The 61,240-nt window shown below is 41.1% G+C and overlaps 2 protein-coding genes across 7 annotated transcripts; both read right to left on the bottom strand.

Moving 5' to 3' along the window:
* Positions 1-24,946: 24,946 nt before the first annotated feature.
* On the bottom strand, positions 24,947-30,631 carry LOC102718749 (pentatricopeptide repeat-containing protein At3g61520, mitochondrial-like). Of its 6 annotated transcripts, XM_040524789.1 has the most exons (4): positions 28,738-30,631; positions 28,451-28,543; positions 26,474-26,595; positions 24,947-25,928 (listed from the first exon to the last, which is right to left on the bottom strand). In XM_040524789.1, the coding sequence occupies exon 1, from the start codon at positions 30,629-30,631 to the stop codon at positions 28,811-28,813; it is 1,821 nt and encodes a 606-aa protein (XP_040380723.1). In that variant the 3' UTR covers positions 24,947-25,928; positions 26,474-26,595; positions 28,451-28,543; positions 28,738-28,810. The 6 variants fall into 6 exon arrangements, with proteins under 6 accessions (XP_040380723.1, XP_040380724.1, XP_040380722.1 ...); XM_040524790.1 differs by lacking the exon at positions 26,474-26,595; XM_040524788.1 differs by lacking the exon at positions 24,947-25,928 and having other exon boundaries at positions 26,251-26,595.
* A 12,387-nt stretch (positions 30,632-43,018) lies between these two features.
* On the bottom strand, positions 43,019-50,553 carry LOC102719024 (potassium channel KOR1). Its single transcript, XM_006656783.2, has 11 exons — positions 49,994-50,553; positions 46,578-46,802; positions 46,269-46,332; positions 45,836-46,175; positions 45,433-45,728; positions 45,177-45,257; positions 44,985-45,083; positions 44,505-44,726; positions 44,168-44,356; positions 43,997-44,072; positions 43,019-43,878 (listed from the first exon to the last, which is right to left on the bottom strand). Exons 1-11 carry the CDS (start codon positions 50,509-50,511, stop codon positions 43,196-43,198), a joined length of 2,793 nt encoding a protein of 930 aa, XP_006656846.2. The 5' UTR covers positions 50,512-50,553; the 3' UTR covers positions 43,019-43,195.
* Positions 50,554-61,240: the final 10,687 nt, after the last annotated feature.

Below are 61,240 nucleotides of genomic sequence, written 5' to 3' on the forward strand. Positions count from 1 at the left end.
TTTCTTTCTCCTAAAGTACTAGTAAGACCACACGTCTGTCCCCTAGATTCCACATTTGCTTTGCTACATTTCGTTGCCGGCCATATGGACTTTGACCATGCAAATTGCAAAGTTATATATCATTATGTCCGTCCTGTATTTATCAGCTTCATGACTTGGGATCAGTTAGAGCTGACTAGTGGTATGCGTTCTCTTATGTCTTGTAAATTTTATTTTAACCATTCGATCTTCTTCCAAAGTCTAGTTTTTTTTTTCACTATCGTTGCCTTCTTTGTGAAGGATAATGATCGAAAACAAACAAGAATTGCAGTATACTGGTTTATCTAAATATAACTAGCACGTGGCCCGTATATATCGCACGGCTAGTATCGTTATAAATTGTATCTATATATGGTCTCTTATCTTGATAATAATTATTTTCCTAATTGTTAATTTGAATTTATTTTTTTCTACATTATCTTTTTTATTTTTTCTTTATTTCTTATCCCAAAATTGTATTTATAATCAGATTCTTTTTAACTGAAATTTTAGATGTTCTCAAATTATATTTATAGATGGACTCTAATGTATTTACACATGTATTCTTTTTTATTATTTTTCTTTATTTTTAAATTCTGAAGTTGTATTTATATGTTGACTTTTTCTCTTAATTTTACTTATTTTTAATAGTTTTCATATATTTATAGATGGATTCTTTACTCAATATTAATTATTTTAAAATTTTCAATCCAAGATTTGGATTAGATTTTTTAAAACTATATTTACAGATGGACTATTTTTATTTTTTATTTTTTCCCAAAATTGTATTTCTAATCGATTTTTAATCGGAATTTTAAATGTTTCCAAATAGTATTTATAGATGGACTTTTCCCTCAATATCAATTATGTTATAATTTTTAATCCAAAATTTGGATTTTTCTAAACTATATTTACACATGGAATCTTTTTTATTATTTTTAATTCTAAAATTGTATTTCTAATCGGATTTTCCCCATTAATGTGGGATTTTCTAGTCCATGAGAGTGAAAATGGTAACTTCTTTTTATATTAATTTATATATATAATAGATAATCGGGTTGTTGAAAATATAAGCACACATAGATTTAACTTATTCATAAATAAATAAAGATATTATATATGCAAATTAACCTAATCATCTCATATACATGCATGATCTAGACATGTAAACCGGAGTGCTCGCAATCGTGGATACCCTAGTTGTTGTTTTGGGGGGGGGGGGGATTGCACAAACACCCTAAACATAACTTTTAACTTGAGACCACACTATAAGTTGATTTGTTACAAATATCTTCCTCCTAGTTCATTTTGGTTTGAAACTGTCTCCTATTGTGGTCACTTAGGCATTCTGATCTGTTCATCCACGGCCTAAGTGTGAGGGCTCGATCCTAGACCAAATCCAAGCGTCCCTCGATTCACGTAACTACCTAGGAAGTTCGGTTACGTGCAGAATGATACAGAAACAGTAATTCGATTAATTATATAAACCGACAAGGTTTTAATACAACTCCAGGCTAAACTAAGACACATGCGACGGGCCTACAGCCTTACACTTAAGAAAACAAAAAAAGACGCAACTCTGCACCACAGGAACAACCTAAGCGTAGAGTCGACCTAAAAGTCGAAGTCTTCATCTTCGTCCCACTCATGTGGGTTCTCAAGCTCTTCGGCTTCACCTGCAACTTCACCCTGACCAACTGGAGCCAAAAGTATGCAAGACTAAGTACACAAGTACTCTGCAAACCAAGCAGGGAAAAAGTAAAATAGTAATGCATAGTCAACAAAGGAAGGAAACTAGTTCAACCCTCTAACCTTAGCAGTAGTTTACAAATAAACCCAAGTAATAATCCAGCATAATAATCAAGTATAACCATCATTTTATGTTATTCACCTACCATATTAAACAATAAGCCAAGTCTACCTTTTTCCAACACACTGGATTCACCCATAGACATATCTCCATTAACCGAGAGCACGGTGTATTCGAATACCAAACGACTCTGTAGCGTCTACCCAGCTTTACCCACACGATACCCATAGCTAGTCAGGCTATGAATAACACAACACAATACTGCCCCAAGTTCATCTAAGATCCACCTAGCGGGTTATAGGATTTTGTGGCTATTGGCCCCGTCCCGAACGCAAAGGGAGTGTGTTCCAACCCGCCACAACTTCCACCCACTATTGAGCGTCTTAGAGGCACATCAGCTCCTCCTGACCTTTTTCGGGTATACACAGTACCCTGGGTACACACAGCACCCTCACTAATACAATTCTCACCAACACTCAGTGGCCAGTACACACCTAAGGCCGATGTTGCCATATACACAGATAAGTTGCAGATCATCAACTCACTGGAGCAGCATATGCTATGGCCGAGTATCTCGATCGTGTGGATGAGTGTAAACTATGTCACATATACTGGCATAAGGTGGTTAAATCCTTATAGCTTTTCAAATAATCCATATAACATCCATAATTTCACATAAAATAATGATAGCCATTTGTATACTTTACTTTAACAATAATTATCTAGTCAAAACTAGGGTTATCAAGGCATAACAGGCACAATGTCAAGGTATGACAATATGTAAAGCAATATAATAAATGGGTAACTACTAGTTAAGGTGGTAATTTAATTAATTAACACATGCAAGCTATATATGTACTTTAAGATAAGTACGACTACCTAGCTCCAGATTAGGTTTAAATATGATCAAAGAATGCTTGACTTGCCTTCAGGGTTGGTGTACTCGTCCTAGGCTTCACTCCCTACAACTGCGGTGTCGTAGGTGTCGGCGACAAACTTCGATCTGGCTCCTTCTAGATCAACGACGACGCGGTCTAACGATACACAAATAAAATAAAATAAAATAGATAAGCAATTAACTCCAAATAAACACTAGAACTTTATAAAGTGCAGAAAAAGGTGGAAAGGATGCTAGGAATGATTTTTGGGATTTTTGGGGTTTTTATCGGTCGCAAACCCTAGAAGCCGAAATTAGGGTCGCGCTAACGGATGCTCGGATGGCGATAAAAGTGGTTTCATTGGACTCAGAATAATTCAAGAAGTCTAGAATAGGTCTTGGATTTGGAATCGGAGGTCAAATGGATAAGTAAATAGGTTTAAAGTGAAAAGGGAATTTCTGGAATTATTTTTAAATGGGAAAAATCCCTATTTTCTCTCTCTTCTCTTTTTTTCTCACGGGTTCTCTCGTTCTCTCCTTTCTCTCTCTCGTGCACAGGGGCAGCGGCCATGGAGGGATGGGCGCCAGCGGTGAGGATGGCCGGCTCCGGCCGGGGAGGCGAGATCTAGCGACGGGAGGCGGAGGGGGACCGTTTCCCCTCGGTAGCAGCGGCTGGAAGGTAGCAGGCAAGGGTGGCGGCGGCGGCCATGAACAGGCGGCGGAGGCAGCCGCTCCGGTGGTGCTCCGGCAAAGTTCCGGCGAAGGTGTGGCAGCCTAGGGGTTCAATGAAGGGTGGTGGAGGTGTCGGAGCCGTTGGCCGGGCGCGGGAAGGCGCAGACCGGCGGGGCGCCGTGCAGCCCGACGGCAGCAAGCAGGGGAACGCCGGCAGTAGCTTCGGCGATGATTTCACCGGGGAAAGTGAGGGGAAACGCACGGGAAGGGGCAATGATTCCATTTTTACCGTTAATTTTGGGGATGGAGCAGCGGGGCGATGGATTTTGCAGATGAACACTGATGACCGGCGGTGACGAACAGGATGGAAGCAACGAGTTGTGCTCGAATTTGCTCTCTGTCGTGTGAGGCGGTGGCGAGGTGGCGAGTGGGTTGCGATGCGAGAATGATGTCTGTGTGGGAGTACAAGGATGACGACCAAGTTGCTGACTATGGCACGATGGTAGCTTCTAGCTATGCCGGTGGCTGGAAGATGTAGACGACGTCGGCAAGGTCGGTTCGGTTGGAGTTGGGGGCAGTGGAATTTTTGGGCTGGACTGGGTTGGGCTCAGCTTGGGCTGGTGTGGGTGACTCGGTCTGGATCAGTATGGGTCGGAAGAAGAAAAATAAAAAATAAAAAGAGATGTATTGATTTTAGCTTATCCGACAAAAACAGGTCGGTACTAAGGGGAAGAAAAGATGGGCCGAAACTCGACGATAGGACGGATCATCGGTTAACGGAATAATTTGAGGGAGGAACTTTGCACTTTCATAAGGAAATGAAAACAATAAAAGAAAAACGAATGACTTTTTCAAAATTGAATGAAATGAAAAAAACTCGACGCATGAATTTTTAAAACTCACAAGAAAAGAAAACGGTTCTAAAACTTAGCAAATTTTAGAAGTGTTACACTAAGGCAGTTTCTAACTATAACCCAACTGAACTCATAGAAGCCAATGTAGGATGGGTTGGGTTAGTGGGTTGAACGGATTTACAGTTTTGTGTTTCTTGTTGACAAGAATAAAGACTAGCAAATAAGTAGGAGATTACCATTGTTCTTGACGAGCATGGCATAAGTATATAAGTAAGTCATACTCTGGCACTGATGGGTCGATGAAAATGATCTCTCTCTGTCATAGCTGAACACTAAGTTTGCAAATGGACGAACACAACACCCCACTCTGACGATTTCTAGATGCTGATAGACCGCTAGTGTTTGTACCATCACAATCACCCTCACTTGGCAAAGGACTACCACCTGTTGTGGCTTGGCACATGTCCAATAAGCTTGTTGTTGTAGACACACTGAACAAGGAGAAGGAGAATGACAAGATGGGCGATGGCAGTGCTCTCCACTTCTAGCATCCTCACGCCAAGCTCCACCACATCTACTGTGGCCTCAGCAGTACAAGTTAAAATGAAAGCAGAAGTTGACCACGCAGAGATCAACGCGGTTGATGTCGACACTCCGAAGTACCTATGTTGGCCGGAACCTTTAATTACCTTGTATCACTCTGATCAATTTGACTGAGTGCCTTACCTGGGATAGTACCCGCTTGTCTTGGATCTCATGGTCCAAGGTGTTTGATTGAAGTTGGTGTTCATCAATGACGACAACACCCTCAACATTCTCTTCTCCAAGACATTCCTAAACATTAAGTTGCCACGACCTATGTTGCAACCATGCAAGTCATCATTTCATTGCGTCATCCCAAGCTCATCTTCTATGCCAATTGGGTAGGTAAACTTGCTCATTACCTCTGGTACTCGAGAGAACTACCAAACAGAGAATATTGTCTTTGAGCTCGCTGACTTCGAGACTACCTACCACTACATCCTTGGTAGGCCTGCCATGGCCAAATTCATAGCGGTTCACCATTACGCCTACGCGATCATGAAGATCTCGGGGCCACGCGGTGGGACATCCTGGCCAAATTAGGATATGGCATGTGTGGCCCGTGAGATCAGCTGTGTGCGCATGTTTAGTACCACCTTGCTTGTTTATAAGGTCTTACCCTTCCAACCATATCACTCTCGGGTTGACCTTTTTACATGAAACGAAGATAAAAATATAAGTGGGGTGGTATGTGTAAGTAGGCCCACCCATCGCTTGGGCTAGGTTGCGCGGTTCTAGAGGGCGTGCTGTTACACACGACGTCATCACTCTACATACCGACATCAAGAAATCATTGGCATATGACCAGGAGAGTTGTGAGATTGCGTAGAGGCAAGAGGCAACACTTGGTAGCCAAGCCATTTGTGAAGATGCCAATTCACGCAACGACGATGTGCTCCCGACTTCATCCCCACTAAGGTTGGACAATGCCAAGCTTAAGAATGTCCCACTTGATGAGAGTGACCAACCAAGACAGTCCTCATTAGGGCTGAATTGGAAGGCAAATATGAACGAACGCTCATCAGCTTCCTACAGGCCAACAAGGACATATTTGTCTAGAAGCCTGCTGACATGACTAGTGTCCAAATGGAAGTTGTTGAGCACCCACACAACATTCACCCTAGCGCCAAGCCTTCCAAGCAACGGCTATGATGTTTCACCGTTGATAGGAAGCAAGTCCCTAGAGAGGAAGTCACCAGATTATTAGTAGGGTATACCATATGCAAAGGATCTGAATCAGAATAAACACTCCTGTGTGCACCATCTTTTTCATAGTCTAATGCACCCCATAAATTATATTTTCGATCACCAGAATTGACACATACCAATAAGAATAGTTGTGTACTTTTAATAGGACAACAAAAGTATACAAGGACAATATAAACATCTACCCTGTTCATTGTGCCAATATAAAGAAAACTTGTTCAGTGTGTGGAAGCTCAAGTATGTGGTGCATGCTAATAGAAACTTACCATGCAGACAAAACAATTACCTCTCTCAAAGGAGAGCAATCACTAACACGAGGATAATTACAAACTTAGAATGCCAAAGTAAATAGCTATAAACAATGAGTGTTGAACCAATAAATAAAATTAGAACATATTCAACACATGTTCAAAGATAACTACCCTAAAAAAATGTTCAAAGATAACTATATAAAGCTTTGCGATTGAACTCTAATCAAGAAAAACAACATATCCATAGGAGCATCGCCTCCAATTGAAGGAAAAACACTGAAAACAGAAATCATGCATAAAGTTCCTTAGAAAATACTTCTTCATTCCCTAAATGTTTGACGCCATTGACTTTTTTATACAAGTTTGACTATTCGTCTTATTAAAAAAATTATATAATTTTTAATTATTTTTATAGCATTTCATTTAGTGTTAAATGTACTTTTATGCATATATATAGCCTTACATATTTGACAAATTTTTTGAATAAGACGAATAGTCAAACGTTCATAAAAAAATCAACAGCGACAAATATTTAGGAACGGAGATAGAAATAAAACATGAAATAGATATGTTCCCTCTTCAACACAAGTCCATCATTGGCCGGAGGAGTTGATGGAGTCTACCAAGGGTGCATTTCTGGATCTTGACGGAGAGGAGGCGGGGATGACCTCTAATCTACCAATAGAGACGCACATTCAATTAAAAGCCCATACACCCTGGGATCCTTCACACGCGCGCGCGCACACACAAGAACAAATACCCAACAACAAAACCATAAACCAACTACACATAATTACAGGTTCTAATAGGTTTACTCATATATACTTCACCACTACACCGCTGGTGTTTTTTTAACTAATTAAACTATTTTGATTTTTGTCGATATAAGTTACATGTTTTGGTGTTTATTCTGAGTCTATAATATATAGATTAATAATGTGTTTATATATGTATTGCAATGTGTCAATACCACTGTCCAGGAATGGTCGGGTTGTGGATGTGTAACTTAAAGCAAGTGACTTTTTCTAACCAACCGCTTTTTTCTCAAGAAAATTTTCTGTTTTTAGAGGGTTTGTGAGAGGGAGATGACGACTACGCCTTTGAGTACTAGAGATAAGATGTGCTATAAGATTTGCATCCACCAATCTTAAACAAACTCCTTGCAATAGTACAAACCAAGTTAATTAGTACTTACATGTGTGTGTATATAATTGAAGAAATGATCAATCTTCAGTGTAACCTTATTACAAGCATTCTGTAAGACTTATACATGCTAGAGGAAATTTAGGAACAAAATAATGAAATTAACTTATACATACACCAAAACAAATACACAAAAAAATAATGAACAGATGTGTAAAGTTTACACCGTGTAATTAAACACCTACAAAAGTAAGATTTCTTTTTCGGTGCTTGCTACTCGTATTATCCACTCCAATTAGTGGTAGCTATAGTAGCACGGTGGCACGTACGCTATATCTCCGTCGATCTTGTTTAATTATACTAATTACTTTCCCGGCGGCTTCGGGGGGCAGTTCACGTTGTTGGGATCCCACGTGCCGCACGACGCCGACGAGCCCTGCTTCATCTCCAGCACCGGCAGCCAGCGCCGCAGCCGCCAGAGCGACGACGACGGCAGCACGAGGACCCCGACGACACCGGCGGCCTCGTCTTCGTCAACCTGCAGAGGCCTCGCCGCGGCCGCCGGCGGCCACCAGCTCGAGACCGACAGCAGCAACAGCACGAGCATCGTCGCCACCACAAACTTCGATCTCATTGCCATGAATGATCGATCGAGATGATTAATTCGTTCTATATACACGTGTAAGCTAAATTAGAGCTATATATCAAACTGGACACGCAAGAATTATATTGCTGCATGCCTACACACAAGTATATATAGACGAGTATAGCTAGCGAGCGACACTATTTGGTTGGACTTGAGCTAAGTGAAATCTCCATGCAAGTTCATGCGTTGATCAGTGAGCGTGTGCTTGCTGCTCGTGCCGGCCGGTCGCTCTAACGTGTGCGACCGGCCGATCGAGAGTTCAGCTTAGCTTAGTTGGTCTTGGTCGGAATGTTTGACAGCTGGAACGTTGCAATATATGTGATCCGCCGTCGATCGATACATATGTGTCGTGTTTATCCACACGCGGTTCTCAGGGTTTGTAATTAATTAAGTTAATTCAACGACGTCGACGAGGTAGATCACAACACAATCACGGCAGTTGATTGATTAATTTTGTCTAATTAATTAAGCTAGTTACGTACTTAATTGCTGCTGAAGAATGTGTATGTTGTGCTTGCATAATATTACGTACTCCTATACATACATGTACCTAACGGGTTTTGACTATGACAAAAGATAAGAAAATTTTGTTGGCGATCTTAATGATCGAACAAAGGAGATGGCATGTTTTGTTAGCGAGTTTTTTTCCTAACATCTTTAAAAAATATCTCAAGATATAACATATTTTTTAGTGTAAAAATATACCTGAGATATCAGAATTTTGTATTAAAATTTTTGGCACATAAAATTATTTTTTAAGAATGGTAAAAAAACTTTGTTAGCTAGTTAGCATAAATTAATTAAAGCTTAATTGGAGCTAGATCGAGCCTCTTATCAATTTTTCGTATGTGTTTATATATATATTATATAATTAAGCTAGCTGAAATCTAATTAAGCTGCGACACAATCGAACTAGATTTATAAGTTTGCTTGTGGCGCCACTTGCCATGGTTGGGAAAACTACATGCGACCATGCCTATTTTGACTTGTTGACTTTCCTAATTTTAAAGTGGATCTTAATTTGAAATTCTATATTTTCTTTCTGTTAGAGTAGCTGTACGACTAAACGCCGAAAGTAATGTAGTATGACTACACGTCTGTCCTACATTTGCTTGCTACATTTCGCTGCCGGCCACTTGGACTTTTGACCGTGCAAAGTCATTAATTATAAGTCTATGTACGGCCTATGTTTATCAGTTTATGACGTTACTGTGCAGTTAGAGCTCACTAGTAGTATGCATTTTCTTATGTCTTATCACATTTTTTATCTTCATCGAAAAACTAACCTTTTTTCACTTTTTTGTTATCTCCTGTGAAAGAAGACATACAATCTGCACTGATGATAAAACTTGATCGGTGAGTGCGATTAGCTGCAAAAACTTAGAAGCTGAACACATCAATATAACAACTTGACTAGGTGGATGTGTTTATGGTCAAATTAGTACCTAATAGGAAATTTTGCCACATCTTTGGACCTAATTGCACCCACCGGCCAAGTTCTTGTATCACCGTGCCATTTACTCGAAAGAGAATTAAGTTACCATAAAAATATGAGATTTGTTCCGATCAACGAAAAATACCTCGAGATACCAGTACCTCGATATACCAAATCATTTCTTGCCATTGAATCTAGCTTAGTAGGATGTGCGCTGTTAGAGCGTTAGGTCTGACGATCAGAAACGATTTGGTACTACGTACGAGGTAACAGTACCTCGAGGTATTTTTTGTTGGACTGTAAAATTGCTCTAAAAATATAAATTAAACACAACATATTTCTAACCTTGCTTGGAAGAGTTTTTTGAATTTTCCTTGCTTGGAAGAATGATTTAAATAACTAAGTAAGGAGCTATTGTATAACTGACCTCATTTTAAGAGCCAACTATGTATTTAAACCCTATTTTTTTTTATTTTTCATATTTAACCCTGTTTTTCAAAAACGAATACACCGTTTGACCCTCAAGTTAGCCTACCGTGAGTTAGCAGTGAAAAAAAATAAGAAAAAAAGAAAAAGAGACGTGAAAAGACCAAAATACCCCCTCTCAACCACTCTCTGCTATCTCTCTCTCACTCTCTCCCTCTGGACAGCCGAGAGAGGCGGCGGGGAGCGGAGGCGGCGGCCACCGGCGGGGCAGGGCGCGCGCACGCGTTGGGGCGGCGACGGCCGGTGAGGCGGGCCAGCGCGCGGTCGGCGGGGCGGCGGCGGCTGGCAGGGCGTCGTCTGGTGGCGCGGCCAGTGGGGAGCCCGGCGGGCGCCGCTTCCCCGCCGTGGTCCGGTCGCTCGCCGTGCATCGTCGGCTCTCCGAGGGCCCAGGCGAGCGCGTCCTCATCGTCGAGCGGGCGTCGGCCGGGTCGGTCGGTCTCGACACCCTCCTACACGGCGCCGGGCCACCACGGTCGGGCGACCGCTTGCGGGCTGGCGCACCTGCACGCGCACGGCCGCGTGCGTCCAGCAACGTACTGGATGTTCTTTAGTTCTTAGGATTAAGCTGACTCAAATTTAGAATAGTTTTATAATCTCTTACCCAGATCTCCATGCGTTTTTGACACATCTTACTATGTTTCCAGCAAGAAACTGGGCTCTGCAAGAATCTTCTTCAGGAGTATGCCCAGAAGATGAATTATGCTATTCCATCTTATATTTGCACCAAACAAGCCTCGGCTTAGCTCCTTTCATATGCACTGTAGAGATTGGTGGAATACAATATATTGGCGCTGCAGCCAGAACAAAGAAAGAGGCAGAGATAAAAGCTGCCCGAACTGCTCTTCTTTACCAAGCTGTTGATGTGGAAAAGGATGAAACTATATTGGCTGGAGATGCTCATGATCCTGATGTCCTAATGCAGCCAACAGTAATAGCACAGGAGCCATCCAGCGACGCTCTGTTCGACGCCGCCACCGCGGCGCAAGGGTCCTACGGCGTCAGGGTCACCAACTACGGCCTGTCCACCTTCCTCCACGATGGCGACGACTGCGACGGCGACGGCCGCCTCGACGCCCGCGCGGAGAACGACGTCTACATGTTCGGCGCGGTGCTGCTCCAGCTCCTGACCGGCCGGCAATGGGACCTTGTGCTAGCTATGTTTGTGTCCTGACATGTGAATGTGTATTTTGGAGATGATTATGTGCTATTTATACATGAACATTTTTTATACTTACCTCACTGTGTGCAGTTTGGCAATTTTGGGCAATGTACTATCAAAATTTTGTTAAAAAGTAGTTAAAACCATGTGAAAATTTTGTTTAAACTAATTTAGATTTGAACTGAATTTAGTTCAAATTTTAGTACATTCCTCAATTTAATCAAACTTCACTGAAATATCAAATAAATTTGTCTCAAATAGTAAATATAAATAAATTAAATATTACAAATACATCAATTGTTACAAAGTATATATGTATAAAATTGGGCCATATGTGCAATAACCATTTACGAGTAGGGTCAAATATGCAAGGGTACAAACATCCATTCATGTCTCATTTAACAACATTAAGCTCACTTAACGGATTAGGGTCAGTTGGTGCCTTCATTTTTGAAAAACGGGGTCGAATAAGTAAACTGGAAAAAATGAGATCAAATCGGTAGTTGGCTCTTAAAATAGGACCAGCTATGCAATAACCCCTTTAAGTAAATGTAAATGGTCTTTAAATATCAAAACATATGTACCTACATCTGGCCATACATATTGGACGGAACGAGTTATAACTAGTTAACTACTAAGTTAACTACTTGAGTAAGATTTTCCAATCAAAAGTTAACTACTTGAGTAAGATTTTCCAATCATCTATTTCATAAACCAGTTTTATAAGTCCATTCTATCTACAATAGACTCGTGGCGTTGTTTCTTCGTCCCCTATGTGTATAGTTTTCATTTCTCAAAGTCCACGTAGCATCGCTATTTCCTCTTTTGAAGACAAACAGGCGACGAAAGTGGCATCGACCGGTGGAGCTACAGCTATTCATCGGGGTTAATTAACTGACCTCGACAAAATTCCTAAATCCTTCTTTCAAACATTGTTTCAATATATGGTGTTATAAAATCGAGCTAACCATGATAATTTTAGCTGGCTTCACAAGGGAAAGCAACTTCGTTTATGGTTTTGCGTTCGTAACATTCAGTAAGTCCAACAATGACAGAATCATCAACTCCAACGCTGGTTAATTGCCTCCATTAAGATTTGGCTAGCAAAAAACGTTGTTTGATCCATGTCTAAAACCTTATGGCTTCCGATTAATTTGCTTATCTTTCACATGTTTGATGTTTCTCATCAGATTCTAATTTACGTACGTATATGACTTCGATCCTAATCAAATATATATTCTCTAGCTAAATCCTAATTGAAATTTCGGTGCAGTCCAATGCATTGATTTACAAATATAAAAAGAAAATTATATACGAACTACATGGATTACAATTAAGATGTACTCTCTCCATGATGATTATTAACGACAATTGTCCGGGACATGCTATCTATGATGTCTTCATAGACCCATTTGTATTCATGCTAATTAGATTTTAAGACACCAATTATATTGATAAAACTTGTAACGTACACTAACCATATGAGCTATGAATAGGAGTTTCCAGTATTAACTCACCGGTGAAAACGTCCGGCCCCAACTCCCCCAACGCCTCCGCTCGTATTGTTGCTACCAGTTTTCTTGGTTTTGGGTAGGAGATAAGACTGACAGGGTCTTTTTAGAAAAAAAAAGTCAAACAAACGTATTTTTTAAAAAATAATTTATAAATAAAACTTTTGTATAGGTGTTCTTAGCAATGGCTAAAAAATAACTATAATAGAAAGTCCTAAAAATTAACTTTAAATTTAATGTTAAAAAATTAATTTTTAGCTTATAAGTAAAAAAGAAAGCGAGAAAAATAAGGCCCTGAAAGAAAGGAAAGGAGGAGGCGGTCAGGGGAGATTGACATGTGGGATCCATCAGAAAATTGGAATGTGTAACAGACCGTACGTCTATCGGAGTGAAGTGGAAAATGACTCTCCAATTTTTGGATAGCAGGCCAAATGAAGATTTGGCGATCCGTAGACATTCTGTTAGAGAAGATTTAAGGGATCTATATGGAAATTTGGGGTATGCTAGGGATAAAGCAGATTGAAGGACTATAAAAGGAATCATGTGAAATTGTAGTGGTACAAAATAAATTGATTTTTTCAGTGTACATTTTACTTCTTAGATACTAACCCTATATTATAAGTTAAGGTACAGACTGATAGTTCAGTTTCGCAAATGAAAAGGTCCATGTACATTTTACCCAAAAGTATATGCATTAGTACAGATTACCCAGGTCAATTCACGTGTGGTTCCATGAATCCGAGGTCATGTCTCGTTCCACTTCAAACTACTGTTGTTAACAGGGTCAAAGTCACCGAGCAACAGTTGGTGGAAAATTCTGAGGGTCATTTTTTTTTGTTATTCAAAAGAAAAAACAAAAAGACTAAAGATAGGGCGCTGGTATTGGAAAATTAAGACCAGAAATATTTTAAAATCGAATATTTCCATAAGGACTTAACGATAAATTACTGTCTGCTCACATACATGATTCATGATTGATAAAATTTGTACACAGATTCATTCCATTATTCCAACCTCCGTCGTCATTCCTTATAAGTTGCTACCCATTCATGGGGGAAATCAACAGGGATATAAATAAATTAAACCCAAAAAATGATTAATTAAACCACAAGACGCTAAACTAATTAAGCCATCTATATATGTGCCTGACAGCGTGGGTCCCACCTTAACTCCCGGAGGGAGGTGGGCATCCGCCGTTGGAGCTGTTTGTCCCGCACGACGCCCCCGACCCTGACCCCAGCTGCTGCAGGTACACCCGCCGGAGAAGCTGCAGGATGGACTCGCCGGAGACGACGCCGCCGTCGCCGGCCAGCCCACCAGCGCCGCCGCCGCTGCTCAGCGGCCGCGCCGAGCTCGACGCGACGAGGAGCGCCATGGTCGCCACCAGGGCCACGAGCACGACGAGCCGCCGCCTCGGCTGCTGCCTCCTCCTCGTCGTCATCGCCACCATTGATACGCCGTCCAATTTAACTAGAATTCAGAAGAGACTGAACAGTGGTAGCTACCTTGTGCAGCTGCTGCTATGAACAGCTCGAGCTCAACAATTTGGCACTGAGATTGATGTGTGATTCCAAGTGCTACACACACACGGTTGTTTATATAGGGATCAAATGGAGAGAGAGATCGGCTATAGCTAAGAAGGTAGCTGCTTGCTGCTGATGCTTCTTGAATGCTGCATAGTGCTCGATCTGACGACCGGGCATGTTAATTACGTGCGACGACCGGGCAGCTAGCGCGCAGCTTAGAACTAATTTGACGGGAAGTCAGCACGCATGCATGTTAATGAGCTAAGCTAAGCTAGGCACCTACGAGGATGCTGCATTGCTAGCTTCCAGCAGCCTGCAGCTGCTGCTTGATTTTGGTGGAACTATGGTAGTCTCACGCAGAATTAACTTCACATGTTTGAATTGCAGGTCGAATCAGCTAGCACGTACGTCTACCCTGAACCATGCATGCATGGGCCTCTCTTTCAGATTGTTAAATAACTTTTGTTAGCTAGCTAATTAACAGTTAGTTTCTTGCCGTAATGAAATTGTTAGAAACCGTTGGCGATCACCTAGGTTCTAGCTAGTTTGGGTTTTCACTGTTGTGTGTATGAACGGAATTGCATGGGTAACAAAAAGGAATTAGGGTTTGGGGCACCGACTAGTGAAACCGCTTGTGGATGAGGAGGAACCGGCCATCGTCGTCAATCTCGACTTGGGGCTGACGTCGACGGTGGTGGTCGATGAAGTCTCGGCGAGGTCTTGGTCGTGTTCCGGCGAGGTCGAGGCACGGTGATGGTGATTCCCGTCACTTGCTGCGCTCCCTCTAGATCGGTTAGGGTTTTGTGGGGTGGAGTTGCAGCGGCAATGAACTTCGTTTTTCGTGCCGAGCCAGCTAGCCTCCATCCCCTGTGTTTATATAGCGCAGTGTGATAGGGGCCAACCAGCCTATTAGGCTGGACGCCCTGATCAGGACGCGATCAAGGCTCCTCTTGGGCCGTTGGGCTCAAGAAGTGAAGATCAATTCTAACAGAAATATCAACCTATGAGCTCATCAATGGAAAAGAAAACGAAATAGTTCCCTCGTTTTAATATATTTAAGTTTAACCAAATTTACAGATAAATATACCGTCCTAACACCAAATTAGTTTCATCAAATCTATAATAAATATATTTTTAAAATATTTTTATCTTGTTTTGAAAATGTTATTTTTATATACCTGATTAAAGTAGTTTGACTTTGATCAAACCAAAACGATTTATAATCTAGAACAATCAATATATGAGGAATTAACAATCAATATATGAGGAATTAACTAGTCTAATAATCATTTAATCACTTTATACTAGCTACTGCACATACATAAACCTGATTAAGGAATTAAAATAGTTCGCCAAAGAACCATGCATATAGGGAGACAACTATGCCCCTATGTATTAAAGTAGTTACCCAGTGAATATATTGCAACTCATGTGGTTTCTCAACACTTGCAAGCTAGGGAGACAACTATGCCCCTATGTATTATTTGCCAATTATTATCTAAAAGAAGTTAGTTAATTAAGTTATCGAGATAATTAAAGTAGAGGAAACTTATTGGAAGTGGGCACGTAGGCATGCTGCTTTTGTTACGTAGGTGGCAACTAACTAGAGCATGCATCTCTCCCTTAATATTAGGTTTTCTTTGACTTCAAATTCGACAGGATGTAGATATATATACATGAATTTCTGGTCAATATACAGTAATTAACCACGTACATATTGGCTTGAAAGCATTCACGTTGGAGTTTAGGATTTGGTCTTCTCTTTTCTTTCTCTGTAAAGATTTTCCTGGGTCTCCGCCCGTAATTGACTTGCTTAAAGATGCCTTTATAGACGTTATGTGGTTAGACCTCTCTTTTGGAATACATGTATCTAAGTCATTTTTTAGTTAGAGTGACATATACTCCTAGTGTAATAATCTCTCTGTTTCCTATTAAAATTATTTTTTAGTTCGATTAAGTTTGTAGAAAATACAGCAGCATTTAATTTAACAAAACATATGCTACATAAAATATATTAATCATATATTGATTTAATAAAATTAATTTAATATTATAGATGCTACTTTATTTTTCTATAAATTTGATCGAATTAATATAGATTTCACTTAGAACAAAGTTGTATAAAATAATTTACAGTTGGACGGAGGATACACACGCCAGCCTCTACCAATGACCAGATTGAATAATAATCAACCAAGAGTGGGGACAATCGAGACCAACTTTGTTGTGGTCTACTGGTAGTCCAACATATGGGGGTCTATGCATGGGTCAACGACTTCTAGAGATTCTTTTTTCTCAGCTATTACACTCAAAGAAAATAGTATACATCCTTGCAAAATAATATTCCCTCCCTCCATAATATAAGGCATAACTATTTTTTTCTATGTCCCATAATATAAGGCATGCATGCAAGCATGTATAAATAACACATATCTTTTCTCTAATTTTGATTTATTTTAAATTCATCACCATGAAAATATCCAATCACATTACATGCATACATACATGTACCTAGGTAATCTAAATAAGAAGACAGTTATAACTCTTTCTTAATATTTGTGTTAGTACTAGCTACGCCTTATATTATGGGATGGATAGAGCACAGTGTTCTCCATTTCATATCTATAAGATTTTCTAATCCTCTAAAGATACGTACGGATGCTAATGAACCTGAAAACATATAAAATACATTTATGGATCCATGTATTAATCTAGGTAGACCTAAAATATTTTTTAGCGTGGCACAGAGGGAGTACACATGTCTACCCCATGATCATAATTAAATTTAATGGTTGGAAAAATATTTGGTCAAAATTTTAAAAATTTAACCATCAATAACCTTTAAATGCTTACTTATAAAAACCCAAAGGATAGTATATACATATATTTGGCTTGAAAAAATAATATCATATAGTATCATAAACTCACAAGATTTCAAAAATCTGAAGAGATCTTATTCTTAATTTAAATATTTATGACTGGAGAGGATACCCCTTTTGCTATGGTAGAAAAGTTAAGGAAAAAAAGTCATAGAAATAACTTCGAGAAAATTAAAGGTAAATACTACATTAGTTAAGGATATTGTATAAAAAATTTCACCGGAAACTGCCAACATTAAGGATATGCTATGTTTAAGACAAGGTTTCGTTGATTTTAACCTTTGACCATCGAAGGTACACGATAGAATAAGTTTATAGAAGTTAATAAGTTTATGATATCATGTAGTACTTTCAAGGAAAATCTACGTAGATTTCATATGTTTTTCCTGTTTTCTAATTAATCTCAGCATTTGAGAAGTTATTTATGGTCATAAATTTGAGACATCAAATATCTTTTACCCAAAGAAGTATATAGAATTGGAGGAATTAAGATCGAGACACCTCCCATAGTGAGCTAGCTTGAGAAAATATTAGTGATATCTATCTCTATATGAGTTACAATCTATCAGTTTTATTTAAAGATGTAACATTTTTATTTTTTTTTCTATCTATAGTACTACATTTTTTATTGGTTAAGATTTTTTTTCTATGATCTTTTTTATTACCTCTGTCGTCAAATACTACTTTGTTACTAGGTACTACTATTCATCTTCAAACATTAATTTAACCACACTTCTTTTTTTAAAGAAAGTGATGTCATCAACTACTACTTTGTTACTAGATATTATTCATCTCCAAACATTTAATTTAGCCTCTCTTGTTTTTCAAAGAAAGGTGCATCTAATATAGTCATAAAACTTTTCATACATCATGATTTAATCATTTAAAATTTATTGATGGTCAAAGTTTAAGTTATATTAACTTTTCAACACCGATGGTTATTTGAAAATAATGGGGGTATTTAGCATTGACTAGAGAATAGTCTGGAAATGGGAAGCACGAACCAGAAGCATATTGTTTTTGGATAATTTACTTATCTTATATTCCTATGATGTACAATTGCTTCCATGTCATCATACAAATAAGGCCGCGTTCGCCGCCCCGTTTAGTTAACTTATCCCTTCTCGTTTTCTATGCGCACGCTTCCCAAACTGCTAAACGATGTATTTTTGTAAAAATTTTCTATAGAAAAGTTGTTTTAAAAAATCATATTAATCTATTTTATATTTTTAATAATTATTAATTAATTAATTATGTACTAATCTATTATTACGTTTTCCGTGCCAGAGATAAGTAACTTATCCATACCATGCCGAACGCGGCCTAAGTACTACTGCTTGTTCAACTAATGAGACTAAATAATTAGTGCATAAAATTTTGACATAAATTTTAAAAACAAAAAATATAATAAATCAACTAACGGTCAACTGATGGCATGGGCATGGAAGGGATCAAAATCAAAATTTAGAGGTATATAAGAAAGCAAGCAAAATTCAGGTGCATAGAAGGGATTAGCTAAAATTTTAGGGTTATACACGGGATTATCTCTTATATTTACCTAGCTTCCTCGATCAAAATCATAGTTCAGTTTCTTTAGAACAGGCACACGCGAAGCCTACGTACGTAATAATTATGTTTGCAAATCATTTAGTTTAGTCCAAAATTAAATTAAACTAATCACAGCAGCCAATTGGACCCATTCAAATCGCATTGTGGTCTTCTCAAGGCAGACCAAAATACGGAAAATGGCGGCTTATTTATAAGACTAGTTGATCATCCCAAAAACGGTAGCCGGTCTCTCACTTTTCGCTCACGTTCTTCCAAAAGAGAACCACTTAAAAAGTGAACACTTTTAGTACTCCAACAAGGGAGCATGTACTATAATCTATACACGAACTATTGGAAAATGAACAGACTTGCAGCCCTAGAGTTAGTCAGTTAAGGACATAATTAAGTCATTTTAGGACAATCAATTAGCACGTGATTACCGCAGCTTAATTAGAACATTCCTCTCTGTTGATGTAGCATCCTCGCAGGTGCTCGATCGATACATCTTTCTGGTTCATTCTATATTAATTATTTCTAACTACATACCTATACCTCTCTCGTCATGACACACGTAATCAGCGTGCATGCATGCAAAGGTAATTAATATTGCACCAATTGCTTGATCAGAAGCCGGACCATGCATGCACACGGTGCCCTATATATACATTTGCCCTGCTAGCCCATAAGATCATCATCAAATCCACATCAAGAGGAGATCATTCAAATATATTCATTTATACAGTGACATTAATTAATATCGGATTACATAGCTGCTGCTACACTGTGTTTTTTTTTTCATGGCGATGGTGGCGACCAGGAGGAGGAGTTTGGCTGTGGTGGTGGCGGTGCTGGTTGTAGGCATGGCGTTCTTGGCCGTCTCCGGCGCGGCGGCGCGGCCGCTCGGTGAGCCGGCAAGGGAGGCCGTGTCCGCCGGCGGCGGCGTGGTCCAGCTGCTGCTCCGGCAAGTGTACCTGCAGCGGCTGGCGGCGGGGCCCTCGTGCGGCACCAACAGCTCTAATGGTGGCTGCCCACATCGACCGTGATCTATCAAAGATTCAGAGAGCCAGATTGAATAAACCTAGCTACGTGATCGTGATCGGTGACGGCATCACGCTTTTCAGGAAGGAGCTAGGCGACGATGGATTGATGGGGGTAATTAATTAACGTGTAATTAATTAGATGAGTAGTGATGAATGCACTAGCTAGCTAGCATGGATGCGCATCATTGCTCTCGCTCGTATATATTGTTTATATATAGTTTGATTAATTATTTGTATTAATGCTTGGGGGTTGATTTACCCAGCCACCGTATTAGTGATATCTTTAATTAATTTTTGTAAGCAACATTGAGGTTGCATTTTGAATAAAGGATAAAGTTATGTGTATCTGGTTTGAAAATTTGTGCATGTATTTTTGGTAGCATATTTATGAATGTGTGCTTATAAGTGATAGTTGGATATTTGAAACAGCATATATGTCAACATTATTTTTCATTAGAGATATTATAAACAGCATATATAGGCATATCTAAGTTCTGGTTTCTTTTTCTTTTTAGCTGCAAATGTCTATTTTGGGATTTTTTTAATGTAATTGATTAGAAGGTGTAATTAAAGCTTCAGTTCATTGGAGGAAAAGGAAATGCATAGGAGTTTTTGGAGATCTGAATTGACGTAAGACAATTTCCCTTCATGTATCCGGCACAAAATAACGCATAAGAGTTATATATTAATTTTTTAAACACAAACCTTTTTGTTTTCTTAATTACCTTTGTGTCTTGGATTTCAGTTTTTTCTCATGTTCAATGATTAAATTATATTTGTCATTAATCCCACATCTTTCTATAAGAATCTAGGTGATATATATGACACCATAATGCTTTCATAGATGTTGTCCTATTTTCTTGAATTATTCATGCAGTCCAACATATATAAGTAATAGTAAACAAAATTCGATTGTACAAACAATCCATTAATTGACCGTGGTAATAAATGATGACACCAACTCTATGCAATGGGAATGGTGGCCACAGACACAGTAATTCAAACCTAAACAAACAGACACTATAACATGCATCGAAGTATTTGATACGGTGATTGTTTGGTTTTTTTTCAGATAAAAAACCAAATGATATATTTATAAATGAAAAGTAATTTGTAAAATACGTGTTTCTACATATCTAAACTCAAAGGTTAAAAAATAAAGTATAATAAAAAAACCAAAATCAACTCCAAATTTAAGATTAAAAATTTAAATTTTGACTTATAAGTATAAAAAAACGAAAAGTTGACGGTGAAAGTATTTCCTTTTTATCCTTCAAAGGTGCAATCATATTATATACTAGATGTCTAGATGATACATTATGCATGCGTATTGTAACAAGGCTTCGCAATACTCTGTAAAATATACAAATTAACTCAAAAAAATATACACTCACACACATCACATTTATGGTCTGATAAACATGTGTACACATTCTCTAAACAGACCCCTAAATAAGATTAGAGGCATCAAATTAAACATGCTCTTCCAGTCTTCCCTATGGACCACCTCTAGAGTGCAAGCATGTGTGGTTGTCTTGTCTTCTTTATCTCCATATTGCAATCTTCTTCAAGTCTCTCTCTCTCACACACACACCTGCACATGTAGTCTATTTTTTGGCTCTATCAAACTGTATAGTCCAATGTAAGTAACGTTGAATCGTAATGGTAAGATATAGTTAGTGCTACTTCATGATCAACTTTCCATAAGTTATTTTACAATAGGTGATATGTACAGGCTAACAGCCTACTGAGATTGAGAGAGAAGTTGCGATTGGTGGAATGGTTGGGTTCATGATCCAATAGTGAGAAAATTTGACTGACAATCAAAATTCCCAACTTAAGCAGTTGGTCCCTGTTTGGTTTCTTCTAAGTAACCAAACCACACAGATCTTAAAGCATCGACATTATAATATTTTTGTACATAGATCGGTCCACCTTTTGAAAATGTTTTTCTGCTGCATTAAGAGAATTGAGATAGGTTGATCTAGCAATAGAGGCAACACCGGTGAGCGTGTAAGCATATGGTCTCTGTTGACAAGCGACTGACGTGGTTTGAATAAGACAAACGGTCAAACGTATATTGAAAAGCCAATGACATCAAATAAAAAAAAGGAGAGTATATATTTAGGTGACTGAAGGAGGGAATGTGATCCCTAGACAAGATCAAGCAATGAAACTGTCATGCAGAAGGAGGTGGCAATAGATGGTGAATTTAAAGCTAAAGTTGGCATGAAGCCACGGAAGGACAACATGCTAGGGTATATTAGATTATTCAATAAAGCTATATGTGGGATTAGCGGTAAAAACTATAAGATGGAGCTAACACAATAGTAATTATCATGGAAATTAATGTTGATCGAGAAGACACAAAACTGATAACGAGGAAACATAGTTCGCATAGATATACAACTAGCAGTGGAGCATGATTTGGTGGGGAGGTAGGGTAGGTGTTTTTGTTTTGGGGTAAGCTATATCATATCGTCAGTAAGTTAATCAAATCATAACAATAAAAGATACATTTAATACTACTTTATGATCAACTTCTCATAAATTATTTTATAATAGGTGACATATAGCTACTACCAGCATACGAGATTGAGAGAGAAGTGGCGATTGGTGGAATAGTTGGGTTCATGATCCAACTGTGAGAAAATTTGACTGACAACCAAAATTCCCAACTTAAGCGGTTGGTATATGTTTGATTTCTTTGAAGTGACTAAACCGCACAAATCTTAAAGCACACTGCCGTGGTGCTGTGAGAAACGCCACCGGCGAGCGTGCATACATACGGTCTCTGTTGGATGGCTACGTACACTGCCGTGGTGCTGCCTACCATTTGCAACAACAATAGACGAAAGTGAAACGGCACGGTAGATCGTCGTGGGGAGCAATCGGGCGGCAGGAGGGTAAATGTCGCCGGCGCCGACTGGCCAGAGGCCACAAATTAAAGCCAGGTGAACCAACATGTGGCCTATTGACACGTGTTGTGGTCTTCTTGGCATCATGCCCTGAGACACAGAGACGACCGGCCATGATCATGTGAAGCCATGGGTGATGCCATTCATGTTGCAGTTTAAGGCTTGATCTCTCAATCACTAATGGGCCACGCATTAATTTGCCATGGCCCATGAGAAATTAATTAGCTCCCGCTTTAGTTTGTTTGATGATATTTGACCTGATCAAGCTACTCTTACTTAAATTCGTAGTTAACAAGTGGACCCAATAAACATGAGGTCCACATGTCAGTCTCTCTGTCATATAAACAGATGAAAAGTTAAGTTAGAGGATCTTAATACACTTTGATCATCACATCACCACGTAGTAGAGCCACATGCACCGTTGATGCACTGACGCACGCTGACATATCTACTACTACTGTGTACTCGCCTCGTACCGACATATACCTCCGTTCATTTCTTGGTCAAGAGTATATTTTTGTTTAAAACACATTTCTTCTCAAGAAAAGTGCAAAGACATAATTCATCGGGGAGACATGAATATAAATAATTAAGCAACCCTTTACTTAATATACATAAGCTCATGGAAGAAAAACTATACATAAGTTTCTAAGGCTACTTAAGTAGTAATACATGTTTTATTCAAATTCATGATACTTCGTATGCTGTATACATTTTTTTCCAATTATGTACAGATTGCAGCTGCTCCACCGTATACTTCACCGTGGTCAAAAATCACCAAGAAAATCAATCAATGGAAGGAATTAATCTGATCTCCCAAAGGAACAGTCAGGCCTAAAAAGGTTTAAAAAAAATAAACATGACGTACGCAGCTACCGTCCGAGCGACACATGGACGGTCCGGATTGCGCCACGCGTCAGCCTCGACGATCCTACGGCGGGCAGCCGTTGTTGGGGCTGTTGGTTCCGCACGACGGGCCGGGCCCGCCCAGCTGCTGCAGGTACAGCCGCCTCAGCGTCTCCACGATGGACGCCCCCGCCCCGCCGGAGAGAGGCCCCGCGCCGCCGCCGGCGACCTGCTGCACCCAGCCGTCCACCTCCCCGTCCAGCGGCCTCGCCGCCGCCGCCGTCGTGCAGACCACGGACAGCACCACCAGCGCCGCCGCCACGGCGAGCACCGCCGGCCACGCCGCCATTTGCCTCCTCCTCATCGATCCTCTCCGCTTAGCTTAGCCTAGCTTAGCTCTTCCTCTCTTCTCTTCGGGCGATCTGGCTGCTGTTTCTTGCAGCAATGCGACACAAAAGCTAGCGATGGAACGGTGTCGCGTCGACGCCTATATATATAATGCGAGGGAGGGAGAAGAGAGAGGCGGCGAGAGCTGGGCATTTGATTTGAGGGGGGGGGGGGGGGAAGCTGCATGGCGGGTTACGTGCGGCGACCTGGTTTTCTGGCTAGCCAGCTTCAATCAATTCCCCGTCGCGTTCTCGCTCTGAAAAGTCGCATCGAAACGCTAGCTTGCTCGCACCACCAACGACGCGCTGCCTGCCTGCCTGCCTTTTGCATGCGTTTGCACCGTCCCGGTGAGCCCATTTCGATCGATCGAACAAACGTGGCACGCGAAAAATTCAACTCGACCGATTCGATTCGATTCGATCGCGCGCGGCTCCGGATTTGTTTCCCTTTGAGCAGCCGGACGGACGGACGCCACCCCTCGTCGGGATCGTGGCTAGCTCTTGATGCGTGCGACGTCAAACGTGGATGCGCGTCGCTTAATTTGACCGGCAGGATCAGGTTTGCATGGCTAGCTAGCTGCATGTTGAGTGGAAATTGGCAGCCAGTTTAGTCAAGAAGATGGCTGATATAGTTTTTTTTATTGGAATGTGGGTAATTGATTAATTAATTGGACTAACATTATATATAGTTTGAAGTAGTATTTATGTGTGTATAGTATAAAGTACATGGTTCTTGGAGAGGAATTAACAAGGGGAAGAAGATGTGTTCTGACCAGGTGAGTGTATATGCCTTGAGAGGCAAGGCAGTTTTGGGGGGTTTAATTAGTTTGACTTTGAGAATTCCACGGGATTTAATTAGTCCGTACTTAAATTAGGTCATGTGTACTCGGATCTTTGCGCCGTTTGGTATCCGTTCAAACTGGTCAAAAACTTGGAATTTTTATAGTTCTCAATTTGCATTCAAGCAGCACGCACGCTTGTCCTTTGGGTGGAATTTCTTTGCGCCCCGGTGATCAGGCAAAGTCAAAATCCCATGCTGATTTCCAAGAAAGTACTCAAAAGTTGGTTACCAGGTTCGCCATTTTCCCTGTTTCTTACGTGTAATAAGATGCGCACCAGCTAGCTTGGTTTGACAAAATAATGTTGTGTTGTTTATTTTTGAAACTTGCCAGAGTTCGAGAGGAGCACGAAATCTGACAATGCATACATGTCAGTTAATCATCACTTAACACTGGTTTTCAAACCCTAATTATACACGAAAAAAAATCACAGTAGTGATAATTACTGTGTACGTGGATGATATTTGACCTGACAATGGCCCCTTGTGACACGTTTAAGGCATAAAGCAAACCTATGACCACTTCAGACAAAGAGGAGATTGTGACTTGTACAACTCGATCTCTGCCTTCCTGCCTGCGTGATGGGCCATGAATTTTCCCAGTGCTGCATGGCTGGACAATTTGACTTGGCGATAAGTAGCACTAGGTCGCAGGCACAGCAACAATTTTCCTCGACCATTTCCCTCCAAAACTCGCAAACAAGCCAAAGCCCATAGGGTCAAGATAGATGCTGCCCACCCTGAAGCATTTTTCTACAGGGAGATACTGGAGTACACAGTAGCAATCAAGCAGCTCTGCACAGTGAAAAATATCCTGGATGAGACTCTGTCGTTGTTACAGTTGACCGTCTCATTCCAGCTTCATTTCCAGGATGGACGCATTCCATTGCCAAATTGTCACCTCCCCGCGGAACAAGTAATACAGAAAAGTCCGCAATTAATTAATGCTGCCCAATCTCTCTTCATTTATGGGATTTCATGATTCTGAGGGATAAAACATGCACACCTCCCTGACCATGAGATTGCTTCAGCACCGACGAGGGAAACAGGATGCCAAAATCATGCCAGTTTGGCTTCTGTTGTCTTCCATACACGCTTGGTAACTGATGGTTAGTAGCTGATGACTTTGTAGTAATGGCAGAAACACAGGGCAGGAGCAAGTCGTGCATGGCTGTCATCAATTCAATATATACATAGAACTATAGAAGTGTACCACCGCCAGCCTCCCATGTTGAAATATTACTGCTTCACTGGACTTCACTCTACAGCTGCATGTTACTGTCTGCGTTTTGTGCACCTGAACATAAGATACAGTATTCAATTACTTAAAAACAGTCTCTTCACAACATGCAAATGTTGCTCCAAGCAAGCAGACCTTTCTGGCAGATGAGTTGATATTAAGCACAAGGCGGTTATGCTTTTGACATTTACTAGGCTAAGGATAATAATTCATTCTTCCAAGTGAGAAGATGTTCACGTGAGTCTTTGTTTACGGTACTTCACTTTCTACAAATTGTTGCTTGTACCAGAAGTATATATATACTTAGACAACACAACACTGCACTGTAAAAGTCACCCTTTGGAGATTAAATAAAATGAATCTTTTCTTGATTGCTTCCTTCAGTTTCATGATTGTACGGCAATTACTCTTTCAGATGTCTTAAAGTAGACCTAACATTATTGGAAGCTAAAATTTTAGCATTGTTCAGACCATCTAGTTGCCAGTCAATGATGAACTACAAATCATCTTGGTACAACTACAGAAATTTAATCTTGTTTAAAAACACATTTTCCATCAATAAAAGCTTTAAACTGAAAAGGTTGATGCAAATCCAAATTTACTTTGGTGATGATGAGCCATAGAGCACGCGTTATAGAGCTGTAATTGTGAAGCCATTTTTTAACACAGATTTGTACCCTTTTCTTCACTGCATTCAACTTATTGATCAGGAAGTCACAGGGCCCTGTAAAATTGTCAAGTAAGGATGGTATAAGGCTGACAGAGGGTGGATATGTGAGAGAGACAAAAAAAGCAGCAATCTCGCCAAACTCTAATCATACGATTGTGCAAAATTAGGCCATATGTTTTTCATCGCAAGTGTCCAAGAGAAAGCATCTTCAAGTTGCCAGCAATATCTTGTCTAATACTACCTTCGTCCCAAAAAAACTTTAATTTTTAATTTCTGTGACCAATATTTGACCATCCGTCTTATTTAAAAATTCCTAGAACTTTTAAAAAATAGTCACACGTAAAATACTATTCATCAGCTAATAACAATAAAAATATTAATCGCAAAAAAATTCAAATAAAACGAAGAGTCAAACATTATATCCAAAACTGAAAAATGAATTTATTTAGGACGGATGAAGTACACAGTAGTGCAAAGTAATAGCTTTCCATATCTGAAGCAACATAGCTAAACAAATTGTGATTACATTGAAATATTAAAAGTAAATTATGTAAGTTTCATTTTGCACTGGTTTTTACTGAAAAGTGAAAACATTCACTTTGCAGCACGGCTAATCTATTTTTTTCACCTAACACCATCCTATTCAAGTCTAAGTACAAACAGTACATGTGTCTATCTTTTCGCTTCTATTTATGCTTATAAGCTAAAATTTGAATTTCAACCTTAAATTTGGAGTTGATTTTCGGGTTTTTTCATCGAAGTTTATTTTCCGGCCTTGGCTTTTAGATTGCTAAGAATCCGTATATAAAAATTTTGTTTATAAATAATTTTCTGTTTGCAAATATGTCGTTTGTCTTTTTCCATAAAAAAGCCAAGCAATCACCATAGCCTCCACACTAGCCCACCATGCTGGCATACCGGTCCACGGTGGTACCCTTCAATCATTACTGTTCAGTCGAAGGGTCAAATCTGCTTCTTGTCTGTTCGTCACCGCCTCTCTTTCTCCTGAATCTCCTTACATGCAGAATGACAGAAGGTGATAGAGCTGGTCATGCAAACATGTTTCCAGTTCTGCTAACTCATTTCTACCCAAAACAGGTTGTTTCCAGATGATTACAAATATCCTCTGACATCTCCAAGTATTTCAATCTAAACAAATCAATTTTAATTCCTGACTGGCTCCGGAAATTGGTCAGATTCACCAAACTAGATAAACATAAATCAAAATCAAGAAATTGACTACAGCCTAAAATCTAAAATAAAAAAAATAATTGTTCTCTATGAATCCTAATTCCAAAATCTAGAATTCAACTTTCTTTGCATGAACAGGTAAAACTCCGTCTAGCCACTGTCTCACAAAACCAGCTCGACCACTCACCATCCTCAGCCACAGAGATCATGCCTTGGCAGTTGTTGCCTTGTAGCTCTGTGGCAAGCAGAGATCAGCACCAAATTGATGAAAGGGACAAGTCAATCCAAGAGGAAAGGGCCTGTGGGCTCAATAACACTCTATGCCAACTCAACCACAACATGCAAAACAGACTATTCGCTAAATATCACAAGCAATGTGGACTGGCATGCCAGCATGGAGAGCATTAGAGCAATAGGTGTACTTGTTCAGGCCTAAATGGTTCGGCTGGCGTTAAGGGAACCCAAACCCTTGTGCGAAGTGAAAATTTCACCTAAACCTGATGCAAAGAGAAAATTAACACAATCTGCCTAGAGGAAAATGCAATCTACTTAAATATTTAAGTCAATACATTTCCAGTGAAGAAAACTCAAGGATCACGTCATATTTCAGAAGTCCTTGTCCTTCCCTGGTCAATGGCCAGAGAATTTATAAGCACATAATTTCTTCAAAGGCAAGGGTCGATACGCTTCAGTTAATATGTTTTCTATGACAACTCACCAGAGTACCAAGGCAGATAAAATTAGCTGATTAAATGCATTGTTCCTGGATCAATTGTCCTTCATGAAAAAATGCACCCCTTAGCCAGGTCACCTGCCACAATAAATTCATTTCTTAGTTCAGTTAAACTGCAACAAAGTACATTTCAACAACTTTGGATAACTGGCGATCTGCATATGTATCTTTTTTTCATTGAATGTTATAATCACAGCGCCTCCGGCTCCACATGTATTTACTTCAAATATGAAATGGGGATATGGGCAGTGCAAGGAATTTATTAATAAGACCTTGATATGAATTATCTGAAGAAAAAGTCATGCTTCCCCTCCATTCTGAGTAGCATGACACATTTCACAGTGCCTACTGAGCTGAGATTCTGTCACGAACTCCCCTTTTGGCTGCAGTATGCTCACTTTGCTGCATGAAACGCTTCAACCGTTCTGTTTCACCAATGACAGGCAACCATTCCATGAGAACATCCACGGTCACATAATCAGGAAAGCACCTCTCTTCCCTCATCTGGTCCATAAGTTCAAAAGCCTTTTCGGGCATGTTCTTATCACGAAGTCCCTTCAACAGTGCATTAAAGGTTGTTACATTTGCAGGCACATGCTTCTCCTTCATCTCATCAAACAGCTGAATGGCTAAATCAGCATCTCCGCTCTTGCCGAGGAAGTCAATGAGAGTATTGTATATCACGGTGCTGGGATGAATACCAGATTCATCCATAGACCTTAAAATCCTCAATGCCTCATCAATTTTACCAGCTTTGCAATATCCATGTACAAGTGTACCAAAAGTTACCACAGAAGGCTGACAACCATCATCGATCATCTTTCCCAATAATTCATCCACAGCTGTGAAATCCCCTGCCTTGCATGAACCAGACAACAAAGTATTGTAGGTGCAGACATCTGGCTGAAGACCAACCTCCTTCATTTCCTGAAGAAGTTCATAAGCCTCATGCAACCTCTTCTTCCTGCAAAATCCAGCAATCAAAATGTTGTATGCCTTTGCATCCAGCTTAAAGCCTGCTTTCTTCAATGAGGAAGCCATAGAGCAAGCATCCTCCAGACGTCCTGCTTGTGTCAATCCTGATATCATAGTGAAATACATGATTGCATCTGGTGAATGCCCTTCAGTCATCATCTCATGGAACAATGCCATGGCCATGCCAATATTGTTGGAGTGGAGGAAAGCCCCAACCAAAGTGCTGTAAGTCACTGCATTTCCCTTGGCTTCTGTCCACACAGTTCTTTTCTCCCTGAAGAACTCGAGTGCAGCTCCAGCTCTCCCAGCCCGGCACAAGCCACCGACAATTGTGTTCAGGGTGACAATGTTTTGTGCCACACCCTTATTCTCCATCCTCCCTACCAACTCATAGGCCATTGAAACATTCCCCACACGGCAGAATGCATCAATCAAGCAGTTGTAAGTGACCGTGTTAGGAGGACACCCATGCACGCTTCTCATCCGCTGCTCCACAAACGCGACAGCCTCCTGGACCTGGCCACTCTTGCACAAACCATCTACAACAGTGTTCAAAGTCACGACATCTGGCCGGATATCTGAATCCTGGCGAGACATGCCGTCGAGCATCCTGAGCGCGTCACCAACGCGGCCAGCCTTGCAGAGGCCGTTGACGATAATGCTGTAGGTGACGACGTCGGGCCGGACGGAGGAGGTCTGCATCGAGGCGTAGACTTGTGCCATGCCGGGGACATCTCGGGCGCGAGCGAGCGCCGCGAGGACGGAGTTGAACGCGAAGACATCCGGCGCGGGGGCGCCCGCGGCGAGGGAGGCACCGAGGAGCCGCGCGGCTGGCTCGGGGGAAGGAAAGCGCGCGAGGAGCTTCGACAGGAGCGCGGACAGGAGCGGCGCGGAGGGCGGCGGGAGGCGGTGGCGGGAGGGCAGGGAGAGGAGGAGCGCGAGCGAGGCGGGTGTGAGGGCGTGGGCTGGCGCCGCGAGGAGAGAGTACAGCGCAGCGGAGAGGGAGGGCGTGTCGCGGAGGAGGGTGAGCGCGGATGCGGTGGGGCCCGTTCCGGAGAGGAGGTCGTCGAGGAGCGACGCGGCGGTCGGGGCAGCGGAGGAGCCGGCGGCGACGGCGGAGGAGGAGGAGCATAGGCGGCGGCGGGGCCGGAGCTTGGGGAGCGTGGGTGCGAGCCGCCGCGCTGCAGACATGGTGGACCCCCGGAAGAAACTGCTCGGAGGGGAGGACGGAGGAATGGACTAGCGGCGGCGGCGCCGCGGCGAGGTGAACTGCGGTGTCGCTCGGCCGGCTGGCCGGTGGGCCAAATTTGTTGACCAAACGCTGACGGGCCAAATTCGTTGATCGGCCGAGTTTTCACGAAACGTTGATGGGCCAAAATTTTTACGAATCTTTGATGTGCTAAATTGTTAACGATGGCAAAAGGTTCGTGGGCTAATTTTGTTGATGGGCTAAATTTGCTGCCGAAATATTAGTGGGCTAAATTTCCCGATGGGCCAACGATAGCGAAAGGTTTGTTGATGGGCTAAATTTATTGCCGAAATATTAGTAGGCTAAATTTTCCGATGGGCCAAAATTTTTAGAAATCGTTGATGGGCTAAATTGTTAACGATGGCAAAAGGTTCGTGGGCCAATTTTGTGGATGGGCTAAATTTGCTGCCGAAATATTAGTGGGCTAAATTTTCTGATGGGCTAAAATTTTCACAAATCGTTGATGGGCTAAATTATTAATGATGGCGAGACGTTGATGGGCCAAATTGTTAATGAATTATATATTTCGTTTGTTAGCATAGTGGGCAGAATTCATTTTGCGTAAAATTAAACGGGCCGAATTCGTTTCTCCAATTTAATCGAGGATTATTTGACTTCAGTAGTTAAAAGTAAACGATCCTCCTAAAAATAAAAAATCGTTGCTGGGCTGAATTTGTTAAGTGATGGGCCAAATTGTTAACGAATTATAGAGGGCGAATTTATGGGCCAAATTCTTCACGGATTATACGGACCGACTTTATGGACCAATTAGGCGTGAGTGGGCCAAATTCAACAGTGGGCCAAATTGGCAACGAATTATACGGGCCAAATTTATCGGTGGGCCAAATTGTCAACGAATTATATAGGCCAAATTTATGGGTGGGCCAAATTTATCACGGATTATGTGGGCCAAATTTATGGACCAATTGGGCCCAACATTGCTAATGGGCTGAATTTGCTAATTGAATTAATTGGGCCTAATTTGTACAGGCCAATTTAACTGTGGGCGGAATCATTTTATGGATGTTAAGTGAACCTAATTCAGCGGTGGGCTGAAATCGTTATTGGAATACAGTGGACCAAATTCGTTCTTAAGTAATGCTGTCAGAGTCTCAGATAGATATATACAAGAATAGGACTCTCCTTTCAACTAGACTAACCTAAATATCGATAAAGTTAATGAGATTGTATGGACTTAATCACGATGTAGGCACTTCCCAATGTTGAAGTTTATATGGCTCGTGTATCTCTGAATCCTGGCGAGACATTCCGTCGAGCACCCTGAGCGCGTCACCAACACGGCTAGCCTTGCAGAGGCCGTTGACGAGACTGCCGTAGGTGACGACGTCGGGCCGGACGGAGAAGGTCTGCATCGAGGCCTAGACTTGTGCCATGCCGGGGACGTCTCGGGCGCGAGCGAGCGTCGCGAGGACGGAGTTGAACGCGAAGGCATCCGGCGCAGGGGAGCCCGTGGCGGGAGAGGCACCGAGGAACTGCGCGGCTGGCTCGGGGGAAGGGAGGCGCACGAGGAGCTTCGACAGGAGCGCGGACAAGAGCGGCGCGGACGGCGGCGGGCGGGCATGTTAGGAATAAACAGGCCACGGAGAGTGTCCCGTGCGTGTGCGTCGCGCCGTGCGCGTGTGGGTGTGTTCTGAGTCTGTGTGTCGCGTCGTGTGTGTCGCGGCCGCGACGCGTCGTAGTTAGCTCGGCATTTGCTCCAGCTCGGGTCAGGAGCGTTGCCGTCCGGGTCTAGCTGCAGGCTGAACGCATGGTTGTTGCACGGTGGCTGCATGCATGTGTTGCATGGTGGCTGTAGCGTGCATGTATTAAGCTTGTTGATCGAGTCGTCCGAGTGCGTGGCGTCGTGGCATCGGTTCTTGCGGAGGAAGCAGCCATGATCAGCTTGAGCATTGGCTCAGGTAATGGCTGAGCAAGCTCTGCGGAACGTGGCGTAACCGCCAGCATGGATGCTAGCTCCTGCTGTGCGCCAGCCTATAAAAGGGCCATGTACTCCTTCAGTGTGCGTTGGAAGTTCCAGTCATTGTTAGTAATAAATTAAAGCCAAGATATAGGAGCATCGGCTCCGCGGCGTTCGTCGCTGAAATTCCACTGTTCATCTTCAACCTCCCGCCATTCTTGTGTGTGATAGAAAGAGAGTTTTTTTCTTGTCTTCTTGGGCTGATTCTATCAGGGCAGGGAGAGGAGGAGCTCGAGTAAGGCGGGCGCGAGGGCATGGGTGGGCGCCGCGAGGAGAGAGTAGAGCGTGGCGGAGAGGGAGGGCGTTTCGCGGAGGATGGTGCGGGCGGACGCGGTGTTAAATATGTGATCCGAATTGTAACTGGAATTATATCCGGATTAGTTTCCTAGTAGGTTTCTCCCAGTTGTTTCCTACTAGGAGTCGGATTAGTTTCCTAATAGGATTCTTTCGCCTAATCCTACTAGGACTCTTAGATTTTCCCCTTATATATACTCTTGTAGTTTGCACGGGAAGAGCAGAGTTCTCATTGTTTCCCCTGCATTGTAATCATATCCTCATAGTGATTATTGCCGGTTAGCGCCCGTGGTTTTTCCCGCAAGGGTTTTCCACGTTAAATTCGTGTCTCGTTTGTGCCTTTGTTTCTAACAACTGGTATCAGAGCCGCGAAGATTAATCTACGCTACGTTGCTGCCGCTGACCGGGCTTTTTCCAGTGATCTACAGAATCGCCGTTCCGTCGAGATCAGGTTGGAGTCGGCGGCGACTCCGACTCGACGTCGCGTCCGCACAGAAGAAAAAGAAAGGAGCAGACGCACGCATGCAGGAGAAAAATTGATCGTTCCAAGGACAAGCCATCAGATCGTGCCGTCCAATCCGCGCTACTGTAGCAGCTAGCGTACAGCTACAGTAACAGTATCGTTTTTCTTTCCAGATTTAATTGCTACATTTACCCGATCTTGTGTACCCAAAAGTTGTCAGATCAACTATTGTGCATCGTTCCAAGCACTGGAGTTTCGCGTATCTGCTTGGGTTCAACATATTAATACCAACAGATTCAGGATTTATTCCCAATGGCGAGTTTAAAGTATGATCTACCTCTTTTGGACCGAGACACAAGATTCTCATTGTGGCAAGTGAAGATTGCGTGCAATTCTTGCACAGCAAGATCTGGATGATGCGCTTGATGGATTCAACAACAAAAGGACAAATGATTGGTCCGACGATGAGAAGAAGAGAGACCGTAAGGCTATGGCATATATCTATCTTCATCTATCCAATAATATTTTGCAGGAAGTGCTTAAGGAGAAGACAGCTGCCGCGCTGTGGTTGAAGCTGGAACAGATATGCATGACAAAGGATCTAACCAGCAAGATGCACTTGAAGCAAAAGTTATTTCTGCACAAGTTGCAAGATGATGAGTCTGTGATGGATCATCTCTCCACTTTCAAGGAAATTGTTGCTGACCTTGAGTCCATGGAGATAAAGTATGATGAAGAGGATTTAGGCCTTATTCTGTTGTGCTCATTGCCTAGCTCATATGCAAATTTCAGAGATACTATCTTGTATAGTCGTGATACTCTAACTTTGCAAGAAGTTTATGATGCTTTGCATGCCAAAGAAAAGATGAAGAAGATGGTACCTTCTGAAGGATCTAACTCACAACCAGAAAGCTTGGTTGTTCGGGGCAGACAACCAGAGAAGAACACAGACAACAAATCAAGAGACAAAAGTTCTAGTGGCTACCACGGGAGATCAAAATCCAGAGGCAGGTATAAGTCATGCAAATACTGCAAGAGAGGTGGACATGATATTTCCGATTGTTGCAAGTGGATTTTCAAAAGAAAGGAAGGTATATCTCCAACTGATGGGACAAGATATAAAGCAAGGTTAGTTGCTAAAGGATATAGCCAAATTCTAGGTATTGATTTCAATGATGTGTTTTCCCCAGTTGTGAAGCATAGTTCAATTCGCACTTTACTTGGTATCGTTGCAATACATGATTATGAACTAGAGCAATTAGATGTGAAAACTGCATTTTTACATGGGGAGTTAGAAGAAGACATCTATATGGAGCAACCGGAAGGTTTTGTTGTTCCTGGTAAAGAAAACCTTGTCTGTAGGTTGGATAAGTCCCTTTACGGGTTGAAACAATCACCTCGGCAATGGTACAAGAGATTTGACTCTTTCATGCTTTCTCAGAATTTCAAAAGATCACAATTTGTTAGTTGTGTTTATCTTAAAGAGGTTAATGGTTCAATTATATATCTGCTTCTTTATGTTGATGATATGTTGATTGCTGCAAAAGACAAATCAGATATAGCAAAATTGAAGGCACAACTGAGCAGTGAGTTTGAGATGAAGGATTTAGGTGCAGCAAAGAAAATCCTCGGTATGGAAATTACCAGAGAAAGACGGTATGGCAAGTTGTATCTTAGCCAGAAAGGTTATATTGAAAAGGTCCTTCGTCGCTTCAATATGCATGATGCAAAACCAGTAAGCACTCCTTTAGCTGCACATTTCAGATTATCTTCAGATTTTTGTCCACAATCAGAAGTTGATATTGAGTACATGTCCGGAGTTCCATATTCAAGAGCAGTTGGTTCACTTATGTATGCCATGGTATGTTCGCGTCCTGACTTATCACATGCATTGAGTGTTGTCAGTAGATACATGGCTAATCCTGGCAAAGAGCATTGGAAAGCAGTTCAATGGATTTTCAGATATCTGCGTGGTACTTCTAATGCGCGTTTGCAGTTTGGAACGTCTAGAGATGGACTTGTTGGTTATGTGGATTCAGATTTTGCTGGAGATTTGGATAGGAGAAGATCGCTTACAGGTTATGTTTTCACTATTGGAGGCTGTGCTGTTAGTTGGAAGGCAAGTTTGCAAGCAACTGTTGCCTTATCTACTACTGAAGCAGAGTACATGGCTATTTCTGAAGCTTGCAAAGAAGCTATTTGGATCAGAGGCTTGTATACTGAGCTTTGTGGAATTACGTCTTGCATAAATATATTTTGTGACAGTCAAAGTGCAATTTGCCTTACAAAGGATCAGATGTTTCATGAGAGAACTAAGCACATTGATGTCAGATATCACTTTATTTGAGGTGCTATTGCTGATGGTGATGTTAAGGTATGCAAGATAAGTACTCATGATAATCCAGCTGACATGATGACAAAGTCAGTTCCTGCCACTAAGTTTGAGCTTTGCTCAAGCTTGGTTGGTGTTACGGTATAGTCCAAGAGACTATTTGGCGCGCAATAAATTTGACCTGTGAGGTGTATATTGGTGATTGATGATTTTTGATGCTACAAGAGGAAATTCGTCTCAAGGTGGAGATTGTTAAATATGTGATCCGAATTGTAACTGGAATTATATCCGGATTAGTTTCCTAAGAAGTTTCTCCCAGTTGTTTCCTACTAGGAGTCGAATTAGTTTCCTAATAGGATTCTTTCGCCTAATCCTACTAGGACTCTTAGATTTTCCCCTTATATATACTCTTGTAGTTTGCACGGGAAGAGCAGAGTTCTCATTGTTTCCCCTGCATTGTAATCATATCCTCATAGTGATTATTGCCGGTTAGCGCCCGTGGTTTTTTCCGCAAGGGTTTTCCACGTTAAATTCGTGTCTCGTTTGTGCCTTTGTTTCTAACACGCGGTGGGGCCCGTTCCGAAGAGGAGGTCATCGAGGAGCGACGTGGTGGTCGGGGCGGAGGAGGTGGCGACGCCGGAGAAGGAGGAACAGAGTCTACGTGACGCAACCGCCCGGCTTCACCAACGACAAGCATCCCAGCCAGGTTCTGCGCCTGCACCGTGCTATGTATGGTCTTCGTCAAGCCCCGCGCGCCTGGAATGCGAAGCTGGATGCCAGCCTGCATGATCTAGGCTTCAAGCGAAGCACAACCGAACACGTGGTATACACGCGCGGCGAGGGAAGTCGACGGCTAATTGTCGGCGTCTACGTCGACGACCTCGTCATCACTGGCGAGAATACTGAAGAAATTCAGGTTTTCAAGGGGGAGATGCACTCTCTCTTTCGCATGAGCGATCTTGGATTGCTCAGCTACTACCTCGGCATCGAGGTGCATCAATGCAAGGACGGCATCACCATCAACCAGGCCGCCTACGCACGGAAGCTGCTCAAGGTTGGTGGTTTGGTGGACTGCAACTCGACTTGTGTTCCGATGGAACCCAGGTTGAAGCTGACGAAGAGCAGCGACAGGTCAGCCGTCGACGCCACTTTGTATCGCAGCCTTGTCGGCAGCCTGCGGTACCTGGTTCACACACGGTCCGATATTGCTTTCGCCGTCGACTACGTCAGCCGATTCATGGAGTCCCCGCACGATGACCACTTCGCGGCGGTGAAGCACATTCTGCGCTACATAGCAGGTACGGTTAATCAGAGGAAAAGGGAATGCACTTGCTAGGATTCTCTGCCAGCGACTTGGGGGGAGATGTGGATGATCGGAAGAGCACGTCAGGAGCACTATTCTTTCTTGGTTCCAGCCCGATCGCACGGCAGTCTCAAAAGCAGAAGGTGGTGGCCCTTTCCTCATGTGAAGCTGAATATATCGCTGCTACTAGTGCGGCTTGTCTTGGCATTTGGCTGGCACGATTGCTGGCAGAAGTGCTGGCACTAATCCGGAGATGGCCATCCTCAAGGTGGATAACAAATCAACAATTTCTCTGTGCAAGAATCCTGTGTTCCATGACAGGAGTAAGCATATCGACACAAGGCATCATTTTATCAGGGAATGTCTAGAGGAGAAGAAGATTGAGGTTGAGTTCATTCCTTTGGACGAACAGGTGGCAGACATCCTAACAAAGCCACTCAGACGGGCGGAGAGGGATGGCGTGTCACAGAGGAGGGTGAGCGCGGATACGGTGGGGCCCGTTTCGGAGAGGAGGTCGTCGAGGAGCAACGCGGCGGTCGGGGCGGCGGAGGAGGAGGCGGTGACGCCGGAGGAGGAGGAACCGAGGCGGTGGCGGGGCCGGAGCTTGGGGAGTGTTGGTGCAAGCCGCCGCACTGCAGACATGGGGGACTCCCCGGCAGAAACAGCTCGAGGGGAGGACTGAGGAAGGAGTAGCGGCGGCGCTGCCGCGGCGAGGTGAACTGCGGTGTCGCTCGGCCGGTGGGCCAAATTTGTTGACCAAACATTGACGGGCCAAATTTGTTGTTCGGCCGAGGTTTTCACAAATTGGGCCAAATTGTTAACGATGGCAAAACATTGGGCCAAATTTTTTGATGGGCCAAATTGGTTGACGAAACCTTGGTGGGCCGAATTTGTTGATGGGCCAAGTTTTCATGAACCTTTGATGTGCCAAATTTTAAGGATAGAGAAACGTTAATGGGCCAAATTTATTTATGGGCCAAATTTGTTGGCGAAATATTAATGCCCTAAATTTTCTGACGGGCCAAAATTTTCACGAATCGTTGATGGGCTAAATTGTTAACGATGGCAAAAGATTGGCAGGGCAATTTTGTTGATGGGCCAAATTTGTTGACGAATAGTTGACGGGCCTAATTTGCTGAGGAGATGATGATGGACCAAATTTGTTGCCGAAACATTCGTGGGCTAAATTTGCTAATGGGCCACAATTTTCACGAATCGTTGATGGGCTAAATTATTATCGATGGCGAAAGGTTCGTGGGCCAAATTTATTGACGAAAAGTTGACAGGCCAAATTTGTTGACAAGATTTTGATGGGCCAAATTTGTTGCCAAAACATTAGTGGGCTGAATTTTCTGATGGGCTAAAATTTGCCGAAACATTAGTGGGTGCTAAAATTTGCCAAAACGTTAGTGGGTTGACAGACCAAATTTGTTGAAGGGAATTTCGTGGCGACATTTCCTTTGTCAGCTTAGTGGGCTGAATTCAATTGTGGGCAAAATTAAATGGGTCGAATTCGCTTGTTCGATTTAATCGATGATTATTTGCGTACTAAATATCTAGAGATTGTCCAGTACCTCCCGGTTCATTTCGTTCCAAAACTCTATTTTGACTTCAGTAGTTAAAAGTAAACGGTCCTCATAAAAATAAAAGTTCATTGATGGACTGAATTTGTTAAGTGAGTTAAGTGGGCCAAATTGTTAACGAATTATACGGGCCAAATTTATGACCATTCTTCACAGATTATATGGGCCGAATTTATGGACTAATTAGGCGTGAGTGGGCCAAATTCAACAGTGGGCCAATTGTGAACGAATTGTACGGGCCAAATTCTTCACGGATTATGCGGGCCTAATTTATGGACCAATTAGGCCCAACCTCGCTGATGGGCTGAATTTGTTAATTGAGTAAAGTGGGCCAAATGCAGTAGTGGGCCAAATTTTTAATGAATTATATGGGCTGAATTGTCTAATTTAATTAACTGGGCCCAATTTATATAGGCCAATCTAACTGTGGGCTGAATCACTTTATGGTTGTTAAGTGAACCTAATTCAGCGGTTAATCCAAAAGCCTGTCTAAAGCGCATTTGACAATAGGAGGATTCCTCCCCAAATGTGTTAGGATTCGTGTCAACAAGCTTCCATCGCAGCATCGGAATATCAAAAACCTTGTGTGAAGGAAAGGCTGTCAAAGTCGTTGACCATTAATCCGGTTGAAGGACAAATGGACAGGGGCTGAAATCATTATTGGAATACAGTGGGACCAAATTCGTTCTTGGGCTGTATATGCTTTGATGGATGATTTGCGGGTCGACCGTGCTCGTTGATGGGTAATAGGCGGACCGCAAAAAACCATCCTTACTGTCCGGTCCTTAGTATGTTATTAAGTGATATGACGTGAGTATAAAATGGTATTATTATGTCCATGTGTTTATACTGAATATATAATGCTATATATATGGTTATTTTCTATATGCATTTTCGTTTATCGATAGATATCGATATATTTTTATTCCGGCAGTTCTGTTTTCATTATTTCGATAATACCTGTTGTTTTTGTTTTCACCTCTACTGTTTCTTTTTCGTTTCTGAAAAAATATAGAAATAAAAATGAGAGAGATAGTTTTCCGACCATTTTCATCCCTACCAGCCCATAGGGGGTTTAGGGTCTCGCCTCCATAGTGTAGACGCAATCACGTCAGCATCAGACATAAGTCTACTCTTTCCCTCAATCTAGGGTCCGTTTCGCTACGTATGTTTGATTTCTTTTTTTTATGCGCACGTTTTCTAAATTACTAAATAGTATGTTTTGTGAAAATTTTCTATAGGAAAGTTGCTTTTAAAAAATCATATTAATCTATTTTATATTTTTATAACTATTAATTAATTAATTATGTATAATTAATTATGTGCTAATTCATTGCTATATTTTTCTTGCGGGTTATCTAACCCAATGCTAAACGTGGCCTAGGTATCAAGTCGCAGGTGCTAATCTTAGCCACAAAATCCATAGGGAACTGAATGGAACAAATACAGGGGTGAAATGGAAATGGAAAATGAAACATATCGACGAATGCCGCCTGGTGTTAGTGCTGCTGTTAGGGATGGATAACGAGCCAACTCGGTTTGACTTAGCTCGTTATAAAGCTCGAGCTGGCTCGTTAGGCTTGTGAGCCAATGCATGAAAAGTTAACATAAATAATTTTTTAATAGATTATACAATCAAAGGTTTAGTTCAAATATGTAAATCATATAAAATTGTATCTAAATATTAAAGTTTAAATCAACAAATCACATGATTAACCTATAAAATATTGAACACATTCATTCTGGGGTGGAATCGACAAACGGCAGCGAATCGCGTGTCTTTGGTCTAGCTCGTTAGGACTCACGAGCAACTCTGGCTCATTATCTCTAACGAGCTAAAATGCCAGCTCAACTCGTTAGAAAAATGAAAAGTCGAGCGAGCTAATGAGCCACGAGCTTTTTTTTCACACCTAGCCACTGTTATTGGTAGTTGTGAGTATTCCCACTTCGAGATGAGCAAAGAAAATATATAGAAATTTCAAGTGTACTTCATGCATCGACAAAATAATGAGATTAAACATTGTAAAAATATCCTTAAGAACTTGGAAGATAATAAAAATATCATAGTTCAATGAGATTGTATGAGGTGGTTCTTGACGAGGGCACTCTTGAGTCCTCGTCACGTGTAGCTTGTGTGTCTCATCATCTAATTTCCTTCTTTCTTAGGATACCCTTGTATTTATATGTTTGAATCCTCCCTTTTCTAAGTAGGTCTAAAGTAAAATCTTATAGAATATTACTATGCATACATTTTTACAGCCAGATTGAACAGGCATCCTAGTTCTATCAAGTAGAACTCTTCTCCTTAATCGTATCATTTTGGTGTACGAATAGCCATTTAAAGTCAAAAATATATGCAGTATTCACGGTATATGCTACCGTGGTGTCATAGAGTATACCAACACTGATAATACCTGTTGCAATGGCTAGCAACGAATTAGATTTTGTTGCAAGGTATGATTTTTACGACTTATTACATCTAGCGAATTTTGCAATGATTCGGAGGTTATCACAAGAACCAAGGACGTGGTTTTTCTGGTAGTGTACCAACGTCTTTTTTTGAAAACAAGCTCCATCAAAATTTTCTCCGCTTTTACGAAAGGGCACGTAGTCTAGTGGTTATAAAGTTCTTAGTAGCACTTGTCCTAATTCGACTCTTGTTGAAACGAATATTCTAGGATTCTAAAGGCTTTGTGCTTTCAGTGGTAGGTGACGTACCCATCGACATCGAATAGGCGCCTGTGATGACTTCGTCAATCTCTCCAGGATATGCCGACCAGGCTTCGGAGGTGCTCATAGGGGTAGGGTTTGCGTACGTGCGTTCTTATGGGAAAGTGTGTGTGCATATTGACGTCAAAATGTGATCGCTGACGTGTCACACACGAATGCATGGGAGTCGTTTCTCAGAATGCTCCAGCGCAGGACCTAAATTCTTAGATTGCGTGGGCGTGCTAGTCAGTTTGATCCCGCAACTGACAAGATGAACGGTAAAACAAATCGATCAACTATCGAGCTGATAGGCAACAAAATATCTAGCCGATCGAATATTGATGTAGTAGCATTTAGCCGATAGGCGAGACAATTGCCTGTTGAAAGCACGGATCGGTTGAAAACTTGATAGAAATAGACTTGAATAATTAAATAAACACTGAATGCTTTGCTGCGATCGGCTAAATCAATTTGTGTGTAATCCTCACAAGCCGATGCAACACAAAATAGATACCGATCTAAGTAAATCAAGCCGATGGGTATAAAAAAATAATGCAGTAAGACAATCGGCTACTTTATTGATATAAATATGATGAACATGTAGATCGATAAATATCATCGGCTATAGACGACGGACAATCAATCAAGATCTATAAAATATCTAGCCCAGATTGCTAAAAATAATCATATAAGATCAGACTCAACCGAGACAGTTCAAGATTACCATAGCAATGTCAGGATAGATACTAAACAAATCTAGATTGTTGTCAAGCCGATGACTAATAACTTATCGGCTGGTACTCCGATAAAACAATGAGCGAAATACATTGATCTGATATAAACCATCTGATAAACGCAATCTACTAGATCGGACCGAACCGAGACAGATTGAATATGTCAAATAGCAAATATCAATCCAACGTAGATCACCCAAAGTGGTCGACCAGATCAACTCAAGATACTGAAGTAACTCAAACTAAAACTGATACAATAACTAGAAATCACACGACTAGATTGGAAGATCGGACTGAACCAAGACAGTACTAATCCAGCCGATACAATTACCCTGGCCGGCGGAACATAGGACTTACCCCTCCGCCGGAGATCGATGCGATGCAGTCCAGCGTTAGGTGCCAAGTTCTGCTGGAGTTGAAACCTCGATGACGAGGGTGGTGATGTGCCGAGAGTAATTGATTAATTATGATGTAGATAATTTACAATGACGCCGAACATGCATATTTATACCCTCGAGTGGATGGACACAACACACGACTCCTAATAGATAAAAAAAATAACAAACTCTATCTGGACTCTATCTCTAATTCCTATTGAATACCACACGGTTTCTAATAGATAAAAAGAAAACAAACAAGTCCCGATCGAACTCTAACTCTCAAAGAGATAAAGCAAAAATCCCAAACTAACTCTAATTAATAAATAAATTTACGCCGTCAAGCCTTGGTCTTCAGATTACTTCTCGAATTCTCGAATTCAGTCTCTTCTTGATAAGACTTTCATCTGCTAATTGCGCCTTTTTTAACCGAATCTACTAAACAAATTTACCAAATTTTAGTATTAGTGCGTTGTGAGCGTTTGCATTGTAACGTGTTCTCATAAAAAAATTTCTCCGCTTTTAAAATCACTGGCTGCCCTCGTGTACATCACCATTTTTCATTTTTTTTCTTTATAATATACAATCTGTACATGGAATCCATCCCTCTATTTTTTATCTGTCCTCCTTTTTTTTGTTCTCTTTGTGTGTATCTACGCCGGCTACCGGCTATGCCGCTATGGTACAACGCAAAACCGGCACGCAAAATGCGGTTTCGAAAAGAACGTGCAAGCTACTCGCTCGGGCCCGCGCCGCCGACGAGGAAAAGCTTCTGCCCGTCGTGTACCATGTCGACGTCCTGCACTCTAGCGCCGTCCTCGCCGAGCAGCCGCGGCCCCGCGCCTTCGCCGGAGACGGCGAGGCCGAGCTTCTCCTGCGCCGACCTGATGAGCCCCTCGATGGTGTGCGGGATCCACACCACCACCCCTTCCCGCCGCTTGCCGTCGCCGTCCCACGGGTGGTACGGGAACACGGAGCATCGCCGCGGGTGCATCTTGTCCCTCACTTCCTCGCCGCGCTCCGGGAACCTGGAGAGCTCGTCGGCCTTGGCCGCCTCGAGCAGCTGCATCATCGTCCTGCTCCCGCACTTGCGCCCTTCGTCCAGCGGGGTGGTGCCCCACCGGTCGGTGGCGAAGACGCTGGCGCCGGCGTCGATGAGCATCTTCGCCATGAGGTAGAGGCCGTCGGCGGCGGCGATGTGGAGCGGGCTGCGGTGGTCGTAGTCCCTGGAGTTCGGGTCGGCGCCGTAGGCGAGCGCTCGCCGGACGAAGTCCGTGTCGCCCCTCGCCACCGCCGTGCACAGGTGGCTGCCGGCGTTCTTGAGGCTCAGCTTCGCTCCCCTGCTGAACAGCAGCGTCGCCACCCGGTCGTGCCCCTGCTTCACCGCCTCCAGCAATGGCGTGTTGCCAAATTTGTCTGAAATTTTTTTTCCCCAGAAAACGTGAGGTCAGGTCACAGAAACTGAATTGGTTGCTGCCTCCTCCAAGAAAGAACTGAATTGGTTGCAAGATCGCAACGAACTGATCAATCATACCGGCAACATCGATGTCGACGCCTTCATGGAGGAGGAACTGGACGACATCTTCATAACCTTTGCCAGCCGCAAGATGCTGCGAGGAAGAAGATGCAAATCAAGTTGTGACATGAGCTACGCATGGAACAATACCAACGTAAGATCCATTGAATCACGTTGCAGAATTCGTACCAGAGGAGCTCGGCCGTCGTAGTCGGTGTTCTTGGGATCGGCTCCTGCACGGATCAGACTCTTCAGCTGATGCAGGTCACCGTAGAACGCAGAGTTGTTCACCCGCAGCGTCAGCTCTGCCTCTTGCTTCCCAATGTGGAACGTGATGTCGGACTCCAGCTGCTTGATCCGGCCGCCGTGTTCGCTACTCTGCAATCAGAATCGCAATGCACAGTTGCAAATCGGTAAGAAAAGTTTTCTGTCAACCCACCATGAATTGCATTGTAGGATGGATTCAGAATTTGACAGAATAAATAAGAACAGCAATCATTCTGGGCTGGCTCTATCTGCAGTGTACCTCAGACAGGTTGCTGAGAATTCTTCTTCCATCCACGAAGTAGATCTCCAGGATGTTGGTGAAGGACTGCTTTTCGAGCCGCAAAAGCCGGCAAAGTTCGCAGACACGCACGGTGAAGGGCTGTGGGATGTTGCAAAGAACAGCGATTTCTCCGAAAGAACTTTCAGGCTCTAGCATTAGAATGGTCTCTTCCTGACCATCTTCACCAATGCCAACACCTTCCTGCGCACAGAAAAATATCGTCGGTAAGTACTAAATTACTGTTAGAATTACGGAGTACATGCTAGTTACAAATCCGGAGCCACTGCAAGAATTTTGTAGTAGTTGTTTCAATAAAAATGCATTCCGTACCAAATTCATTTTATGGAGAGAGAAAAAATTAAGCCAGTGCAAGGATTTTGTATTATTTTCAGTACAAATGCATTCCATACCAAATTCATTGGAAAAATATTAAGCAATTGTCCATGTGCTTCAACTCACCAGTGAACCATGACAGACGAAGTACAGCTGATCAACTGCACTCCCTTGCTCCAAAATAACCTCTCCTGGTAGGAAGAACTCTTCCTGCAGTCTGATCACCTGCCAAATCACAACATGTTAGAGAAAATCTGGGGAAAATCCAGAATGATATTTGTACGATAGGTAAGCTGTCAAAAAGAAAATGATGCTTACAATCTGTTGAATGAATTCTGCTGAACATCCTTTGAACAGTGGAATGCTTTCGATGTATGGCTTATACAGTGTTTGCGAAATCTGCAAATGTGATTCAATGCATTACCAATCACAATTGACAAAACTGATGTTGATATGCCATGTGTACAATCTAAGAACTGTGAAGCATCAGTACAGTAAACGTATAGCAAACACAGTTTTCAGAACTGAAATCACATAAGGTTGGCAAATTGATTCTTTTGGAAGTCCTCCTTACCTTTGCACGAATAGAAACTGGTATATCCTGAAGGACAGAAGCTTCAGTGTAGCTGCTTTCATACTGCAACCTCAAGTGTCCTTTGATCTGTTCCCTTATGTCCTTTCCAAGCTTGTTTCTGTTCATATACCTTATAACTTCTTTCATCTTATCCCTGAATCGCTCAGTTCTCGAGCCTTTGACAATAAGTGCAGTCATGTTACCAATAAGATAAGCTCCAAGAATCATATCAAAGGAAACATAAATCATGATGAATATCATTTCCCTGATATTCACAGCATGAATGTCACCGTAGCCTGCAAAGGTAAAAAATAATATATCAGCATATTCTTTAAATAAAATATAAGTTTATTTTATAGATTAAAAGAATGACTTTCTGGATTTAAATGACACCAAAACTTACCAACAGTTGCCATGGTGACAATGGCAAAGTACAGCGATGTCATATAACGATTGGTAAGATCAATCTCCCTGAAATGGGAGTAACTATAATCCCCCAACTGCAAGCTCCCTATCCATGTATATCCTTCCATTGATTCAGGAAGTGTTGTTGCTAGATAATAGAATATGCATGCTGCTGTATGTGTACAATAGAGTTCCACAACTATAAGTTTCACTATCCTAGTAAACAGATAATTTATACGGATGTCTTTTTCCAAAGTCCTGAAGAATTCTGTGATCTTCATAGTTCGTGTCAACCGAATCCACAATAGGTATCTTACTTCTTCTTTACTTCCACAGGCCTGTTCCAAAATCAACACAGGAAAGATAAACCAAATGTTCACTGCAATATAGTACCATGTTAAACAACGAAAAAGTTGTAGCCAAATTCCAACCTTATATATAGCATCCCACGGAAAGCAACCAAGAACATCAAAAATGAAGCTTGATTTACAATATCTGAATTCAAAGAACATGAACAGAGAGGTCACTCATGAGTTATTACAGACCATATATAGTTTCATAAAGTCCAGATGCCTTAACATAAGTTCCCGATCTTCTACTGCTGGACCAGCACATTTTCAGCAAAATTCAAATAATTGGCAGTTCCAAAATATCACAATCAAGATACAACCATTTTTATTGTTCTGAATTCCATAACTCTAGTTGCAATTTTAAAGCAAGAGATGAGGAAAGTTTATTACCGAAGAGCAATGGAAGTGGGATTGCGAACCATTCGGTAGGTGTCAGGGTCACGGTAGGCCACGAAGAACCTCAGAACAATGTCGATGAGGAAGGCGATCTGGCCAGCTATGTCCAGGAAGAAGAGGTTCCTAGGGAGCCCCCTGAAGAACCCAAATTCAAATGGCGTAAAGAAGGAACTGTACACTGCCCAAACTAGTATAAACCTTTCCCATAACCGATACCACCTGCAGCGTTTCCGCACCAACAAAAGAAAAGATGTTATCATAAGGTCTGAACTCTGACCAGCTGGAACTAGCTAGAAATACAAATTCAAATTTAAAATTATAAGAACTGTATCTTGTTCTTGCAGTAGATACAGTAATTTATTTCAGAGGGATCTGTAATTTTCTTTAAGACAGGTATTCAAAACCTTAGCTAGAAATACCAAACTAATTAGGTCAAATTTGGTAGTTCAGCCAAAAAAGCACTTAGTTAAAGCATTGCTGCACGCCGAGGAGATTAAAAAATTGTCCCAGGTGAGTTCATACGCGTAACCCATCATGCACATGCAAATGTCTGAGATGATGTGGCCCTGAGTGGGTTCCTAATGTGCACAGATCTGGTACTGGTAGTACTGGTTAAATAAACTAACTAGAACTTGAAATCAAATAAGGGGTTATTTAGATGGGCTCCCATGTCACATCGGATGTTTGACACTAATTTAAAGTATTAAATATAAACTAATTAAAAAACTAATTTCATAAATGAGTGGTAATCCGTAAGATGAGTTTTTTAAGCCTAATTAATCCATAATTAGAGCATGTTTATTGTAGCATCACATAGACTAATCATATATTAATTAGGCTCAATGGATTCGTCTCGCGAATTAGTCCAAGATTATAGATAGATTTTATTAATAGTCTACGCTTACTATTTATAATAAGCGTCCAAACATTCAATGGCACAAGGGACTAAAAATAAATCGCTTGTTCCAAATACCACCTAAACTAATTAAGAGGACGCTGAGAATGCTAGCTTGCACAGTCTGACAGCTACATCATCTCGAAGAGAATCAGTCTCTGTCACCAAGAAAAGGTGGAACACGAAACAAAGCATGCTCTGAAGATTTCATCTTTTATATTTATGTTTATCATGGTCCGTCACATGATAAAGATTTCATCTTTTATCATGCGATTATTTAAGTACTTCTAGTCATCAACAAAATATGACAGTTTTACCTCTTCTTCGCAAGTACAAATTGGAACCAAAGTCAACCGATGTGTAGTGACATAGTGGTTAATAACCAATTTATTCTGTAATTACCGAGTGAGATCACTGACGGGCACTTGATATAGTTAAACAAGTTCTCTCAAAAGTGTCAAGCAATCAAATACCCAAAATCCCGCAAAACCACTGGCTTCATGATGTGCCAAACTGGCTCTAAATTAAAGTGCAAAATATGGATTCTGTCCCTGGCGCTGTTTGATTATGCCCTGTCACTGCTAATCAAAACTAACACTGTCAGCATCATCATCAAACAAATAATTAGCTGTCAAGAGATCCCTCAACCTACGCTTTGACTTATTTATTAATAAACATGATGATTCCAGCTACATCACCACAGGATCAGCGGCTCGCTGGTAACAGTCCAAAAACCATCCAGTTATTCTGATAAAATATTTTAGCTCGTTCAAACCATCTAGCGAAACCAATGAAGAAACAAAATCAAACTTGGAGTTCACAACGATATGGACAACCTCCCTCCCAAGTAGCCGTACATGTGGTTGGCGGTAAGTATAAGCTATAGCTTACTTGTCATATTGTGATAAGCTCTCAGCATGTTCATTTGTATATTATTACGGTTAACAACTACGTTACAGATGTATATTGCCCAAACCCTGCGGCTATGTCACTAGTAATTGCTTTCATGAATCATACATACACATCTCCTCTATTTCTAAAGCCATGACATAACGCAAATATGTTGACAAACCGTGCATTGATATGTTTGGATGCTGATTAAAGACAAAACACCCAGTGAAGACAAACTTTGGAGCATATTTAAGTATCCGTGCATGCATGGGAATGAAAGCAAAAGCTACCGATCCCTCCATTCTATTGAGCTTCCAATGCAAAGCAAAATTGTCAAAAGCTTTTTGAAAAATAGAGTTCTCTCTGATCAACTTTCCCTCAACCAAACCATTCGCCTTCCTCTCTTTAATCATCTACTAAAGGGATACCTGCAAGTGCGTGAGCTATAAAATTAATGGTCTTCCATGCAACCAAAACAAAAAAAATTATATGTTTTTTAAGAGTACAATTCGGGACACACACGAACACACACCACAACGCATGTACACACACGCGCATCCCTACCATACGTTTAGGATTTTATGGTGCACACGCGTAAGGAAAAAATCCCCAGGTGAGACATGCGAGTTACGATCCCGGGGATTGAACTCGCGTGAGTAGCATGCGCACCACCCCCACACGTTCAATTCAGTCCACTCTTTTCTAGCAAGAAAATGTGGTAGAAAGCCTATTTTTGTCAAAAAGCTATACTGTTGTACGCTATTCTCCTTTAAAAATGTTCGGCCAATTCAGAGAGAAAACATCCAGACCGTTGCTACTAATCCCAGAAATATTGTACTGTACTCTATAGTAAAACAGCAAGCAAATTTAAAATACCGGAGAAAAAAATTCTTCAGCTAAGAAGCTACTGATAACGAGTAAAGTGCGAACAGGGCCATGGTTGTATGGTCGTCAGAGCATGTCCCGTGAACTGCGCGAAGCTAACATGACATGTGGCTGCCCAATCGAGCAAGGCCTGCACATCTGGCAAACCTATTGACAAAAAGTGTAATTTCTCGGGAGAGATCACTGTTTATCCTAGCATCACAGAAATATTTTGATCGTTCGTACTATTTAAATGTTTTTATAAATAGACAAAAAGCATAGGTTATCCTTAAAATTTCTTTATCAATAAATTAAATCATAACAAAAGAATTATACATATTTTAATAATACCAAGGTTAAACATAAATTTAAAAATCAAATAATCAAATGTATCAAATAAAGAACGGAGAGTGAACCATAGTATATGCTGCATATGTTTTTCTTTAAGAAAAAAAGGACTACTAGTAGAATTAATGTTGCAGCAGCCAGCGATGTGCACCAAGTGATTTATTAAATTTACGGAAAGAAAATATTCTGAAAAAGCATATAAAAATGGGATTTTCTTCTGGCCCATATTTTTTTCGAATTAATTATTGGAGCAGAAGGAGGCGAACCGTCCGGCCGGAGCGCCGCCGATCAGAAACCGTCCCCTTGCCTTGACGGGGCTTCTAGAACGGTCGGCGAGCGACCGGCGTGCCTGCCGGCGCATGGAGGCAATCTAGATGGGGAAGGGGAGCGGGAGGCTCGTGGGCGGACGTACTTGTTGTCGGGGTCGATGACGAGGTCCTGGAAGATGCCGACGTCGCCGTCGGCGGCTGCGACGCGTCGGCGGCGCGGGCGGAAGCGGCCGAGGCGGACGTCGGAGCCGAACAGCGCCAGGCGGCTCCCCCGCGACGAGCCGATCCGGTCGCGCACCATGTCCACCTCGTACTCCTCCTCATCCTTCTCCTCCCCCATCCTCCTACTCCCCGCCACCTCGCCGTCGTCCTCCACCACGACCCTTCGCTTCGACCCCGATCCCCTCCCCATCCCCGCTTGCGCGCACAGTGGGGGGAAGTGACGTCGACCGATCGGTCGCTGCCGCTGGCAAGGTACGTGCAGGTGGCCGTGTGCGCTGCGTTCTCGCTCTCGCTTCGCTCGGCTCGGGAGGGTTTGTGGGCTTCCGGCTTGGAGCTCGAAGCGGGGTGAGGCGAAGGAAGCGCTATTTATAGGGTGAGAGGGTGAGAGCGAGAGCGGGAGCGGGAGATGGAGGGAGGCCAAGCGGAGGCGGTGGTGCATGGTGGTTCGAGAGAGGGAGCGGGAGATGGATGGAATGCGACCCCGTGTGTGTGGGTGGGGGATGGGGGGGGGGGGGGCGCTCACGGTTTTACCGCGGCTGCGGTGGGGGTGACGACGACGACGACCGCGCCATCCCGGGACGCCGGGAGGAAGAGGACCGGAACCCCTGCAGTTTACGACAAGGCAAAACTCATGCCACTTTTTTTTTTTATATAATCCTTGAGAAGTACCAACATTGTTTCTTTCTCTCTTTTTTGGGGTTTAAACACTGGAGCTGTTCGTTGGACACAGCTAAATTGTCCTAAATATGTTTGCTAAGAGCAATGCTAATAATGTAATTTCTCTTAGCTCATCCATACTAGTCAACTCTTTATTATTATTAATGTAAAACTCACATGTCACTCTCATCGAGTTTCTTGGTTCTTATGCTCAAGCTAGCTATAAGCTTACAGTATGCTTCTACTCTCTTATCTACTCTCTTCTCCATATAAGCATTTATCCAGCTTATAGTTTGCTATTATACTTACTATAAAGACATACTTCCTTTTCTTTTAACGACGCCAAGTAGAAAAACAGAGAGGTTAAATTAATTTTAGAAGGATTACGACTATAGATAGTTGTCGGTAGCCTTATTTCGTCATTTTGAACACGTAAATTAATCTAACATGTGATGTGGGTTTAACAAATACATAGAAAAAAAACAAAGCTGGTGTTCTCTTTTATCTAAAAAACAACGGTTTGAACGGGTACAATTTATTTGTCTATTAATTTACTTAGAATGAACATATATTCATCTCTACGAACACATTAAAACACATTTAGGCTCGTCCTATCGCTAAGAATACATTGAAAGACTATGCCGGTATATCTTTAGATTGACAAGTCACCACAAACTTCCCGTTATAGATATGTCTCATAGAATGCATAGTAAATATGAACATGCATTTTAAGTCCTGCTAGGATGGTTCTATCACAAGTAACCTAACCAACTAAAGTCTCTATAATCTCAAATCTTCTATCAGGAGTAGCAAATATTTTAGTGTAATTTTGTATAGAGTTAGATGTAAAAAACCATGGTTTAGATCTAATGTGAAATTCCTACTTCGGTTACTATATATGATTACCATCCTATTTTATAAACAACTTTGATCAATATATATCGTTATAATTCAAAACCTCAAACCACTTATATATTTTTTTCATGATAATTTTATTAGCCCAGAAGAAACATATTGTTACTTAGCTCTGATTCTGAAATATTACTATTTCTTTTTTTCCTCCTTTTCAATTAATCGTGGGTCATTTTCTTCAAAATTCATGTAAGGCATCGAAACATTTATATTTTCTCTTGTAATAATTCCAAAAATTATAGTTTCACATAGGAACCGTCCTTTTATATATGATTGGCCTTTTTTAATGGCACCCTTCTGCTTGATACACACCTCACCTCATCCAATGCAGTGGTTTAGGTAAGCATTTTTCAGTTGTGTAACAAAGCTCTCCATTTCCTCGAAAAAATTGGTAGAATTATGTTGCCCGTCTTGCAATAACTTAGCACTACATATAGAGCTATACTAACGATGCATGCTTTGTTCATGGTCTGCACAATTGTCGGGTCCACTCAGTTGATCGGGTCCACTCATGCAGCCTTTCGTTTGCAGAGACCCCGTTTAACTAAAAGTGATTGCTAGATAGATTATTGTCAAAAATTACTTAGTTGATTATATGATGAATTGATATTTTTATAAAAAAATCTGCTTTATAAATAGCTTAGAATATATTGTTTAATAAATAAAAGTTTTTTGAAATTGAATCTTTAAGAAACGTGGGGGTAAATAATCCATTATTTTAAACATCCAAGAAAAATCATATAAGAACATGTATGAAGAGGTTTGATTGGTCGTACTCCTGCATGCTCTCCAACAATGACTATATATCCATGTCGTGCAGTCGTGCACCGATTCAGCTGTGTCATGTGTGTCATCTCTCATCTGTGCATGCGTTTGTAACTTTGCAATCATGATTCATGAGTGATTTCAGTCTGCAGTGCAGCTGGCCAGCAAGTAATATGATGTATATGGGCTACAAGAGTTGACACATTAGATTTATATAGGTGAATCAGATATAATACGAGAGAAATAAATAGATTATAGATTTATACCTACCTACAACACAAACTCTAAACAAGACGTGAGATAAAAGATAAATGAGACATATATTTATATATTTTAGTATGTATACATACCTAGTATACCTAACTATTTTCTGAGTTGTCTATTAGATTGGCTAAAGATAATACCATCGATAGCTCAGCGAATTAAAGATATTGTCCTCTTTATGGTTGTTCGGTATTATTGAAGTTTTCTAAAAGAAAAGCCCACTAAAGTACGATAAAAAAATTTAATTGTAGTTTTTCTGAAAGTTATCTATTATATATATAAAGTAATAGGAAAAGAAGCATCCACGTTGTCTCTCGCGAGCCAGAAATTCTAAGATTAATCAAAGAAAAAAACAAATGGAAAAAAATCAATCGGAAAAAAAGATTTGGAATCGAAAAATATCAATCGGACAAAAATAAAAAATTGCACGTACACGTTTCAGATTTCGAATAAAAAAATCAATCGGTCAAAAATAAAAAACTATACGTAAACGTGTCAGCTTTGGAACCGAAAAACATCAATCTTATAGAACTACTACACGTATATAGACAGCTAGCTGCTGTTAACAACTACAGTACTGCACGTTGCTGGTTAGCTACAAAGTAATCGGAAAATCAGAGGTGAACTAGAAATACGATTTAAAAATATGAAATAGGAACCAATTAAAAGATGAGTCCCGTAGAAATACAAATTCCAAAAAAATATAAAATTCAGATAAAAATTTAAAATTAATATTGAGATAAGAGTCCAGGTAGAAATACAATTTAGGAAAACTCTAAAATTTATATTCAAAACTAAAAAAAATATTCACAATCGAGAGAAATATTTCTATATGTACTCTTATCTCAATATTAGTTAAGAGAAAAATACAAGTGATTAAATTGTATTTCAGAATAAAAAAGTGAGAAAACTAAAAGACAAGTCCATGTAGAAATACAATTTTCACGTTATTTGAAAATTGTTACACGTGTTATCGAAGAAAATGAAAATAGCTTTATCATTGTGTCCATACAAAAAATGCAACTAACAAATGAGATTTAATCCTCGAAGCTATACTATAACAACACCGGTAATAAATAATATTCTAATACTAAGAAGACATCACTAATATTCTATAGATAAAGATGAAATAATAAAGATAAACAAATATACCATAGAGGTTAGATATCATTAATTTATTTTATAAATATGAGAATAGTAAAAGACCATCATTTTTCTTTATATATATGAATTACTATGTTAATTAAAATGTCAAACATATAAATTTGATCAAGTTAAGCCAGACTTTAAAAATTATATTGCCAATTTTAATCTTTTAAAAATAAAACATGAAAATATATATATGTAATTACGATAGAAAATTTATAACGATGCTACCCACGCAGTCCGCACGGACCATCGTGCTAGTTTTTATTAATTAAGCAGCTGTATGTCCTTGTTCTGTGTCACCTTTTGAGCTGTATTCATTTGCATCCCCAGGGGTCATGTGACCGTGATATCTCCTTTGATCTTGCCGGTGCGGCGTGCTTGCTTGTCGAAGTGTCATCTAGGTTCATCTGCTCCTGTTCGATGTGTCGGGGATCCAATCGAGTTTGATCCACGTCACACTTGCAGCACCATGTCTCTTAAAAAAAATTTTCTACCTATTTTTTTTCTCAACCGCCGTATATATCTGCCACGAGGCCACGAGGTGTGTGCCCCGTATATGTCGTCAGTTCGTCACCAAATTGCGTATTTTGCATATACCTGGATCTTCTTTTTATATGTTGTTGACATTTAGACCTATATTTAATCGTTCATCTTATTTAATTTTTTTATATAAACATATAAAGTATAAGTCATATTTAAATTTTTTTTTATATTATAAAAACATTATAATATTTATATTTTTAAATAAAATGAATGGTGAATCATAACTGGCAACCTCGTCAAATAAAAAAACTAGAGGAGTATGTGTTAATACAAGATGCACGTGTCACGATTCTCTCTGACAAGTATAAAATTAAAAATACACAAAAATAGAAGCAATGCTGCTACCTGCGTGCATGGAGACTGGTCGAATCGATCGCATTACCTACTTTTTATATCAAGTTGAAAATTGAAGTTTGCGGTATAGTACTCCATCAGGTCAGGGCATGTCAATCTTGAAGACATGTTTGGTTGAACTTTATTTTTTCAGGGCTTATACAAATTTATCATTGTTTTTTTTTCTATATTGCAATGTTGCTATTAGAATAACGGTATGGTTTCAGTGACACTTTTGTAATTTTTAGTGATAATCTTGCAATAATGATTTAAATCATTGGTAAATTTATAATTATTCCTATTTTTTAAAGTATGTATGTACTTCTAAATATATAGTCTACATACATAAAAATAATATGTAAAAAATACCTTAGGAAGATCCACCTAGAGTTTAGTGCAGATACATCTCTAGGTATAAGCAAAGTCAATTTACAAAGTGAATGTATACCTACATCTCGCATTATTAGATTATATTTTGGATTCATAAATATAGCACATATTACAATAAGGCACATGTAAATGTTTTTAATCCTTGTCTTAATTCATATTAATATTAATAAATCTAGACTAATATACAAACTACATGCATTAATCAATGGATGAATCTATATAAGATTAAACCATCTTGCAATATAAAACTTATTTTAGTATGATAAAAATCACAATAAAAATCCACTTAGTATACAGGTATGCCTGCACTGCGTCGTAAATATCCTCTTTCATAAGCTAAATTACACACATATTGTGTAAAATTTGACCTCGCGGTAGGTACAGCCGTACAGGTACTGCAGGATGGCTTAACTAGGACAGTGCATATCTTAAACCTAGAAAAAGAAAATTAGCCAAACTAAAAACTACATTTTTTTTAAACTTTGCTTTGGTTGACAATCTGACAAAATACACTTTTTCTATCAACATGCATGCACCAACTGGAACTGGAACCCATCAACTGGGACAGTACCAAAAAAGAACAAACTTGGACAGTACACAGAAAAAAAAAACAATCAACTTGGGGCAGCTTGTACATAATAACAAGTACTTTCTCATTATTCACATTTCACGCTCTCATGCATGCGTCGGCCCTGTGTCGATAGATCTGTCGCTGCCAATTCTAGTACGAGATCTTTGGAGCAGAGCTGCATCGAGATTCCCGGACCAATCTACCAACGTAGCTTTAGCCCCTAGAATCTTTGATCCAACGGCTTGGACCACCTTTGACCACGCACCGTATACAGCAACCAGTCAGACGCAGCGCCACTTCTCGTCGATTTGGTCCAGGCAAAATGGGGGCAACATGGATTTGAATCACCTGCCATTGCTAACAGCACAGTGAAATACGGGAGAAAAAATGATATCGTACTGTAGATGACAGGATGCACTGCACTGCGGCAAAATCACAGTAGGCAAAAATATAATAAATTTACTGTTTTGTATTATAGCAAATCACTGTGCATATAAATCTATGACTGTCCATCTGAAAACGAGCCGCTGAGATCATACCAATGACACTGCCCTGTTCATCTAGTGTCATTAGCATAGCAATGCAGGTGGCAACACAGGAGCCCTCTATCATTGGGCACACCTCCCAATATATCACCTTTTTTAGGAGAAGTGTTTTAGAGCATGTACGATAACAAGCTATAAATCAGCTGTAAATATATTTTAAGAAGATAAGAGATGAGAGAGAAGTGCACAGCGGGCTACAAATTTATAGCCAACTACGGAACAGACTCCAGAGATATGATAAATATGTGTATGATAGGTGGGACTTAATAGTATATGTTTTGTAGGTACCTATTGTATGAATTGGCTATTAAATTGTCTATAGATGATTTAGAGTTAGCAGTAGCCTATACTATTGAACTTGCTGTTAGGACATACACAATGCGGTGAGGTGCCGCCTGGTTTACAAGAAAATATCAAATATTCCCTCTGGCTCAGCTCAACCCGTGCCCCTGCAGCTCAACCCGTGTGGTTTCACAAGAAAATATCAAGGGAGCGCAGCTTTTGTCTGCGAGGGAGAGTAGAACCGACAAGTGAGAGCACCTCCGTCGCATTGGGAAGAGCGTCGGGAACTCGCTGCCGCCTTCGAGGGGAGAGTGCCGTCGCAGGGACTCCAGATCCGCCGTGGGGACGCCAAATCCACCGCCGTCGTGAGCTCTACTGGGATGCCGCCGAGCGTCGCGCTGGGAAGCAGCTGCCACTGAAACGTCGCCGCGAGCTTCGACTGACCAGAGCCGCCGCGAGCTCTATCGAGACGAAGAAACGAGAGAGAGGGAGACGATTCAGACGAACAAGAGAGAAGAAGAGAGAGAGAGGCATATAAAGGAGAGAGAGAGGGGGAACCAGATATTTGTGGGCCTGGCCTATAGAAGGATGTTGCATTGTGCATATGGGGGCTTGGCTGGTGGCTCAGTTAGGGTGTGTTTGGTTGGTGGGATATGCCTGGATGAGAGATGGCCGTCCAGGTTTTTGATGCGTTTGGTTCGTGGGCGAAACTGGATATGGTGGCCCAGAAAGGGAATATTTCACGAAGATGCTGGATGGGTATATCCGGCCAAATTAGCCGGATTAGCTTATCCATCTTCGCGAACCATGATCATTAGTGATTGTTTAGTGATAATTAGCTTGTTTTGACATTAATTAGTAATTACCAAGTTTAAATTAGTGTTAATTAATGATGATAGATATTTTAATTGATAATTTATATTAATTACAATAAAAAATCTATAATGATTAAATTATATTATTATTTATTAGTAATTCAATATGTCCATTCTATCCATCCAACCAAACAAAAAATTGGATAATACTATCCATCTAACCAAACATAAAATTGGATCACCATATCCCTAAAAATATGGATGACCATATCTCATCGCACCTTGACCACCAACCAAACGCTAGGGCTTTTGCAAGACGTGGCCAATGAGATTACGGCTAGGGCTATACTGCACTGTACATGCCCTTAGTGCAATCGTATTTTACAGTGGTTTACAAAATCGATAGGTTTTTTGTGAAATTGCTGATGGTTGGTTTGTAAAACCGACTTGTTCTTATAAAATTGGTCAAAAATCGGTTCCAGGTAACCGGAGAGGAATGATTTTCACTTTTAAAACCAAAAGGCAAATCGTGCACACTTTTATACTATCGGGAATTAATGGTTTTATCTTGAGAAAATCTAAAAAATACTATTAACAAACGTCTAAGTCTAAGAAATATCATTGACAAATGCGAGTTCTAAGAAATACCATCGTACAAACGAATTTGTCTAAGAAATGACATCACTGTTAGGGTTCCATCCATTTCTGTCGTTAAAAGCATTGTTCATTCTATAGCACTTAACGGAAAAAAAAAGTTGACGGAACCCTGACGGCGATGGCATTTCTTAGATAAACTTATTTGTACGATGACATTTGTTAGAACTCACACTCGTCGATGCCATTTCTTAGAATTAAATGTTTTTCAATGGCATTTGTTAGATTTTCTTATTAATTGGTGGCTACCACAAGTAATAACATTGCACAAGAGTTAGAATGTTTTTGCTTCTCGCGTTGCCAGCATCGAATGAGATAGAGTGTTTAGTTTCACTTTATTATTATGTGTTCATGTCATCTTGCCATCATTGTTAAGTGGTTGGGTGGGTACAGTGTAATTGAAGTCAAGAGAGACAGTCTAGAGGGGAGGTGAATAGGTGTCCTGAAAAATTCTTCCAAATTACAGTGGTTAGAATAGGGACCGGACCGTCCGAGCCTACGGCCGGACCGTCCAATCGGCACTCTCGGGTTGCGCCGAGAGCTCTGACCGGACCGTTCTGGTTAGAACACCGGACCGTCCGGTCAGCGAAAAATACAGACTTGACAGTCTCCTTTTTAGGTGATATTCCTGGGAACGTGATGTGAACTTGTGTGGAATATAAAGACAGAAAGATCGCAGGAACAAACAGAACACGGAAATCACAAAAACAAAGACACGAGAGATTTATCCCGAAGCTCGGATCTTTCGATCCTACTCTCCGTTGAGGCGCTCCTGCGAGCGGGATCTCTCTCGATCCTTTTCCTCTCTTGGCTTCCTCCCACAAAGGCAACACGGGTCTCCGAATTCACACCTAAGGACTAGCAACCCCTTCGATCGACCACCTAGGTTGCAATCCGCTCTACCCTGCAGCCTTCTATGAGAAAGCATAAGAATCCACTATCAATCTTACCTATTTCCTTGCGGAGGTTAGGCAACAACCTTCACAACTTGCTCCCCGGCGATCCACACGAATCGGAAGCTCTCAGGCGACGCCTATCCGTCAAGGAGATCAATCTCCAAGAGTAATAGGCCACCTTGACTCCGCATGCATCCATCAACGCCTAGGAACAATCACTTAATCACTCACTAACCTAAACACTCTCTCTAGGATATGGTCCACAGATTAATCTCTCTAGGAGGTGTTTTGGGTTAGTGGGGAGGCTTGAGAGGTGCTAAACTTGCCTTAGCAACCAGAGAACTCGAACAGAAAGCCTCACCAACGGCTAGATCTCAATAGCCCCTTTTATAGGCTGGTAGACGTCACTTAGCCGTTGAAAAAGAAACCTAACCGGACTATCCGGCTAGGGGGGCGAACCGTCCGGCCGACACTTAACTCACTCCCTCCGAGCAGGGGCCGGACCAAGGTCCGGACCGTCCTGCCACCGGACTGTCTGGCCAGAAGTCCGGACCATCCGGTCCCTGCTACTTGTGAAAAACTGCAGCGAGCCTCCGCTTGACTTAGACTCAACCCTAACCACTCTTGGATACATTCTTAGCTTTTGGTGACCCCTCTTAATAGTACGGAGTTCCTACGACTCAAAACGAAAAACAAAATCTTCTTCAAGCCCCTTCATCTTCGTAGAACCGTCGCTCCGGGTCACACACAACCATCAAGTTAGTCGCGTATTTCTTCGATCGAATTGATCTCTTAAACTTCTCTGCAATCACAACTCATTAGCACACACATGCTTGTCTAGTATTGTCATTAATTATCCAAAACTTCGTTTAGGGGCTAGATGCACTTTCGGTAATAACATCATGCAAGAGTTAGAATGCTTCCGCTTCTCATTTGCAGAGATCTAGTAGAAATGTTTCATTTTGAACTATTACTAGAAACATTTTTACCAGACGTCTATATCAGCTTACCCTTATTGACATGCAATCTCATGTGTGTATAGTGTAATAAAATTGTACAAGAATGCACGAGTTTTCAAAAAAAAAAAGGAATGCACGAGTTAGACCAGGTACAATGAACCTACATCAATAGAATATACTACCTCCGTTTCATATTATAAGACATTCTAGCCTTGTATAAATTTATCAATTGATGAATGTATATAATTTATGTATATGTCTAGATTCATTAACATTCATATGAATCTAGACAATGCTAAAAAGTCTTACATTGTGAAACGGGGAGTAGTACTTACGATATACGCATAAATGTGGGAGAGGGATAACATCAGGAGAGAGAAATACAAGCAACTACTGCATATGTCCTAATATAAGTCTATTTCTAATATTATAGAGATAAATTATTTGTAACAAAATAACTTGAAGTATCTCTAATTAATGAAAAGGGGACTGTACATGTGGAGTGAGAGGTAGGTAGCAGTAAAATGGATAGATATTTGAATATGAGGTGATTAATGAGACAACTGGTAGTCCATAAATGTAATTTTTGTGACTAAATTTAAATTTCATAAATACACTTATTATGAGACAAAGGTAGTACTCCCTTCGCTTTTTTAAATTGACACGATCGACCTTTGGATCCACATTTGAGCATTATCTTATTAAAAATATATAATTATTAATTACTTTATTATGATTTAGTTTATTACTAAACTAACTTTAAACATGATTTATAATTATATAAAATTTTGGAATAAAACGAATGGTCCTACGTATATTCAAAAGTCAACCGCGCTAATTAATAAAACAGATGTGAGTATGTTGTTGCCCGGCTAATACACACCTCCCAAGACAGTGAACATGTCCAGCCTTCCTTCTACTCCCTCGGTCAAAAAGAACGAATTCTTCGGTTTCCGTGGTCAATGTTTAACCATCCGTTTTATTTGAAAAATTTTCAGAAAATTAGAAAAAAAATTAATCACACGTAAAGTACTATTCATGATTTATCATCTAATAAAAACAAAAACTTCAATCGCAAAATAAATTTGAATGAGACGAAAAGTCGAAAATTGAAGGTAAAAAATAAATAATTGGTTTATTTTGGAACGAGAGAGCAGGTGTGAACGCTGCTATATATGTATTGGTATCAAGTTATCAGCCAATTGTTGTACCAAAACTAAGATTATAAAAGGAGATATGTCAGGGAATAACATGTACAGAGAAGCATGCAATGTATTTGTTATCTGTTGTCGTTAGCTGCAACAGGCCGATGTGCCTCTTTTGGAGCCAATAAATAGTGTTACTATTAACATTGCTCTTAAGAGTGTCACTTCATGTCATCAAGTTGAGTGAAAGTAGATTTACTTCACATCAATATAAAGTTTTTATTAGAC

Source organism: Oryza brachyantha, chromosome 6, assembly GCF_000231095.2.
Source record: "Oryza brachyantha chromosome 6, ObraRS2, whole genome shotgun sequence".
NCBI lineage: Eukaryota > Viridiplantae > Streptophyta > Magnoliopsida > Poales > Poaceae > Oryza > Oryza brachyantha.

Excerpts from the sequence above, each read along its gene's own strand:
- LOC102718749 (XM_040524790.1), bottom strand. The coding sequence starts at position 30,631 with ATGTCTGCAGCGCGGCGGCTCGCACCCACGCTCCCCAAGCTCCGGCCC.
- LOC102719024 (XM_006656783.2), bottom strand. The coding sequence starts at position 50,511 with ATGCACCACCGCCTCCGCTTGGCCTCCCTCCATCTCCCGCTCCCGCTC. Across the intron at positions 45,729-45,835 it reads TGTCACCATGGCAACTGTTG|GCTACGGTGACATTCATGCT; the intron begins GTAAGTTTTGGT and ends TTACCTTTGCAG. Across the intron at positions 44,727-44,984 it reads TCGTCTGTCATGGTTCACTG|GAAGGTGTTGGCATTGGTGA; the intron begins GTGAGTTGAAGC and ends TTCTGTGCGCAG.